Source organism: Aegilops tauschii, chromosome 3 (assembly GCF_002575655.3).
Source record: "Aegilops tauschii subsp. strangulata cultivar AL8/78 chromosome 3, Aet v6.0, whole genome shotgun sequence".
Classification (NCBI taxonomy): Eukaryota; Viridiplantae; Streptophyta; class Magnoliopsida; order Poales; family Poaceae; genus Aegilops; species Aegilops tauschii.
The window spans coordinates 430,494,666-430,566,754 of record NC_053037.3 but is presented as its reverse complement, the minus strand read 5'-3'; positions in this window follow the sequence as shown (position 1 = coordinate 430,566,754).

Below are 72,089 nucleotides of genomic sequence, written 5' to 3'. Positions count from 1 at the left end.
CTCGAGGAGTCTTTCAGACACTCGTTTGGCACCTATATTATTATTCCACATTTTCCGCTCGAGGAGTCTTTCAGACACTCGTTTGGCACCAGTATTACTATTCTGCAGTTTCCGCTCGAGGCGTCATTCAGACCCTCGCTTGGCACCCAGTATTTATTATCTCTATGTCTGATCGCACTGGTTAACTTGTTCATATGTTTCATGTTTGCATTCGTTATACCTTATGTCCGAACTGTCTTGCGAGTACTTTCATAGTACTCACTTGGCTTGTTGATTTGGCCAGATGTTGACGAAGGCGATCTCTTGGATGAAGAGTTTGATAGTGCGTCCGATGCCTAGAGGAGTCCCAGTCAGTCCTGCGCGATCCTGGATATTGGTCACTTGTTTTGTATACGCTTCCGCCACCCGCAATAAGTCTTCTCGAGCCTCACTCCGACGCTCGATGAGTTGTAGTCTTCTGGAATCATATCACTCGCTTCGCGATGATATTTCCACCACCGTTATTATCGTGAGCTAGTAGTTTGCCACCCTATCCGCCGTCTTGTTTTAGTGGCGTGCATGTAATAAATTGTCGGGCAGTCTCTGCTCAACCTTGTATTATATTTAGTACTCCTGGTATTTTTCTTCTGTGACCAAGATATTGTCTACCAGTGAGAAGGAATTCTTCCTCGCTGGTCCGTAAAAGGGATTGGTCTCTCAATAATTATTTTATTGAAAAACCGGTCGTGACAGTATTTTGGTCGATGGCTGGGGCAGACCTCAAGGACTCGATTGGTTGTCCGAACAGCACGACTGGGTTGTCGGCGTCGGGCTCATCTTCTCCTCTCGCCGGGGCTCGGCGAACCAGTTCTCCACGAGCTGCGATCAGATCAAGGGTGATTTGATCGAACAGTTCCTCTAGTGCAGCGCACAAGATGCAACAACGCAGGATCCGTCTTGTGATCTCCGTTGGCAACCTGGGGCGGCCTACCATACCCGTCACGGCTAGGGTAGTAGTAGAACGAGTGACAGTTAACTCTGGGCGACAAGTACCAGAGTTGAACTATAGCTTCTCGAGCTGCTAGCTGGATGGCTTGTGGCCCAAAGGAAGTTGTCCTTTCAGTGAACCTGTAGGGGCGTTCTGGCGACAGACCCCTACCATAGATGTGTACAGTGGCCCAGAATTGACGGCTCTCACTGCTCATGAGTTCTTGGTACACGAAATATTCTGGGGGCTCTTCTAAAGCATAGGCACGGCGGGTGAGGTTTGCGAGCACGGTCACAAAACCTCCAAGGTTGGTGGCTGTGGTCTCATTGTGAACAATGGGTCCAGGCATCGTGGCTTGGTTTGGGAAAGAGGCTGTGCTGTGCTGGGTTGAGGCTAGCGTGCCCTTTTTATAGAAAAGGGGACGGAGTCTTCCTTTGCACGCTTGCGAATGAGACATTTTAGGCGTCGGTCACTGGCGCGTGATCGACAGGCTAGGCTGATAGGTTGGGCACCGACTGCCAAGAGGCGTCGGGTCACTGTGGGGCTATCTTACACGAGAGGCTTGGCTGGGGTTTGGTTAGGGTCTGGTGGGTTGGTTAACCTAGGTTTATTGACCTGGCTAAGATAGCATTAGCCAATGGTCAGCCTGGCTCTGATACCAAGTTTGTCAGGACCGGTTTTTTCGGGATACTAATTTTCCAGAAAATGGCCCTTGTGCTCACCAGCCCCAGGATTACTGTTAGCTAATGAGGCACCAACTTGATACAGAAATTCCAAGCAAAGTACAAAATATGTAGTACAAGACCACTGTGGCCTATGAGTACAACACTTGGTTTCTAGTGGTTGATGGCGGAAGCGGTTTGTGGTTCATCTGCGTCTATGGGACTCAATTTCCCACAAGAACAGCTGACCAGGATAACTCCTATCTTCGCGAGGCTGCTATCATCATTGCGTAGGTTCCGGGGCTGTCATCACAATGCTTATCTCCATGCAAGAAATCTGGCCAAGACAATAGCCAGGGACAAGCCAGTGAGTACTTTTGAATGTACTCGCAAACATTATGTACATGGGTATAATATAACAATGGATAATCATGCTCCGAAATATTCTATGATCATAATGTCAGTCATGAAATAAACAAAATTCATGACGCACACATGCAGGTTGTTCATGTAAAATATGAAGATGCAATACGGGAGTAGAAATAGAATGCACCAATCGAGTGTCTGAAGCGACGCCTCGAAAGGATAAGAAGATAAATCATGCCTCAGTCGGGCGTCAGAGCGACACCACATAAAGGGCTTGTAGATAAAAGAAATAACAAGCATGCCACAGTCGGGCGTCTATGCGACACCACATAAAGGGCTTATAATATAAAAGAAATAACAAGCATGCCACAGTCGGGCGTCTATGCGACACGACATAAAGGGCTTATAATATAAAAGAAATAACAAGCATGCCACAGTCGGGCGTCTATGCGACACGACATAAAGGGCTTATAATATAAAAGAAATAACAAGCATGCCACAGTCGGGCGTCTACTCGACACCACATAAAGGGCTTATAAGAGAATAGTCGCAGTGAGTATCCGGGAGGTAGAACCGTCCCAGGGATACTCAATAATTCAAATAATGTAAATGGTTAGTCCGCAATAATAATAATCATAATTCTCATATGTCACAGGTCATAATCAATGTTCTGGTTTAGTCGTTCCTCCTCCGAAGACCGACACTATGATCAACACCAAGACCGACATTAGACCCATCTCAGACTGTAGTCCTTACCCATGGACACGGCTATTCGAATAGGTTTAACCTCTGTAGAGGGGGTACTCTTTACCCATGAGTAACGGATTTCTTTAGTCCATCGGGACTAATTCCGTCTTCGGTCGTTTAATTGAAAACACACCTGACCTCCACACACCAGCTTAACTTACCGGTGTCTGGAATCACCCACGACACCTGTCCAGCAAAACTCTAAGTGGGGAGGCTACAACCTCGACTTAGCATGGGATCAAATTTATATCGCGCGCTCTAAGGGGTGCCCCCCTCTCGGTCCCAACCGGAAACACCCATGCCCCCGGACCAGGTGGCATGCCTACCGGATGCATCCGGTATCTTCCACCATGGCCTCTCTGTATGGTGTGTGCTAGGAAGGGGTTGACAACTTACTGAACCGTACCCTACCTGCGGCAGGGACAAGTGGTAGTACGAAACAAGTATGGGGGGTTACCGAACAAGACTCGATCTATGGCCGACTCATGAGGTTCCAGTATTCCCTGTATGATTAGCATAACAAATATATATCAACTAACAGACAGGATCACCGCTCATCATACCTCATCATGCCATACCGGACACACTCGTCTCGACGAGGAACTAGGGACAAGCTCGTGTCTACCCAAGACAGCGACTTTCCCGGCTTCCTTCCGGTATGCATGAGAAGCTTACGAGGATGATTACCATCACCAGCATATCCCTTTCTAACAGCAAAGCATCTCCATTTTTTGCACTCATGTGTATGATTTTATCGTCAGATAATATAACGTATGCTCCAAGTCAAGGTGGTGTTGTAACCGTATCAACAACACACACAAATATTATGCCAGAGTTCAGAATGCTTGCCTTCAAGAGTGTGCAAGAGGGAGTGCACTTTTTGAAAGTTGCCTTCTTCTTCAAAATCCTATTTTATGAAAATTTAAATTAACACATAGTTTTAAAACAGTACAAGAAAGTTGTTTGGAAAATTTTCAAACAAATAATAAAATAAACTAGACAGAATTTTAGAAAGGTAGGAAAAGGAATCAACTCATTTGGAGTTATATTTAAAAAGTTACAGCCAGTCAAAGTTTCAGTCAAATTCTGTTTTTAATAAAAACCAAAAAAAGAAAACGTTTCGGGGGAAAATACGTTTTCGAAGCAGAGGAGACGTACTTCAGGGGTTTACGCGTCCACATAAACACGTGGTGGCGGGGCTGGGTCACTGACAGTGGGTCCAGCAGGCCCACTGGTCAGGTTTGACTAGTCCCTTCTCCCTCCTCTTCCTCTGCCTGAGCGGAGGCGGGACTCCGGCGATCGACGCCAGCGAACGGCGGCCCTTCACGGGCTCCGGAGGGCAGGGATGGATCCGTGGTTTCAGGGCGGTCCTCCCGGTGGTCGCTAGGCAGGTGGGAACGGAGAGAGTCGCCGGCGGCGAGCTTTGCGGCGGACGGCGTCTCGGGAGGATTTGGGGTCTCGAGCTACGGTGGTTCTTGGTCGCGTTTGAGAGGCTGGGCGGCTCCGTGAGGTCGAGGGGGGAGGATAGTGGCACTAGATGGGCGGGGGAGGCTATGACTGCGATGAATTGAAACGGAGCGTGGCGGCGGCCGATCCTGCCGGAGGTGAGGAAGACGATGGTTTCAGACGACTTGAGCGAGGTGGCGCACTTCTACGGTTTGCCTGAGGATGCTCGAGCGAGGTTTGGGGCCATTTATAGCCGGGGAAGGTCGGTTCCCGCGGTGGCCGTGGATAAGAACGCCGGCGACCGCCGTTTTGTAGCTGCAGGAGGACGTGGCGGCGACGAGCGCGTGCCGACGGGCTTGTGGATGAGCCCGGGCTGTTCCAGGGGCAGCTGGCGCGCGCGGGTGGCTTGGGCAGTGCCGTCCATGGCAGAGCCTGCTGTGGCCGGCCGCTAGCCGCCGTGGCCGACCTGACGGCGGCACTGTGTTGCTCCAGGGGCGGCTCTGCGGCGAGGGAAGGGGCGGGCGAGCTGGCTGCGGGTGGCCAAGGGCCAGAACGGGTGCGGGGAGGGTGGCAGTGCGACGCGGCGGCTCGGTGCGCGCGCGTGCAAAACGTGCGCTCTGGGCGCGCCCAGAGCACGCACGCTATCTGCTCGACGGAGTGCCAATGCATGCCATAGGGCTTGGGTGAGGCTGGCAATTAGCAGACCTAGGTTAGGAGTAGCTAGGATCTTAGTGGACAAGGTTACTGGGCCAGTGGGTTAAGTACACAGTGCAAACTAAAAATCATGTCAAAACTGACTATGCACACCAAGTGTTTGACAAAATGACAAGGGCTTCTAGACAACTCTTGGAGTGGCCAAAATCTCTAGATCAGGGTCTCCCTCGATATAGGTGATGATGGCAAGATCATTTGGGCAAAACCAGAAACTTGCTAGTGCAAGTTTTGCAAAACTTCAGTTTTGGGCAGCAAGAACAAAGCTTCATTGCATGCACTAAAAATCCTCCAATGGGTCCACTCTCCTGGGCTTAAGGGTTTTGTAGGGAGGACTACAAGCAGGAAAAAGCTCATGGGCACTAGAGCAAAATAAATTAGGGTTGCAGTACAAATCACCAAACTGGAGCAGAATGAAGATGAGGATGATTTTCTCAACTTTTTCAAAGAACACCAATGGGTTTTTGCATAAAGTTGAATTATGTGCATCTACTGACATCTCCAAACACTTGGAAGAATTTTTAAAGGAATATTTAAATAGGTTGTAGTGCAAAAATACCTACTGGACCAGATTTGAAAAGTTGATGTAGAGCTCAAAATCTCCAATGACCAAAAGATATTCTTGCAAAAAAGTGATGTGGAAACATCACATGACATCCCCAAATTTTGGTGAAAATTTTAAATACATTTATCAAATGGTTGCAGTGCACAAGAGGCTCTAAACTTATGAAAAATCATTTTAAAAGAATAAAGCTCAGGAAAAACAATTATGCAAATAAATCCACTGATAAAGAATTGTTTTACTGAGAGAGCATACAAGTCCAATAAGTTTTTTGAAAAGTTTCCACTTGAGGTAAAAACCCAGAATATTAAAGAGAGAGGGGTTCTGAAATCAAAGATAAATCCAGAAAACAAAAATTTATTTTCCTGGCAAAATTGTTTTAATTAATAAAACAAGGTCAAAATTTTGGGGTGTTACAGCCGGATACCCGTCTACGGGAGTACATGGCCCAAGCTTTGAACCTAGAATTAGATAGCGGGCCAGACCTATTGGGAAACATCCCGGAGCCCGAACTTCTAAGATCGGAAACTCCCCCGCCCCTGGGTCTCAGATCGGGTCAGGGTTCGGACTTAAATCTACCCACCCACCCAGATATTAATGATCTTTCCCAGATTAGACAAGAGCCCCAAGAGACAGTACATCACTATTGGGCCAGATTCCTCCTTGTAATGAACAAGGTCAAGGACTGTCGCGAGGAAGATGCAATTTTGTTCTTTTGCAAAAACTGCACGGACAAGGGAATCCTCAACGCCATAAGTCGCCGTGACATAGCACACTTTGCTGACTTGGCGGCCATAGTACAGAAGTATTGTGCGATGGAAAGCGCCTAGAAAACCCAAACAAAATTTTGGGATCCTCCGGCTCTCACTAAACCCCCTGTCCGAACTAAAAGGGTGTACTCTCATAAGTCACCCGATCTAATTACAAAGAAACAAAAGCCCACTACAGGGCGTGAAACTATATTGGAGGGATGGCTCAACGGACCATGCAAAATTCACAGTACACCGGATACCACGCCAACTCATAGCCTTAGAGCATGTTGGACACTCCGGCAGGTCGCTAAGAGCGGTGAGGATCTCCTCATCAACAATACTGCAGAGCACCATCCCATGGACAATAACAATACAGTATTAACAGCCTTCGAGACCTTCGCCTCAAATAATAGGCGTAAGCGAGCACTCCGCAGCCTTGCCGAAGTCTGCCACGTGGCAGCAATAAATCCATGGAGCAATACGGCTATAACCTTCAATGCCAGTGACGAACCTAACTTCCGAACAGCCCGAGCACCAGCCGCCTTGGTCCTTAGTCCAATTGTGGACGGCTTCCGGCTTACTAAAGTGCTCATGGACGGTGGCAGCGGATTAAACCTCATCTATGATGAGACTCTTCGAAAAATGGAAATAGACAGGAGCCGCATCGAGCAAAGCAGCACGACCTTCAGAGGGATCATCCCTAGTCGGGAGGCACGATGTGCAGGAAAAATCACACTAGATGTGGTATTCGGCACGCCGGAGAATTATAGGTCCGAAGAAATCACATTCCAAGTGGCCCCGTTCAGTAGCGGGTACCACGCCCTTCTAGGGTGGGAGGCATTCACGATCTTCCAAGCTATACCCCATTACGGGTACATGAAGGTCAAAATGCCCAGGCCTAATGGAATCATCACTCTAGCTAGTGATCCGGACATAGCACTCCGCACCGAAAATAAAACCGCCGCACGAGCCCTCGAGGCGTTATCCAAAGCCCTTGCGGCCGAAGAACTAACCGCGCTGCGCTCCACAGTGGACAGGGACGACGTGATACTGGACAAAAGACCCAAGTCCACCTCTTTTAAACCAGCGGACGAAATAATCAAATTCCAAGTCCACCCAATGGACCCTACAAAAACATCATCCATCGGGGCACAATTAAACCCCATAGTAGCCGCCGCACTACGGGAATTCTTGCGCGAGAATTGGGACATCTTCGCCTGGCATCCTTTAGACATGCCAGGAATCCCACGCAGGCTGGCCGAGCATAGCCTCAACATTCTAAAGGGGTTCAAGACAGTCAAGCAAACTCTCCGGCGTTTCTCTGAGCCTAAGCGACAAGCCATGGGAGAGGAGCTAGCCAAGTTACTTGAGGCCGGATTCATTAGAGAAATAAAACATCCGGACTGGCTAGCAAACCTGGTGATGGTACCAAAGAAGGACAAATCCTGGTGCCTATGTGTCGATTTCAAGGACCTTAACAAGGCTTGCCCCAAGGATCCCTTCCCCCTCCTTCGCATCGATCAAATTATCGACGCTATCGCAGGACAAGACTCATTGTGTTTCCTCGACGCATACTCTGGATACCATCAAATTAAGATGGCAGAGTCCGATCAAGCCGCAACGGCATTTATCACCCCATACGGCCCCTTCTGTTTTAATACCATGCCTTTCGGGCTCAAAAACGCCGGTGCAACCTATCAACGCATGATTTAGACATGCTTGGAAACACAGATTGGCAAAATAGTGGAGGCATACGTAGACGATGTGGTCATTAAAACCAGACACGTCGAATCCTTAATAGACGACTTGGGGCTCACGTTCGACAATCTCCAAACATACGACATCAAGCTCAATCCAGAAAAATGCGTCTTCGGCGTGCCCGCCGAAAAGCTCTTAGGCTTCATCGTCTCCAATAGAGGAATTGAAGCAAATCCGGCTAAAATCAGAGCTCTGTCACAGTTGGCTATCCCAACAGACCTCAAGCAAATCCAGAAACTAACAGGATGTGTGGCTGCCTTAAGCCGCTTTATCTCCCGATTAGGAGAAAAGGCACTACCTCTTTATCGCCTTCTTCGACTCACCGAACTCTTCGAGTGGACGGATGCGGCCACAGCCGGATTGGAAGAAATAAAAGCTGTGTTGGCCACCAACCCAATCTTGGCCGCGCCAAAGGTCGGCAAACCAATGCTGTTATATATAGCGGCAACACACCAAGTTGTAAGCGCAGTGCTCGTCGTCGAACGAGAGACGGACGGACATAAGTTCCCACTTCAAAAGCTGGTATACTATGTATCCACTGTCCTCACTCCATGCAAATCACGGTACCCACGTTATCAAAAGATAGCATACGCGGTCTTCATGGCATCCCGGAAACTACGACACTACTTTCAAGAGTGTTCAATTACGGTGGCCTCTGAAGTACCACTCAACGACATAATAAACAACCGCGATGCCACTGGCCGGATTGCCAAATGGGCCATTGAGCTCCTCCCGTTCGACATAATATACAAACCACGGCGAGCCATTAAGTCACAAGTACTGGCGGATTTCGTCGCCGAATGGACAGAAGCCGAACTCCCTAAAGAGTACGGCGCGTACTCCAATTGGATCATGCACTTTGACGACTCTAAAATGCTGGCTGGTCTGGGGGCTGGCGTCGTCCTGACATCCCCCACTGGAGATACAGTCCAATACATACTCAAAATACTATACACAGACTCCAACAACGCAGCAGAATATGAGGGCCTGTTACATGGTCTCCGGATGGCAGTCTCCATGGGCATTCAACGCCTAGAGGTGCATGGGGATTCGAACCTCGCAATATCTCAAATAAATGGAGACTTCGACGCCAAGGATCCGAAAATGGCGGCTTACCGCAACCCTGTCCTCAAGATGTCAGCTCGGTTCAAGGGGCTTGAATTCCACCATGTGGCCGGGGAAAACAATCAGGCGGCGGATATCCTCGCCCGCATCGGTGCTAAGCGCGACCTTGTCCCACCTAATATCTTCTTGGAAAGGCTGTTTACGCCATCTGTGGTATGGGAAGGAGAGACCGGCAATAATAGTCCGGACCCGGCCACAACGCCAGATCCCGAACACTCTGACGTAATCGGAGGCTCAGCCACCGAAATAACACCTTCGGCCCACGTGATTATGGCCGTCATCGCCCCGTGGACATAACCCTTCTTGGCTTACCTAACTAGGCAAGAACTACCCGAGGACCCAAACGAGGCACATTGCATTGTGCGGCGGTCTAAAGCCTACAAGGTCCACGAGGGAGAGCTTTATAAGAGAAACGCTACCGGAGTACTTCAAAGGTGCATCTCCGAAGAGGAAGGACAACAACTATTGGCAGAAATTCATGCTGGACTTTGCGGCCATCACGCCACAGCTCGGGCCCTTGTAAGCAAGGCCTTCCGAACAGGTTTTTACTGGCCGACGGCCCGAGCAGACGCACAGGACCTCGTTCAACGTTGCGTCGGTTGCCAGCTTTTTGCAAACCAAAGCCATATGCCACCTACCGCTCTCCAAACAATCCCCATTACTTGACCTTTTGCGGTCTGGGGGCTTGATATGGTCGGACCCCTTAAAGGGGGAAGCCATAAGAAAAAATACCTATTGATCATGGTGGATAAATTCACCAAATGGATAGAAGCCAAACCAGTTAAAATGGCCGAATCCGGACCAGTGATAGACTTCATATCCGGGGTTGTACACCGTTACGGCGTCCCCCACAGCATCATCACCGATAACGGCTCGAACTTTATAGCCGACGAGGTAAAAACTTGGTGCAGCAACATGGGCATTAAGCTCGATTATGCCTCCGTCTATCACCCCCAAACAAACGGTCAGGTCGAACGGGCAAATGGTCTTATCATGAGTGGCATTAAACCCAGATTAGTGCGATCCTTAAAGGAATCAGATACGCACTGGGTAGAGGAGCTCGACTCCATACTATGGGGGCTGCGGACCACGGTGAATCGCAGTACCGGATACACACCATTTTTATGGTGTACGGCGCACAGGCAGTACTGCCCTGCGACATCATTCATGACTCACCTCGAGTGCGCATGTACAAAGAGAAAGAAGCCGAGCTTGATCGGCAGGACAGTTTGGACGTCCTGGAGGAGGAGCGTGACATGGCAAAAGCCCGCTTCGCATTCTATCAGCAACAGGCTCGACGGTATCAAAGCAGAGAAGTACGGGCCAAAACTTATAATGTTGGCGAACTAGTTCTACGCCTACCAAAGAAGAAAAAGAACAAACTCGAGCCCAAATGGGAAGGTCCCTTCGTTATCGACCAAGTTCTGACCGGTGGAGCGTACCGTCTGCGGGATGCATCAGACAATCGACTCGAGCCAAACCCATGGAACAGAGCCAGACTCCGAAGGTTCTACGCCTAGTTCCAGACTATGTGTTCGTCTCCTCACCTCCGTCAATTTTTTATATCAGCTATCTGTCTTTTCTTTCTTTCTTCCCTTTTTTCTTCACAGCCTAACAAGGTTAAAATGTGTCTTGACTACACAATCTTGACGCGCTAGGCGTGCTCATTATACCTGGGGGCTTCTTATACAAAAGCTTAATATAGCTATGTTTCGGGCTCTATGCCCTCCGCACATGTGTTACTTTTCCACATGTACCTTTTCTTCGCCACTATATGCATCGATATGACTTAAGTTTTGGCCAAGCTGGGTTGCCTGGCTCTTGTGGTTATGCCCTATGTTCCCGCTAATTCGGCTAGGGCATAAGGGGAGCACCTCTGCGATTGTTACTACCGGGTCAGCCGGATGTGTACCTCAGACTGGGTGAAGCCGAAAGCTAGCGTTCTTAAGGGAATATTTGGTCGGTGAACAAAAGATGACTTTTATTTATCATAATACACACCCCTAGATGTTTATATCCTGCGTCTACTTTCGCAGTTCAGACATGCACATTAATACATGCGTACCTAGGGAAAGGAACCCTTAACGGAACTATTCTCCCTGGAAGATGTTTCTTACTATCCATGTAATATAACATAGCTAGTTGGGTACTTGTCTGTTCAAGCACTTATGACCCCTACGCCTGGTTTCCACGCATACCCCGGTTTTTACATAACTGAGCGGGTATTCGGATACACTCCGGACTGTCGGGTCCGGAGATCGAAGCGAAAAGGTCCGCCATGAAAAATGATCTACAATCCGGCTAGGGACAATATATGTCAATTGAAGTACACAGTCACTTAGACTGACTAAATTCTTCTTCTATACCATCCAACAGGCTGTCTACCTACAGTCCTATTGGGAATACTTTGCGGCTAATTTCACCTGGTCATACACCAAACTGACGGGGATTTCTTTCCCATCAGACCCCACAGGCCCGACTTCGGCCATATGGTTTGGGTCAGCCTTGGTATATCGAGTCTTCACCATGGCCCAGGCTTCCCTCGCACCTTGTCGGCAGGCAGATATCTTCCATAATCAGAAGCGCCGCCGCGCTCCCTTGAGCATCTCTACGAGCTCCCCCATGCCTCCTGGCAGGGAGGCGGACGGCCACAAGGCCTGGGCAATGCCATGCATCACTTGCCGAACTTGTTCATGCAGTTGTGAGAGCTCGGGCAGAAGATCACCTGCAGACCCGGGCATCTCTTCTGCGGGACGACCCGTCAGCATACCTACAGATATAACTCTATTAGCCGGTTTCTTCGCCAAACTCTATAAAAGTTCGTTTAAGCACTCACTAAAAATGCCGCGTCGAAGCCTTTTATTCTCCTTTACGGAGTCAGCGAGCTGGGCCCGAACATCTTTCAGTTCAACACTCAGCCGGATATTGGCATCTTGGAGATCGTTTTTCTCCTGCCTAACCTTCTTAAGCACGCGCTCGCCAGCCTTTAACTGTCGTTGAGCATGTTGCTCATCCCCTTGCACGACCTCTGGATTCATTTTGGGATCATCTGCAGAATCTATTGTCAGATTTGCATGCATGCCGCATACTACCTGGTACATGTCATAGAAACAACTGTTACCAGATGGGGCCTTCTCAGACTCCTTTACTGCGGCAACTGCAGCCTGAAGCTGGGCTTTGCACTCCTCCAGCTCTTGAGACAACTGGGTATTCTTCTCTGTAAGAACCTATGCAAAACAATGATCCTTAAATCAGTTGTGCCAACTGTTTCAAGTCTCAGGGGCTACTGATATACATAATTATTAGATTTTCTTACCCGTATATCCTTTACATACTGGTCCATGGCTCTGGCAAGACCATTTTGAGCAGCTCGGTTGTACGCGTCTCCTGAGTTGAAGGCATCGAACGCCTCTTGGGCGAAACAAGCGTTGCGGAGTACGGCCTGACGACGCCTGTGATTCATGGCGCTCTCCACTTTGGAATTCGTAGCGGACAGCCTATCTGCATCCTCTGTAGGAGGAACATCCGGTGTTGGCCCCATGTTAGCGTCTGCTTCTAAGTCCGGCTCTGGAGCCCGACTGGTGGAGGCGTGGCCGGCAACCTCTCTGGATATAGTATGGCGAGCGTTTTTCCTACAAGGAAACATGGGCGTTATTATATTTTAAAAGACGACAACCATGGAGCGGGGTTCCTTTTCATACCTCTGCGACGACGTCTCAGCCCTGACCGCCTTCCTTTTAAGCCTACCCGGCTTCGTTGCCCCTTGTTGGTGATTCACTTCGGGTTCGGCATGGCGTCCCAAGGGCCTTCCCTGTAAGACACCATATGTGTGTGGTAGGTGAAGTGCAGAAAAAGGGATCCCTCTCGGAAGTTGGGTCCGGTTTTACTTACATGCGATGCAGGGAGTAGTCCAGGATAATCGGCTATGATGGCCACCATGGCACCGTCACAGCTCAATTGATAGAACGTCCTGTCAATAAGCTCCACAAATGTGTCCGGATCTTCTTCGAGTCCGGGGTCGAGGGTCCGATCAGGGTCCTCTGGTTGTGGAGGCGAGCTGTGGACCTCCCTCACAGCTTTTCACAGTTCCTGCTATGAAATAGCAAAGTAAATATTTATGACAAAGAACGCGGGAAGGTCTGGAGTAAAGGGTAGCAGCTCACCCAGTTTGGGGGGTTGTACATGGAGAATCCATCCCGTGGCTTGATGCAGATGAACTCCTCTTCCTCTCCTTTATACAAATCGGACAGTATTTTCGCTAGAGCAGCGACGGAGTCCGGACCTTTACGACCGCAGCGGGTGGCATCGTCTTCTCCATTGAAGTGCCACATGGGTTGTCCCCGATATTGAAGTGGCTGCACCCCCCGCATTACACATGTTGACATAACTTCGATTATTGTCAATCCTGATTTGGCCAGCGTCCTTATCCGGCCCATCAGGTAAAGGACTTCTCCGTTATCTTCCTCCTGGGGGCTCCAAGGGCGCCAGCTGCGGCATTGCTTCAAGGGAGTGTTGTCAAACTCAGGAAGGCCCATCCGAATAGGGTCCGGAAGGGGGACGTCCTCCATATAAAACCACTCTGAAGGCCAGTCTTCGGATGTCTTCTTCGGAGTACCAGACAGGTATCCGGTCCCGGCGCTGCGCCATATTTCGGCTCTGCCCACTTGATATATTGACCCCTCCTGTGTACGGGGTACGAGGTAGAATAGCCTCTTTCCATAGCTCGAAATGAGCTTCGCAGCCCAAAAACAGCATGCAAAGGGCGACATAGCCAGCGATGTGTAATATGGAGGCGGGAGTAAAATTATGCAGCTGGAGGCCGTAGAACTCTAGGAGCCCGTGGAGGAACGGATGGATTGGAAATCCAAGTCCCCTTAATAAGTAAGGGACAAGGCATACCCGCTCCCCCATAGATGGATTGGAAAAGCTCTCCGCTTGCTCCCCGCCATTATAAGTGGCTAGTCCAGCTCGGACGGGGACCATATACGCAGGAGGGAGAAACCCCTGGGTCTGTAACTCTACTAACTGTCTATGGGAGACGGAACACTTCTTCCAGTTGCCTGGCTTAGGGCTACTGGAGCGAGAGGAGGAGCTGCGATGGCCGACCATGATGGAATGGACTTTTCCGGGCGTGCTCTGATGGATACTCGCGGTGGGAGGATGGTGTGATCTGGATCTAAGGATCCCAGACTCTTTAAATAGACGATGTACTCAGATGGCTAGGGTGGCAAATGTAAAAATGCCCTGGCTTCTCGCATTCGCTCGACACGTGGAAGATAGCCATTATTAGGCGCGGAAGCCAAGGAGTGCAAACATTTATGGGAAGCCGGACACTACTCAACAGGTACTCGGGATTTGGAGAAGAACCCGCCTTGCAATGCCGAAGACAATCTGCGCGCCGGACTCATCGTCATTGAAGCCTGGTTCGGGGGCTACTAAGGGAGTCCTGGATTAGGGGGTCCTCGGACAGCCGGACTATATACTTCTGCCGGACTGTTGGACTATGAAGATACAAGACTCAAGACTTCGTCCCGTGTCCGGATGGGACTCTCCTTTGTGTGGAAGGCAAGCTTGGCAATATGGATATGTAGATCTCCTCCCTTGTAACCGAATCTGTGTAACCCTAGCCCCCTCTGGTGTCTATATAAACCAGAGGGTTTAGTCCGCACAGTTCGGGACCCCCTACCCGAGATCCGCCGGTTTTGACACCGAGAGAATGCTCAGCCCCCTGCTCTTGCTTCCGACGGCACCCGCTGCTCCCAGCTCCGGTTGGGGGCATGAGAAGCTCGCTGACCCGCGTCTTGCTCATGTCTGGCGCCGGCTGACTAGGCTGAAGGATCTCGACGTGACGGCGCCCATGGTGGTGAAGGAGTTCATCCCGCGGTGTATTGGTCCGCTTCAATGCCACTCTCGTCCAAGGTGGACCTTCCCTGGCAGCAAAGATTGCATTAGGCTCCACGAGCCTGGGCTTCCTCTTGAGGCACAACGAACCGTGCTTGAGCTCCTGACGGGCCACCCGTTGCCAGTCAACATGCCAGAGGAGGGCTGCCTCTTGTACTGCTGCTCGAACAAGGTGTATTTTGCGAGGCAGATGCCCCCTTTCGACGAATGGGGACTACGTCCGGTTGGCCTTGAAGGGCCTCGCGAGAGCCCTGTCTTCGTGGCCCCCTTGCCTGCCGCCAGCGCGGCACTCGCCCCAGAAGTGGGCGCAGTGGGGCGATTGCTGTCGAATGCTGGCGACGCTGCTGCTGAGGAGCCGGCATCGCTTGGGACTCCTGAGGCTCTGTCTCCTAGGGCTCGGGAGAGCCTCCCTGAGGAAGCGGCTGAGGGGCCAGTGCAGCCCGATGCTCCTGAGGCCGAAGCCCCCGAGGCCCCAGCAAGCCGCCACGAGGCAGAGGCTGAGGACTCCGCGCGGCCCAACATCCCTGAGCTCGCCTCCTCAGGAACCTCACCAGTCGCGCCGAGCGCTGGTGACCGCACGCAGGGCTTCGGTCGGCTCTGACCGAACTTCGACGCGCTCCGCAAGAGGAAGGGATCTCCAAGCTGCAGCGGCGATGCCTTCCGGCCATTGAAGCAGAGGAAGTACATTGCCATAGATGAGTGAGTACCTTATCTTTGTAATTTCTTGAGTGATGCTTCCCCTCCTGACCGTGGTTCCTCGAGGCCCATTCTGCTAAGGCGACGAAATCTCCCGAAAAGCAACCTCCTCCTACCTCGAGTCCTCCCCTAACCCCGAGCGCTTCAAGCCAGGCTGCCGCACTTGGCGCGAGGTCGGCCGGAGAGGTGGACGTGCCGGCCTGGCATTTTTTCTCTGTGTTCTTGCCATCCCTCCTTCACGGTCCTGCCCAGGATGTGGAAGGTGTGCCAAGGGCTCCTCCATTGGTTATTGACCACGGCTGGGTGATCTCGGCCCTAGCCTCTTCTTCGAGCAACAAGCCTCCGCCCCTCCGGGCCCCCGCCGGGGCCCGAAGGGCGACCGGAGAGGCGCCGACCTCCAGCCCCCTACTGGGAGGAGGCGAGCCACTTCGATCTCCTTCAACGACCTCAGGCGTGGAGGACGGACCCGGTCGTGCGTTCGAGCTTGCACGCAAGCGGGGTGCCATCCGTCACGAGCTCTTCCAGAAGGCGATGGGTGCGTTGAGCTGGCTTGGGGAAGAGCTCGTGGATGTTCACGCTCGCCTTGAAACCAAGGGCCTTCGGCTGGTGGATGAATGGCATCAACTGAAGGCGCGAGCACGCCAACACGAAGGCCGAGGCATCCCTCGCAACCTCGCGCGAGGCCAGCACCCGAGCCTTGGAGGAGGCCAGGGAGGCTGACCACCGCCGCGAGGTCGCAGAGAAGCGCAGGCAGGAGCTCCAGGCCCTGAATGCTTCCCTGGAGCAGCAAGTGGAGGCGCGTAGAGCTACCTTGGCATCGATGAAGGGGGCACCTTCCAACGAGGAAGAGATCTTGAAGCGCGAGGAAGCGCTGATGTTGGAGGCCACGGAGCGCAGCCTCGAGCTTGAGCGGTTGGAGACAAGGGAGCGTCAGGTTGCTCAGGCGGAAGATGCTGCCAACGCGCGCGAGGCCAGGATCCAGGAGGAAGTTGACCACAGGGTGGCGGAGGCTCGCGCAGATCTTGCCAACAGACACGACCTGAAGCTGAAGCTCTTGGAAGACGAAGCTGAGGGCAGAACCGCCGCCCTCAGGTCAAGGCTGGCTGAAGCGGAGCAGCGCGAGAAGGCCGCCGTGGCTGCCCTGATCTCCGTGCAGGCTGAGTTGGCCTCCGCCCGTGCTGAACTCCTCCCGCTTCAGCGGCGGGTTACCGAGGCCGAGTCCCTCGCACAGCAGAGCAGGGAGGAGGCGATCCACCGACATACGTTGCAGCGCGAACACACCCCCATGCTTCAGGACCTCAGGGCGAGGGCCAACCAGGCGTTGGGCGCCATCTGTGACGAGAACGCCCCTCATTCCCATGCAGAAGACTATGCCGGTCATCTCCGCTTCTTCACCGATGTCGTGACGCGCCTGGAGGACCGGGCCGAGAGGGCTCGCGAGCTTGTTGACGAAAAGAGCCGTGGCCTCCTCGGGCGCGCGTTTTCTCGCGTCTTCAGTCATCTCTAGAACACCGATCCCCACTTCGACTTTGACGCCGCCATTGCCCCAGTGCCCGGAGTCATCCAGGACAACCTGGCACGCTGGGTGGATGACAATGTGGATGCTCTGTTCAGGGCCTTCGCTTCTGAAGATGACACGGTGGTGGTCGTGGCGGATGAGGACGACGCGGTTGATGACGGTGAAGATGGTGCCAGCGACAGCGCCAGCAGCATGTCTGGGAGCGATTTGAATGATGTGGCAAGTGACATGTCCGACTGAGCCCGTGCTCCTTTATTTTGAACCTGCATGCAAAAGCTTGGGCACGGCCCCTCAAGGTGTAAGAGCATTTTGGGGAGGGGAATCCCCTCATTGTAAATAGACTACTATCTCATTTCTTAGGCCGGACTTGAAACACACTTTTATAAGCTCGCGAGTCCCCCACGGGCTTGCTGCTGTAACTTACCTTAGTCCAGGAAGGCTTCGAACTGATTTGGTAGTTGCTGATGTGTATTTATCCGGAGGGGAGTCCTTTGCGGGTTCGCGAGGCTTGGGCTCCTGAGGAGCCTGCTAGCCCACCCGAGAGGGCCTCACGAGGAGCGAGCGCCAGCCATGGCGGGGTGCACGCGTAGTGCCGGCATGCCACGCCTAGCCCCCGCTCGCGAGGTGCTCGGAAGGGGGGAGGTAGTAGGCGTGAGTTTCAAAACAAGGCACGGATCCAGAAAACTCAAATATCAACACGAACGAGAAAAGGCACCCCCCGCGCTTGCCAATGAAAATACGACTTCAAATTCGAATCCAAAAGGCTACAAATTTGAGCTACAGAAAAGAGGTCGAAAGCAAATGGCCGCGTCTGGCACCTAGCTAGTCTTCTAGTCATCCCACCAGCGTGGAGCTAAGTGCTTTCACTGGCAGTGAGCATAGTCATTGGGGGACAGTGTCGACGGCCAGCATGGAGCATGGTGCTTCCACTAGGACGTGGGCGGGAGTCCCCGAGGCCCGAGGGCGGCACTCCGGAGACTCCGGGGCGTGTATAGCCCCACTCATTATTACGTGAGAGTGTCACGAGCGGAGACCTTCATAGGCGTGAGCCTTACTTCATATCGCTAGGCGAGGGCCCCGCCCTGCGCTACCCTCGACCACCGTTGGGGCATCCGAAAACCAGGACGAGACTAAGGGGCAAAGAGGACGCTGGCGGTGCCCTCGGCGACCATGGACCCTTTGCCGGGGGGAAAGGCTCGCCGGCACTTCCCCCGGCAGAGGGCCTACCTCCGTGCCATGCCTGGCTTCGTGCGGCGCGGGGGAGGGCCTGGCTCCGGGCCTCCCCCGCGCAGCCCCCAGAGCACTACTCCTGCTGTTGGCTGGGCCACTGTCCTGAGGTCTTTGACTGCTACCGCGGCCTGGTTCTCCTGCAGTTCAGGGTTAACGTAAGCTTGCTCCTGCGACACTGACCGTACCCCACCGTCGTCATTGCTGAAGGGGTCGGCGAAGTCTCCGGATGGCTCATGAAAGGCCCGCGCCCCGGGCCCCCAGCTGCCCATCCTGGTCTGGGGAACGGATCGGAGCCTTCCCCCGGTAGGTATTCCAGGTTCACCATGCGGGGCACGTAGGCGTCCGCGATAGCTTCGCCAGAATCACCGCCCAGGTGCCCCGCGCCTTGGGCCACGAATCGCGGCGTCTGGCCCTGGTGAACACTGCGCGGCATCCTGGCGCGTCCTTGCGGTGGGCCGTCGGCACTTGTCCCTCCTGGAATAGCGTGGTCGCGGTAGGACGGCCGGCACACGGACCGATGCTTGTGTCGCCGGATCCTCCTGACGCCCCAGGGGGCGCATGGGCTCGCCGGGGCCTCGCGCGCGCCTCCGCCACAACCTGGGGTGTGGCCAAGGAGCAGACGGGCGACATACCCTTGCAAGCGGCGTCCAGCAGTTTGGCGACCCGCTCAAGTAGTGCATCGCGGCCGCCCTCCGTCAGCCTGCACCGCAGCAGCTCTCGTGCCACGATGAGTGCGGCTCGCATGTTTTCCTGCTCCCGTCGGGTGTGTGGTGCCGTTGCCGCATAATAACCGGAGGATCGTGCGACGGCGCGCGTGCGCCGCGGTGCAAGGGCGGCGGGCGGCGGCCCGCGCTGCCCACGTCCGCGGGCGTTGGGCGGCGCGTGGGCCGCCTGGAGCTTGGAGTTGAGGTCTTCTGGAGCAGATGGCGGTGCCCGAGCGGGACAGGCCGCCCATTGGTCGGCTTGGGTCCTCGGATCGTCATACATCGGAGCCGCGAGGCAGCGACGAGTTGGTCGATGGACAAAAAAGCCTCGGCGCACCCCTGCCTGGCGCGCCAAATGTCGGATCGTGGGTTCCGAAAAACCCTTGAGGTTCGAACACTGGGGTGCGCACGAAGATCTCTCTCCCTAGCTCACTCTCGTAACAATCTCAAGGCCCAGCTCGCCGAACCCAAAGAACAAGAGACACAAGAGTTTATACTGGTTCGGGGCATCGTTGTGGTGTAATACCCTACTCCAGTGTGGTGTGGTGGATTGCCTTGTAGGCTGAAGATGAACACGTACAAGGGATGAACAACCTCCTGAGGAGAGGTGTTCTTGAGCTTGGTGAGCCTATGTGTGAGGATGGAATGGATCCGATCCCAGATCAGTTGCCTCCTATGGTGGTGGCTAGTCCTATTTATAGAGCCCTGGTCCTCTTCCCAAATGTAGGCGGGAAGGCATCCCACAACAGCCAATTTTGAAGGGGGATAACAAGTACAAGTTATCCTGACTAAAGGTGGTCTTCGCCTGCCAAAGGTTCTGGTGGTGATGTAGTTGTGGGCTCCATGATGACCTCCGTCCTGCTGTCCTGCTGGTCTTGGTCTTGTTGCACCGATATGGAAACCTTTGCCTGATCCCTCGGGACTCCTCGCCTACGCCTGCCTCTTTAGCACCAAAGAGGAAACTGGTACTCTGTGCCCGCTGCCGCCCGCCTGGCTTCGGACGTCATGGCTCACGTCACGTGAACCTCGCGAGGTGCCCCTCCGCCTTGAAATCTCCGCTCCTCGCGAGCTAGCCTAGTGAGGCTACCTCCGAGGAGGTCATGTGTCATCCGCCTCGCGAGGCTTGGCCCCTCGCGAGGGTCTTGAGTGGCTGCTGGTGAAGATGGGCTGTACCAGGCCGTTGAGAGAGCCACGCCGTGGGCCGCAAGAAGGCAAGTCTGGGGAACCCCAGTTCCCAGAACGCCGACAGTGAGTAGTTACTTTTGTTCTTGAGGTCACGGGAGAAATCATGTTGCAAGTAATCATGTGAACTTGATATGTGTTCGATATTTTGATAGTATGTATGTTGTGATTCCCTTAGTGGTGTCATCTGAATGTCGACTACATGACACTTCACCATATTTGGGCCTAAGGGAATGCATTGTGGAGTAGCAATTAGATGGTGGGTTGCAATATTGACAGAAAGTTAAACCCCAGTTTATGCGCTATTCCGTAAGGGACGATTGGATCCTAGAGTATAATCCTATGGTTAGAATTTATTCTTAATACTTTTCTCGTAGTTGCGGATGTTTGCACGAGGGTTAATCATAAGTAGGAGGTTTGTTCAATTAAGAACAACACCTAAGCACCGGTCCACCCACATATCAAATTATCAAAGTAGCAAACACAAATCAAACCAACATGATGAAAGTGACTAGATGAAATTTCCGTGTACCCTCAAGAACGCTTTGCTTATTATAAGAGACCGTTTTGGCCTGTCCTTTGCCTCAAAAGGATTGGGATACCTTGCTGCATACTTGTTACAATTATCGTTACTTGCTCGTTACAAATTATCTTGCTATCAAACTACTCGCTACTTACCATTTCAGCACTTGCAGGCATTACCATACTGAAAACTACTTGTCATTTCCTTCTGCTCCTCGTTGGGTTTGACACTCTTGCTTATTGAAAAGAGCTACAATTGATCCCCTATACTTGTTGGTCATCAAGGCTATTTTCTGGCGCCGTTGCCAGGGAGTGAAGCGCCTTTGATAAGTGGAATTCGGTAAGGAAACATTTATATAGTGTGCTGAAATTTATTGTCACTTGCTACTATGGAAAACAATCCTTTGAGGGGTTTGTTCGGGGTATCTTCACCTCGTCCAGAACCACAATTCATTGCCCCTCAACATACTGCACCTACTAAAAATATTGAATATGAAATTCCTTTCGGTATGATAGAACAACTGCTAGCTAATCCTTATGCAGGAGATGGAACCGAACATCACTACAAAAAAAGACACTTCCGTGATGATACGTGTTTGTCACAGTAGGTCACGTTTTCTGTCCTGTATGTACATCCATGACAAATTTATGACAGAATCAAGATAGTCATACCTATGCTGTCGTAGAAGTGTTCCATGACATTACCAAAATTATCATCACGGAAGTGTCCACTTCCATGACGATAAATCGCGTGTCATAGAAGTGCTTTCGTCAAGGGTGACCGACATGTGTCATCCACCATAACGGGACGCCGTTAAGCTATCGGGTCCGGTTTTGGATCCGATAACCCGTTAACAGCCCGGACCAATGGGAATTTTCCACGTGTAAAATTCTCATTGGCCGGAGGAAACACGTGTTGGCTCAACGTTCGGACAAATGTCATCCACTCATTGGACAGGAGGCGCCTATGATACGTCAACACGTGGCATGGCCCAACAGAGGCCCATTCCGGTGAAAAGGCCGGCCCGTTTGACTTGGTCAAAAGGTAACAGGCTGGCCCATGGAAAGCCTGTTAACGGACTATTCGTATATAGCCCATTTACGGCCCGCTTACTACCAGCCCGTTACGTCCTATCGGAATTAAGCCCAGTAGCTTCATCTGGGCCGTCCAATATAATTCCAGCCTGTTGTAACTTTCGGCCCATGTATGGCCCATGATGTCTTTTGGCCCATATGAGGCCCTTTGTAACTTTCGGCCCATTAAAGGCCCGAGATGAAACTGGCACATAATGAATAGTGTATCGCTTTGTACCCATTAACGGCCCATTATTCCGTCGGCCGTTTCCAGCCCGTGTTAACTTTCGGCCTTCTAAGGGCCCATTTATTCTTGGGCCCATTTCTAGAATTCGGTTAGATACGGTCCGTTACTGGCCTGTTCCGTTTGTGGGCCAAATACAACCCGTGGTTACATTCAGCCCGTTTGTGGCCCATTAACCCGTTGGGCTGTTTTCATAGCGTTATCAAATACGGCCTATTAACGGCCCGTTATTGTCCATGAATAGTACGGCCCATGTTTGGCAAAATGATTATATGCCCCGTAGAAGGCCCATGGATCCTACGGCCAATGGATCCTACGGCCCGTAGAAGGCCCATTGATCATACGACCCGTAGAAAGTCCAGGGATCCTACGGCCCGTAAAAGGCCCGTGGATCCTACGACCCGTAGAAGGCCCACAGATCCTATGGCCCGCAGGAGGCCCATGGTTACAACAGTCCGTGTGTTGCCATGATTATTGTGGCCTAGTTACCAAAACTATGTTATTGTGGCCACTAAAAAACGCGGAAAAAGAGCTGCAGTGACTACAAGCAAACAACTAAAGAAGACAATAAGGAAAAAAATAAGCAAGCAACTAACGCTAGCCTATTATAGCTATTACACATATTACATCCACTGGGCATGAAAGTTCGCCACTAGTGCAAATATAGGGAACAAAGCAGCATATTACATACACTGGCCGTCAAAATTGGCCACCAGTGCAAATAAACGCAGCAGCAAAACAAGTCCTTAACTGAAACAACTTCAGAAGAGCTCAAGATACGTTATCCTGGGTATCCACCATGCTGGCAATAAGCTTAGCAAGCTTATTAGCTTTGTCCTGTTTGGCGCTAAAATCCTCCAACGCTTGCTGTTGCACCAGAAAGTATGCATCTGAATGCTCCAGGGACTTCCGCAGTCCTTCCGCTTCTTGTCGCATTACAGCTGATCGATGTCTTTCAGCTTGTAGTTGAGACTCAAGAAACTGAACTGATTCAGACAGTGAGTTTGAATATCTAGTGCAAGCGGTAGTGGCCAGTAACTCGAACAGTAAACCAAGACAGGACTTTGGGGTTGCCTCACTGTCTTCAAGATAGTTTTCCTTAGCTGTTTTATCAGCTTTCACTGGTGCGCGTCGGTCCTAAACAAACGGTTTTTTACCCCTTTCCGCGACGGCATTTGGAACCGTCGCCAAGTGGGTGTGGGCGATAGGGGGGTCCTTCCCACACGACCCAGAAACCTTCGGGGATATGCCCTCCTGGCACACAGGTTCAGCAAATTGAGGTCGTGTGCAACCGGCGAGCACTCAAATACGGAAATACATACAGTAGAGCTAAACATACAATTATATGGTGAAATTGTTTCCAGTCGCAAGTACATCCCACACAGTCAGTCCCCGCTAAACATTTCCGTTCGTATGCACATCCCACACAGTCGCTCCAAGGAAAATGTTTCCGTTCACAAGAACATCACACACAATTTTTCCCGTTAAATCGTTTGCGTTATTGAATGTAGCACACACGGTCCGTAGAAGAAAATGTGTGGCAAAGTCTGTCCATGATACACAGTTTTTATGTGGTAAATGTTTGCGCAAGGTGGCTAACGCAAGCAGTTTACAAGAGAAAGTCGTGTGTGATTGTTCATTGATCCAATACGGTTTATTCCTAGAAACTGTGTGCGTTGCCTGAGGTCATCGCCCACGGTATTTTTTCAACAACCGTTTGCAATATCAAAACCCAATTAGCAGGCTAATTCTCCATTAGCAGGCTAATTGCCCTATTATTAATAATCCATTTATTAATCTAATTGACATTCATATTAAGCACAGAATATATTTCATTTCCATATTAAGGAAGCAGAATTTCATAATTGAAATACATCAGAGTACAACATGATATAGCTTCAGCACTCAGCTACCCCATTACACAACTGCACCAGCAACAAGTTCCACATGCAACATGTAGAACCTTTCGAAATTAGCATCATAGACGGTATATAGACAGATGCATATCATCTGGAAAACTGCTAAAGCGGAAGGCGAATATTGAGCCTTCATTCATGTTGAAGGTCTTCGCAACTTTAGGCCAGTGCCTGTGGATGATTGACCGTCCGTCCTTCGACCTCTTCAGGAACACTTCAATATTGAACCATGGGTGTTGTATGAAAACCTTCCTCACCTCCTGACCAGAGAGGTGGTTTGAGAGGTAATCATCAGTGAACTGCTTTGGAAAGGCCTGAAAACAAGGATGTGCATAAATATCTTCTCTATATTGGAAATGGGGCAAAGGAATAAAAAAAAGGCAAGGTATAATAGTTAGTACCATCTTGTAGTGAACTGATGACTTCTTCATTGTGCAGACAAAGATCTTGTTGTTTTTTGTGGCTAATTTCTTTATCCTAATAATCTTTCTGAGTTTCTTGATTTGATTGATATTCATGGACAACTCATTTCCCCATATGCAAAAAGGGTCGAACAGTGGGTCAAAACCTCTGACAGTAGGACCTACATGTGCAAGACCAAATTGTTAAAAACCAAAATATTAGAATGGTTCTTGCAATTGCACAATAATGTGCTATTAGACAACGGACCATGCACGTGCTAACCTCGATTGTAAACCTCAGTGCTTCCCATTGTTTCCATGCAACACATATAAGGTAGTTAGTCATCAGGTTAAGTAAGGGTTCACATGCTATCAGTAAAATATGTTGATGAAAAATAAGCACATTGCAGATTCATCAGATTAATTGAAGCCACACGGAAAACCCATTTACCACAACAAATGAAACAAACATAACTGAGCACCACATTGCACAATATAACATTAAACCAAGAAGTTAACTAAACACCACAACAAATGAACCAAACATTAACTAAGCACCACATTGCATAATATACCATACTCCTAATAGAAGATCAGAGAGTTAACCAAACAGTTAACTACAGCCAATGTAGCAATTGTATTTGTTTCTCATGTATTTACTACAGCCAAATTCAATTTATTCCTCACATGGTATACAATAACAGAATGCACCCACAATTTTGTAAAGATAAATTCACTTTATTTCTCACATGGAAGACAATACAAAATTGCAGCCTGAAGAATTGAACATCACATTTGTAGAATTGAACCAAACAGTTAACTGAAGACGACAACTAATTAACAAAACACTTAATAAGTGAGCACCACACTGCACGACATATAGAACATATACACTAGAGCAATAGATTGCATGGTGAAATTAGATAGCACAATTCACTAGATTTTGTGAAGGAAAGGCAGGAGCAGCACACGCAACGGGTAAACCGAGCATGCTTAACCGACGTAGCTAGCAATTGGCAAGGTGCTCCTCCAAGATCTGGGGGTCGACACGAATGGCAGCCATCGCGACCTCATCCGCGCGTGCGGCCGCGATTTGCTTCTCCACTGCCAAATGCCCCTTGAGGTCCTGGCTATACTGCGTGCACCATGGCTTAGGCCGGCGCTTATTTGGTGGAGGGGTCGGTGATTTGGGGAAGGTGTCGCGCTCGCGCCGGCGGTCGGGGCATGTGGGATGTGGAAGGAGGAGGAGGATGGGGGTCGGGTGTGGATTACCTGCCTGGATAGAGGAGGTCGAGCAGCGTGAAGGAGGGTCGCCGGCGAGGAGGCAGCGGCGCTGCAAGCAAGGAGTGAAGGTTTGAACTTGGAAAGGAAGGCGGAAAGAGGGGAAATGTGGTTTTTGGTAAGGGGGAGGGGGCGGGGAGGTAGATATTTCCGCGGAAGCCGAAAATTTGGAATCGCTTCAGCCAAAAAACTGGCGCGCAAAGTGTCATCAGACACGGTCCCTTATTCAGAACTGTGTACGATATGTGGACATCACAAACGATTCAGATAGCTTAAGTCGTGTGTGATGAGTTTGAACGTCAAAAGTTTTGGTTAGAATTTCCATGGTTATAGTGATCATCCACGTCATTGCATAATTTGGGTACACAAAGGAGACTACAGCACACCCACACTTCTTAATCGAGCAAGTTCAGCAATTAAACAGAGGTAGCTGACCTAAACTTTACTCTAACAAATTAAAGACCGGCGCTCTTAATTAAACAAAACATAGAGTACTACTACGATTGGTGCTCATTGGTCTCCGTCGCTGCCTCCATGTCCAGCTCGCGCCTGGCGGTCTCGTGGGGAAGGGGCTCCATGGCATCCATCGCACCATACTCGGCAAGCATCTCGCCATCCGCATCTGCCATCTCTTTGCAAAAGGCCGCCACGATCTGGGCATGGGCGGACGTGATCTGGGCTTGGACGGGCTCCGTCGTCACAAGGTATGCGGCGGAGGAACGGACGGCTGCTCGAACGCTCTCGGTGATTGCCAACTCTTTGGCCGTGGGTTGCCGACCGTTCTCGGAGAAGCTTCGTTTGATTTGTGCGGTGACCGCCAGGAGCTGGGCATGGGCGGCCTCGACATGGTCGTGGGCGTCCTCCGTCTGGGCTAAGGCCACCGCTGCGGAACGGACAGCTGCTATGCCACTCTCGCCAGTTGCTATCCCCGAGGCAGATGTTGCTGCCGCCACCTGAGAAGCAACAGCGGCCGTTTGGGCTGCCTTTGCCGCCCGGTCGCAAATTGCGGCCGCGCTCATGCACCTTGTTAGCACGCGCATGGTGGCTGCAGCCGCGCTCTCATCAGAGTGGGCCACCGAAGTTGCCCTCACGACGCGGGTCCACGTGCCCATCTTTCACCGGTGACGATTGAAAAGTGAAATGATATTTGGGGAGCAAGCTAGTGTGCTTGACACACCGGCTGTGGACTGTAGCCGACGCACCTTCTCGCGTAAGCCATAGGCGTACTATACACCGACGATGCTCCAAGATATTTTGTACTACATCTCACACGGTTGCTGATAATAAACTCTGTGCGATCTACTTGATTTTTCATCTTGATTTGAATTACATAATGGGGTCATAGCGGCAATGGACGGTGTTTGAATTGCTAGACCTTTTATCAAGAGTGAACATGCAACTATATGTGTGTCATAAAAGAATTGGAATTATTCAGGGTTCGTTTGAACATTTTATACATTAAATTGATTTTCTAGCCATTTCAGGTGAACAATTCAAATTTGAACTACATGCACATGCTCCAGTGCATATAAATTGGTTGAAAAATCAAATATGTGTCCTTGGGTGCATGCTTAGGTCCCATGCAAGAAATGGGAATGAATTTCAAACACCAGGGCACCATTGATTCCGGCAAAACATTGAGATGCCTGGTTTTTAGATTCTAGTAAATCCAAAACACGACTGAAATTCATGAAACTTGGCATGCTATCATGGAGCGGCATCAACATGCCGTGGTACAAATTTTGTCCCATTTGGGGCATGTTTGGGTATATGCTTCTCACAAACCGGAGCTTCTCACAACAAGCATGATGGTTTTCGGTAGGGAACGTCCCACCTTTGTGGACCAAACGATATCCATTTCCTCTTATTGCTTTCAAATTTTTCTCTCGTGTCAACATAGAACAAAAGGAGTGTTGTGTGATTTTTTGTGATTTTTCGGGGTTCGTTTGGACATTTTTATGCATTAACTGAGTTTTCAATGCATTTTATGTGCATAATTCAAATTTGAACTACATGCACATGCTCCAGTGCATATAAATTGGTTGAAAAATCAAATCGGTGTCCTTGGGTGCATGCTTAGGTCCCATGCAAGAAATGGGAATGAATTTCAAACACCGGGGTACCGTTGATTGCCGGCAAAACATTGAGATCCCTGGTTTTTAAATTCTAGTAAATCCAAAACTCGTCTGAAATTCATGAAACTTGGCATGCTATCATGGAGCGGAATCAACATGCCGTGGTACAAATTTTGTCCCATTTGGGGCAGGTTTGGGTATATGCTTCTCACAAACCGGAGCTTCTCACAACAAGCATGATGGTTTTCGGTAGGGAACGTCCCACCTTTGTGGACGAAACGATATCCATTGCCTCTTATTGCTTTCATTTTTTTTCTCATGTCAACATAGAACAACAGGAGTGTTGTGTGATTTTTTGTGATTTTTCAGGGTTCGTTTGGACATTTTTATGCATTAACTGAGTTTTCAATGCATTTTATGTGCATAATTCAAATTTGAACTACATGCACATGCTCCAGTGGACATAAATTGGTTGAAAAATCAAATATGTGTCATTGGGTCCATGCTTAGGTCCCATGCAAGAAATGGGAATGAATTTCAAACACCAGGGCACCGTTGATTGCCTGCAAAACATTGAGATGCCTGGTTTTTAAATTCTAGTAAATCCAAAATTCTGTTAACCATTCACGTGACGCCACGTGTCTTGGTTTTGATGGATGTAGGAGGTGCCGTGTGGACAGCTGCTTGACCTTGACTGAACGGGAGGCGTGCAAGCGCCGTACGGTTCGCAGGCTGACCGAGAGGCGTGCAAGCTGTCCTCGAGTATGCAGGCTCACCGGGAAGCGTGCGACTTGTACGCTGCACAGGCGCACTGGGAAGCGAGCCCTTTGACTTCCATGGACGCCCGCCTTGCTTGCATCCTCTCCATTAATGGCGCCCAAGCCGTAGTTTAATTCGCTTTTTAAATATATAACACTCATCGCAAACTTTTTAGTTTAGAACACCCGTATGCAAACCGACAGCTTCCCCAGGAAGCCAAGAGAAAATGTGTCGAGCAGGATTTCTGCAGCTCTTGGTCACAAACGTTTTAGATAGAACACCGGCATGCAAAGTGAGAGCAACGCAGGATTTGTGCATCCCTTCAACGCAAACGGTTGTTTTGGATGACCCGTGTGCAACCATGTACAAACAATTTGGTAAGATGTGTCAATCCTTGTAACACTACGGTTTGTCAAAATATGAAGCTAAAAATCACTAGCAGTATCTAATTTTTGCAACTAAAATTCAGTAATTAAGCATAGATTTCATTTATAGATTAATCAGTCATTCTTAATTTATACAAACAGTTCAACTCGACAGCTGAACCGACCAAACTTTTCCCCAATTGTTGCCAACCACGTACTCAAATAGCTAGTTCAGCTATATATACTAGCTAATTTTAAGTACGTTGTACAGTTCCACCACATCTATAGTCAGATGAACTGAACAAAATAGCCCCTAAATACTACTACTACTGCGGAGGGGCTTTGTACTACTTCCGGCTGCCTCTCCTCTGCCGAGCGTGCTCAGTAAGAGGCGGAGGAGGAGGAGCCTACCGACGAGCTGAGCACCCACAATGCGGTACCTGCCGCTAATGCAGCTTCAGTGACGCTCGCCTTGAACGCCCTCTGCCGCTCCAGACGACCCCTCTCGGAGCGGTGGTTCTCCTCGTAGATCTCCTGATTCCTCGCCTCTGAGGCGGCGTGTGCCACTGCCACTGCGGCCGTAAGGCTCTTTGCGTGCTCGACGAGGCGCTCCTCCTCCTCCCGCAGGAACTCGGTGTAGCGTGCAAGGTCGCTGTCGCACGTGCGGGCATCCACCTCCGCCTCCCGCCTTCAGGTGGCGGTGGCGGAGCGGGTGATGACCCCGGCGGTCGGCGGTGGGCTGGCGGCCACGGTGGCCGACGACGGGGTGGCGGCCATGACCACCACCTCCCGCCTTCGGGCCGCGGTGGCGGAGCGGGTGATGGCCACAGTGTCCGACAGTGGGGTGGCGGCCACGACGGCCATCTCTCGCCTTCGGGCCGCGGCAGCGGACCGGGTGATGGCCCTGGCTTTCGACGGTGGTGTGGCGGCAATGGCGGCCAGCAACAGCTGCCGACGGGCACCGGCGGCGAAGTGTGCGGTGGGTGTTCCGCGCACACCCAATAGGGACGCCACGCGCACTACACTACGCCGGGGACTGCACCGCCGGCGCGGTGTAGCCTCCCAGCTGGAGCTGTCCTCTGATGACGGCGGAGTGGCTGAGCGACAACGACGGACTGGTGCCATTGGCAAATGTGGGAGAAGCAGACGAGATAAGCTACAGGGATGGAGGGGAAAATGCGACGTAGGACTCGCCGGCCGTGAGGGTTTTTATAGCAGGCCTGTAAGCATTGGTATTTTGGGGGATTTCACCGAGTCGGGCGGGAAGCTTGCGCGGGAACCTGCGAGGTTGCGCGGGAACGGGCTCACCGACGATTCATTGGCGCCACCATTTGGCAAAAAGAACGCCCCCGCGCGCTACGCAAGCTTGCGCTGTAAGCCGTCTGCGGCAGCGGGGTGACAAGACGTGCGAGAGGAGGACGAAAGGCCACGTACACATATGGTTAATAAAAAACGTTTGCGATTTAATTACCTACTATACCACCATCCTGGTTTATAAGTATGATTTAACTAATAAAATACGAATGCATGTCGCCAAAGATTATATAGTTGGATTTGTATTTGAACATAGTTTCCAATTATATAATTTTCAAAACATGCATTAACATTTTTTGGGTTAAATTTGAGGGCAAAGTATGGCACGGAATATAAAGGAGACTATAGACTAGACGGAGGTGGTACCACACGGCCGCTCTCTACGCAGCGACGCAACTGTCGGCCGGCTTGTAGGCAACCATTTGCTGCATGTTCAACTGCTCCATGCGTGTGGTTGCTTGCGGTTCAGGTGGCCGCGGCGCGCTCTGCTCGCGTCCCGCCGCACGCGCTTTGCTCTCGCTTCCCTCTGGGTGCTCTGCCCTCGTCCCTCCATGCGCGCTGCCAGTGTTTTGGGCCGGCACACGATCCCGCACATTCGTGTGCAAGCGGTTGCGCCGGGCACGGCACGACGATGCAGTTACCCGCTGCAAAAACTGCCATGCGGATGCGCCGAGAATCCACGCCGCCCGGCTCCCTTTTATTCCTGCGGCTGATAACCCACAAGTATAGGGGATCACAACAGTTTTCGGGGGTAGAGTATTCAACCCAATTTATTTATTCGACACAAGGGGAGCCAAAGAATATTCTCAAGTATTAGCAGTTGAGTTGTCAATTCAATCACACCTGGATAACTTAATATCTGCAGCAAAGTATTTAGTAGCAAAGTAGTATGGAAGTAACGGTAACGGTAGCAAAAGTAATATTTTTGGGTTTTGTAGTGATTGTAACAGTAGCAACGGAAAAGTAAATAAGCGAAGAACAATATGTGAAAAGCTCGTAGGCATTGGATCGGTGATGGAGAATTATGCCGGATGCGGTTCATCATGTAACAATCATAATATAGGGTGACACAGAACTAGCTCCAATTCATCAATGTAATGTAGGCATGTATTCCAAATATAATCATACGTGCTTATGGAAAAGAACTTGCATGACATCTTTTGTCCTACCCTCCCGTGGCAGCGGGGTCCTAGCGGAAACTAAGGGATATTAAGGCCTCCTTTTAATAGAGTACCGGACCAAAGCATTAACACATAGTGAATACATGAACTCCTCAAACTACGGTCATCACCGGGAGTGGTCCCGATTATTGTCACTTCGGGGTTGCCGGATCATAACACATAGTAGGTGACTATAGACTTGCAAGATAGGATCAAGAACTCACATATATTCATGAAAACATAATACGTTCTGATCTGAAATCATAGCACTCGGGGCCTAGTGACAAGCATTAAGCATAGCAAAGTCATAGCAACATCAATCTCAGAACATAGTGGATACTAGGGATCAAACCCTAACAAAACTAACTCGATTACATGATATCTCATCCAACCCATCACCGTCCAGCAAGCCTACGATGGAATTACTCACGCACGGCGGTGAGCAACATGAAATTGGTGATGGAGGATGGTTGATGATGACAATGGCGACGGATTCCCCTCTTTGGAGCCCCGAACGGACTCCAGATCAGCCCTCCCGAGAGAGTTTAGGGCTTGGCGGCGGCTCCGTATCATAAAACGCGATGAATCTTTCTCTCTGATTTTTTTTCTCCCCGAACACGAATATATGGAGTTGGAGTTGAGGTCGGTGGAGATCCAGGGGGCCCACGAGGCAGGGGGCGCGCCCCCACCCTCGTGGAAAGGGTGTGGTCCCCCTGGCCTTGATTCTTTCGCCAGTATTTTTAATTATTTCCAAAAATAATCTCCGTGAAGTTTCAGGTCATTCCGAGAACTTTTGTTTCTGCACATAAATAACACCATGGCAATTCTGCTAAAAACAGCGTTAGTCCGGGTTAGTTCCATTCAAATCATGCAAGTTAGAGTCTAAAACAAGGGCAAAAGTGTTTGGAAAAGTAGATACGACGGAGACGTATCAGCGGTCATTTACCTTCATCTCTCGTATCACACGTCACAATAAGCACACCCACAAGGACACATACAGAGAGGACATCCAGCGGTTCCAATGGCGCTCCCCGTGGCTCCAATGGTGCTCCCAGCGGCCGACAATGACAACGGCGGGAAGTTCACCACGCATCACATAGTGGACACCCACGTGAGGGGGAAGGCCCTCTCGGTGGTGTACACTAACGATCCGGTCTCGGTGGAGAGCTCCATCCAGACTATGGAGCAGTTCCTTGCCGAGGACAAGTACCGAGTGGTCGGCTTCGACCTTGAGTACACCATCGGTTGTGCCGGGCACGATCAGAACATTGCCGTCGCCCAGTTGTGCGTGCGACATGACGTCCTCGTTTACCACTTCCACCTTGCCACAAGGCCTTGCGAGCATTTCTCCAGGTTTATCAAGAGCTCCGACTATAGTTTCGCTACGGTGGACACCACCAACGATCTAAAAGCGCTCAAGGTTTCGGACTTGAAATGCCCGAATCTTGTCAACATCCAGCACCACTACAAGGTCTGGGGCACCGACAAAAGCAAACTGAACTCCCTGGTTGACCTCGCCTCGGCCATCATCGACCCCTACTACGTGAAGATGAAGCAAGAGAGCAATAAGGACAAGAACGCCTGGCACAATGTGTGGCATAAGAGACTGGCGGAACAACATGTCAAGTACGCGACCATGGACACGTACATAAGCTACGAGATGTACAGGCGGATTGTTGACATGAGGAAATGTCTTCTTCCTGACCCAGACGAGGGATCGAGCCACATAGCAGTGGCGGGAGCGTCACAAGAAGTAGATGACTAGACGATCGTTTCTCCTACTTTAGAATGCATGCAATTGTTATTGAGGTGTGTGCGAATGATCTGTATAGTCACATATGTAATTGGATGTTTATTTCAGTTATATATATACTCCCTCCGTTCTAGAATATAAGGTGTATTGGTTTCCGTGCAAGTCAACCATGCGAATGTTTGACCATAATTACAGAACAAAATAACAATATCTGCAATGCCTAGTAGATAAAATATGAAGCTACTTTTCATGATGGATCAAATGATATAAATTTCGTGTTGTGAATGTTGATATATTTTTCTAAAAACTCGATCAAACTTGCACTCATTTGAATTTTCAAAAAACAAATACACTTTATATAAAGGAACGGAGGGAGTACATGTTATTCTACTGTAGACAGAGCAATTCACATGGCTTATTAGCAGCAATTGTCTGTGTTATTATTGGTCTTCGCACACATTTCAGATTACTGACCTGTTTGCTGCGTATCACACACATCTTGTTCAGTTGAACCGTTTCCGTTGTGTTGCCTAATCACACACAGTTCATCCCAGTGAATCGTATGCTGTATATCGCACACACCTTCATCTGGCTGCCCATTTCTTTTGTGCCTCCTCATCACAAACAGTTCATTGAGCTGAACTGTATGCCCTGCATCGCACACGCAACTAAATTCTGAATCGTGTTTGATGCATCTGTCATCGCAAATGTTTTGCACCTTTTTTTGACGGGTTTTTTTACACCACCGTTTGCGATTATGGCATCGCACACAGTTTGGTCGAAGGGTCTCTGATCGTAGTGTCGCGTTTGGACCATCCTGCAGTAGTGTTTTTTGGAGACCAAGAAGGATGTCTCACGATCCTGAACCTTATCTGCATTACTTCCTTTATCATTGCTTAATAAGGCACTGTTCCCCAATATTCTGTCAGCATTCTAAAAGAAGAAACAAGCAGACACATAACAGGTTTAGCATGTACTAGTATATGAAACTCATTTTGGTGAACCAGTTCATTAGTAAGGTGGACAAGATTAAACTACCAAGTCTTCTATTGCCAAGTAGTACATTATAAAAGCATCAAACAAACATATATCTATGTCCTATGGTCGCTGCATTGTCTTGCCAAATCAAAATAGAGACACGGTTCAAATCATATCAGTTCAAGAGAAAGCAGCACTGAAAGAATACAAAGCGTGGGAAACTAAACGGCACAACAAGATTTCAGATGGATACCACGGGTCTACATGTACAACAACACTATTGGCCCTGTTATGATGCTAGTAATGTGCATGATATGAGAAGTCAACTGTATACACAATTGAAATTGAAATCAACAGAGCTATTTAGAAGAGAAAACCTGTTAAAGAAACATGCGTAAACATACCTGTTGTGCCATCGGAGTTTCCATTGGATAGTTCAATTTAAAAATAAGTTTGTATGAGTAAATACAGTGATACAAGAGCAAAGCAGTATGCACGATAGCAATGGAATCTTAAATGAGAACGGTTGTTCTTAAGGTTTAAGCACTTGTTCTACATGAACAGAGTACAGTAAGATGCAAGCATATAGTACTTAAAATAAAATGAGCTCATAGACCTTACCACATTCTTGGTTCGGGACCAGTAAAGAACAAGGCGTTCCCTGTCATCATCCAACAAATGTGTCTCAGGAGAATGTAAGGGAATTTGATGAGTTTCTTTGCCAGTGAAGTACATTTTCTTCAGGTAATTCCGATACTGCCACCAAGCATTCTTGAAGATAGCAGAGGTATTAGCACAGGTTACCTCATCCTGAGTTTCCAAATTGGTCCTTTTCTATAGAGAAAAATGGGAAAATTTGTTGTATTATAACCATCATGGAGGTAGAATGTATGGGACAAAGCAAAGTAATTTCCATGAATAACATTACTTACACATAACTCCTGGACAAACACCTGCAACTGGCATTTTCCTTCATCTTCAATATAATATTTCCATGATGGGAAGATACGCACATAGGATTTAACAACATCAAATGCGATAGATGCTAAACTATGAATGGCTGGTTGTGCTTCCTCCACAGGAATAGGTGTACTAACTGGTGGAGTTGGGGTTCGCCGTGGTAGTACTAGCGCTTTGGGCAGTGGAGCTGCCTTACTAACTACTCTTGTTTGGGAGCTCTGTGGTGGAGATGGTGCCGTGTCAACAGGAACTGGGTTACTATCTGCTGGGGTTGGGGTTAGATTGGGTGAAGCTGGTTCTCAGTCCATCGCAGTAGGGGTAAAATCTGCGAGAGTGTGGGTTATGTGTGGTAGGGCTGGTTCTCGTGCATGTACAACCGGGGTGCTATCTCCACCAAGAGGTAGCACTGTTTTATTTGAAGACCGTGTTTTTACTCCGCTAGATACTGCCATCACCCGCTCCAATTCAAATGGCTGATAAACAGGAAACATAATTGAATGTACAGACATTGTATGAGAGACAGATGCAATAGATAGTGTGGAAAAAAGAGGGCATTAAATAATTGACATGTATATTGTTTAACTAAAATGGATAGCATGACATAATTTCACATATATGATGTCTATCTAAACTAGATAGCATAGCATAACATAATTCAAAGATATGATGACTAACTAAATAGGATCGCATGACATAATTCACATACATGTTATCTAAGTAACCAGGATCGCATGATCTAATTCACATATGTGATTTATATGCTAAGCGAAGGGCATTCGCATATATGATGTCTAAACTAAGAACATGGTGTTGAATATTGTGTATATGATGTCTAAACTATGCAATGCAAGACACCATATGCATGATATGAGCAGTAGAATCATGCCAAGTTAGAGCATACACCTCGGTGGGGGAATAGGACTGGTCATCTGTCTCTGAATCCATCTCTGAGGAGCTATCGGGACCCAGCAAGAGATCTGCTTCGATAGGTAGCACTGTCTGCTCTGAAGGCCTTGTTTTCACTCCAGATTTTTCCATCACCCACTCAAATGGCTGATTCACAGGAAGAGTAGTTTAATGTACAAACATTGTCGACAAATGGAAATTTAATGAAGAAAAGGATGGGCTAGATATCATTCAAATATATGATGCCTGGTTAAACAGGATGGCATTGCATAATTCCCATATATGATATTGAAACTAAACAGGTGGCATTACAGAACATGTCTAAACTAAGCAGATGACATATATGATGTCGAAAGTAGGCACTGCAAGGCAACATATGCATGATATGAGTAACATCATCATGCCAAGTTAGAGCAAACACCTTGGGGGGTAAATAGGAGTGGTCAGCTGCGTCTGAATCCGCCTCAGAACAGATATCTTCCTCTGGATTACAATCCGGAGAGGGGGAGGGTTTGCCATTGAACCTAGCATGGAGCGATGTTTTCCTGACATTGTATTGCCACGCAAAACTCTTCTCTTTTTCTCTACATGTTCAACATGACTGTGTACAATATCTGACATGCATACAAAAAAATATAGTGAGATTATGTAAGGAGAGCATGCAGAAATCGAGAGTAATGGTAACAACTAGTGGATGGATCCAAAAATAATGATAGCAGGCTGATGATTGCTTTAATTTAATAAAAAACAGATGATGATTGCTTTACTATTTGTTTCCCACCCAAGATGAACAACATAGACATACCCTAGGTGAACCAGATATTAGACAGAGATACTATTCATTGCTGCCTCGATATGTGCCCCACAACTAATTTAGAACTCAAGTTTGAACATCAATTTGGACCTGACTTGGAGTCTAAGAGGTGAATAGGACAATAAAGTAGCAGGTAATATTAAGCAATGCATAACATAAGCAGAAACAAAAGAGTGTGACCTCTCTTGTGGACCCGTGTACTCCTCAGGTTCATCTGCTGAGTCGATGATGGTGATGCCGTTGCGGTGGGTGCCGGCGGCAGGGAAGGAGATCTGAGGCGGCGAAAGACGGTCAGGAGTCGTGATGTCTGGTTTGGTGGATGCCTTTGTCGATGGAGCAGCTCAGGTGAGGTGGACGACGTCACGGCAGGAGTAGGACAAACCACACAAAGTTTTCTTCGACACCTACCTATAACTGAAGTGATTCTGTAAGGGCTCATTCAGCTTGCATGATTCTAAAAACGCAGGGATAGGAGGAAAAACACCGGAATAGGATAGGAATGCACATGGGAAATAGAGCATTTGCGAACACATGATTTCTGTCAACTTGGGTGTTTGGTTCACAGGAAAAGGAGGAGCAGAGGAATGCAAAGAGACATGGCCAAAATAAAGTGAAACCAGATGAAAGCGTGTACAGTTAGAATGTTATTCTGCCACTAATGCACTTGGTCTTGTTTTCATGCATAGGATTTTGAAAAGTAGGTCTAGGTGGATGTTTTGCTCCATTCCTTTCAACAAAATGCGTGAATAATTGAATAGTAGAGTGCCATAGGAAAATTTCCTATTGCTATGTTTCTCCGTTGAACCACAATAGCCCTAATGGATCGACATGAATGTAGAGTAATAAGTGATGCAACAAGTGTACAACCTCTTTGCCGTAGTCGTGTCGACCTCAGCATCATTGGGTTGGTCGCTGAAGCAGTTGAGGCAGAGGTGGCTGTCGGAGGTGTGGAGGAAGATATGAGGAATTTGTAGACGGCGTCCAGGGCACTCCTCCGTTGTGATGGATCGTTCCGTCCTTGGAGCAGCTCCGGTGAGCCATAAGACGTCAAGGCTGAGGCAGCACAAGACAGACATCATTAATATCAAGTGGGATTCTAATAGCATCTCCAATAGATGATGTAAAATGCATTACCAAAAAGTGATAGATGTAAAATTTACATCACCAAAAACCACCTGACTACAACAGATGAGGTAAAAACTGTTGACTCTGAACTTAACTGTCAAAACTGAAATTTACTGTGGAATCTGAATGTTACTGTCGAAACTGAACGCAATGGTAGCAGAGAGGCACTTCACATGGGATAGTTTAGGGAGGGCCTGCAGTTCACCTTCAACCTGCACCCCCCTGAGCCGCCAGCCACCACCGGCCGAACCCCGCACCGCCTCCCGCCCCGAAACAACTCCCCACCGCCGCCTCGCCGCCCCGAAACAACTCCCCACCGCCGGTCCGCCCCCGCCTCGCCGCCCCAAAACAACTCCCCACCGTCGGTCCGCCGCCGCCCCGGCCAGCCCTCTAGCCCCCCCCCCACCTAGCTTTTTCTCCGGCGATCCCCACGCCACCGCCCACCATCATGCCCCCACCGCCGGCGAGAGCAGCACCCCACCCAGAAGCCTAAGATAGATAGTGGGGTACCTCTCCAGCGAGCCCCCCTCCCCGCTGTGGGTGGTTCTTCCTTAACTCCGGCGAGACCCACCACCCCCTGAAAATCGACTGACCCAAAAGTCAATTCAGTTGACTAAAGTGTAGCTAAATCGGAGCAGAGTAGTAGCACGAGCGAGGGTGGGAGCAGCAGCGCGAGTGAGCGAGCGAGAGCCGGAGCAGCAGCTGCGCGAGCGAGCGAGAGCTGGAGCAACAACAGCTGGGCGAACGAGCGAGCGAGCGAGAGCCAGAGCAGCAGCAGCAGCGCGAGCGACCGAGCGACAGCCGGAGCAGCAGCAGATCCGGCTGGTATGGACGTCGCCGCCGAAGGGGCCTCGCACTGGGGAGAGCCGCCCTGGAGATGTCACCCGCGGTGCCGGCTTCGAGGTAGCCGCTCCATGGGGGTGCGGGATGGACAACCGTTGGCGCCGGGAGGTCTAGTTAAGGAGAAGGTGCGATGCGATGAGTGTACAACCTCTTTAGTGGCGCCGAGTAGGCCTCGACTTCGTCCGAGGAGTCGGTGTGGATGATGCGGTTCCGGTGGAGCAGGTTAAGGCGGCGCTGTGGGGATGGAGCAGCCGCGATAGACGAGGCGATCGTCGGAGCAGCTCCTTGGAGGTGGAGGACGGGGCGCCTGAACCGGCGGGACGACGGGGCGGCTGAACTGGCGGGACGACGGGATGGATGACGGATGCTCATCTAGGGAGGCAGAAGAGGGACGTCGAGCTGTTGCGGTGGACGACGTCGTCGGGGAAGAGGCTCCGGCTGGGCAGTGGTGAGGTGGCGGACGGGGGAGGGTGGGGTTTCACGGCTGGAGCGGAGAGGTTATGGCAGCCAGATTTTGAATGGCGAAAAGGAGGCGATGGGAGGGGGAACCATGACTTAGGGACGCGCTTGTCCAAAATGTAGGGTGTGTTACAAAAGTACCCCCACCGATTTGAACTAGCGGCCCTTTCGGCTCAGGGTTAGAAGGGAGATTTCGCGTGTTGGGATTTGGCAGCTGGAGGGAGTTTTCGCGCACGTTGTAATTTCGGGATAGCAAGGCGCGGGTTGTGAAGGCACCAGTTTTGGGAGCAAGATATCAGAATTTTTGGGATATAACAAGGCGCGGGTTGAATTTTAGGGACAAGCCTAATGTGTAATATTGTACTTGTACGTACCAAATCAATTCGCACTTCCCTCAATGAAAAAAAACAAAAAAATAAAACTATTCACACCACACAAAGAGAGAGTCTTGTCCCGTTTTACTATACAAATGCTATTCAAAGCTACACAAAGAGAGAGTATGAATCCATGTTATGTCCAATTAAATTTTTTCACTGGCTGTATAATGCATGTAACCTACTCATACCAATATTTTAGTGCATTCCAAATGTTTAAACTACCGCTGCAATGCGAACTGAATTTGAATTCGTTTCTCTATTTCAATAAGAATCTACAATCATGATTGTTGCCAACTTCAACCATCATTCGTGTATTACCTTAATAACACACCACATGATTATCTGTTTTTATAAGAGTAGAGATAAAATATATTATATGTAGTATAACATGTTCATAACCACACCAAGTGTATCACCGTTATATATATTCACGCATGCGTTGGTTTAAAACACTATGATAAATTCTTCAAATATCCGAATTCGCTTTTTATAATGAATTATGATCTCTATTCATCTTTTACACCCACACATTCCTCTTATCTTTGTAGCTAGCGCTAACTTTCCCTCGTGCATGCACACGCCCGCATCCCTCTCACCCTCCCTCAGCATTCTCTAGCTCCATCGCGCAAATTCGTCTTTTCACTTTAGGTCGTTCACCCACGGTGTGTGTAGGCCCCCAGCTCCTTCTTTATGGCACACATCGATCGATATGCCTCTCTAGCCAGGTGTGCCTACCACAAACACAAGCTTCCCCTCTTCTCTTCTCACCGTCCATGCCTCACTCCCACCACTCTTTTCATCGATCTCGTACTCGCACACTCCTTCCCCCTAGATATAGTATGCCTCTCGCACCACTTCTTAGATGCATCCCTCTCTCTCTCTATCCTTCTCCCCTGGACTTATTTGCTTCTAACACATACATGCATGTATACTGATCGATCTCCCTACGTATACCTAGGTCGACTTTAACTATTTTCACCCCACCCATCGATCGACGTACCTCACAAGTTATGTCTCTCCTTTCTCTGATAGAGGACGATTGATCTTCCTATGTAGTTATGTCTGCTTACCACAGCCATATCGTCCCCCCTCATCATTCATGCATGCCTCCTGACCCGTCTCTCACACGCACGCGCACAGACAGGCAGCCATCCCCTCTCTTATTGATATTGCAGGCGTGCCCTCCGTTTGTCTAGCAAGATTCTCCCACCATTTGTTAGAAGCAACTCCACTACCACCCCCTCCAACACTCTAGCTCTGTCCCTCTCCCAACCTTATTCCTCTCCTACACATATGCATGGATGCCGATCGATCTCCCTTAATACATAAGGTAGGCCTCTCTCCTCCTCCACACATATACCAGCCATTGTACCTCTATAGTTAATAAGGCCTCCCCCCACCACCACCACACACCGGTAGTCGAGCGATGTAGGTAGGTATCCATGCCACAGAGACAAACTGCACCTGTCCCCTCTCATGTTCCAGTAGCCCAGCCACCCTATATCTTTGACGTGGGCACACACAAATTCGATGGCACTCTTTATCGATCGCGCGCGCGCACACACACATCATCCCTCTCTTCGATTATATGGATACCTCAAGCCGATGATACCTCCACTCACTTCTCGTGATCGCCCCCTCTATATATATGATATATCCAGGACACTATTTTCACGCACATTGCATATGTTACATTTTTTGATTGACACCCCCCCAAAAACACTCACGAACCCACACACTATATCTCTCTATGTTTGTATCTCTCTCACACAACCCCACGTAGGTGGTGTACGTACAAGAAGAGAATAGGTGCACGTACTCACGCTTCGTTGCCAACCACACCCGCGCGGGTACACGGTGGAGCTCATTTCTGTACGAAATGGCAGCCCACGTGCTAATTTGAACGCGTGTAGTAGTTGTTTACCTATGGAGGTTGTGTACCACGCGTGCACGAAACAAAGTTGGACTTGATGCGTTGGCGCGTTATTTTTAAATAAAGTTATATCTCTCAATGGCACGTACACAGAATATAAAATGATTTTTATGGAGAAAAAGGTAATCCGCTCCACTATATACAATGGAGCCTGCCTGCCTGGGTTTGTCTCTCTTCAGAGTATCTCCCACAAGGCGGCGGTGGCCTCTCTCTCTCTCTCACCGTTGGTCACTGATCCGGCCGCATCCCATCTGCCGGCGGAAAGGGAGGATGTGCATCGTTTCTCCGTTCGACGGTGCCGAGGCAGCACGTCCCGATCCGCGGTACCCGCCGTTCTCTCTGACCAAGCTCCGGCGTGGTAGGGCCTACGCCACCTGCTCGCTGCCGCAGTATGGGCAGATCCCGCCCGCCGCCGCTCACCTAGTTACATCCCGACGACCCCCAGGTATCCCCTCCGGCCTTGCTCCACTGCCCGTCTTCCCACGTCGCTGCATGTGGAAAATCTTGCATGTGGATCTAACATAGTTCTTTGCCCAAAACGTAGCTCGTCTGGCGTACTTTCCATATTGCAATCTCAACCGGGTTGTTATCTTCCCTTAAGACATGGAATATGCTTCTTTTTTGTCATCGCATGTGTCATCAGCTGTTATTGGCCAGTAATTGTTTCCTTTCTACCTCTTTTTTGCAAACAGTGCTATCCATTTCACCTCGTTGCTATTGCGACCTTTTAGTGAACTGCACAAATTACTTTTTTCTTAATAGTGTTTTGTGCAGTTATACTAAAATGTCACACGGGCAACGTCTACATTTCAGTGCGACTGCACAAAGGGAGATTGGTTTTGCTCTATCCTCCTCATCCAACTCCGAGCCTAATCTTCTCCAACTATTTGCTTAATCTTCTCCAACTAGTTAGTCTTAAGAGAGACTGCAAAGGTGACCGGCTTCTATTTGTGTGTTTATTGTTTCATCAACAGTCCTCTATTATCGTAATCACACTTAATATCTTTGGAACAGGGACGCTCAGCTCTATTTTAGTGGAACTGCACAAAATGATCGAAATGTTGCATGCTCCAGACAGCTACTTTTTTCCCAACATGCCTTGTTGATTTAGACAAAGCTGGGGGGACGTTCCTGCCAATGAAAGCATGGATCAATTTTAATTTAACACCTTCTCACAACTTTGTCTTCAGTTGTGATGTAAATATTAGATCCGATCTGCTAATCATTGAGATGAATTAGCAAGGAAGTTAGTTTTTATTGTTTCCGAAAGACCATCGATGGCAAGATACACGAAACAAAAGCTGAAAGCTCAGAGCATTGTACAATTTCATGTCGCTAGAAAATTATTTGTATAGTACATCAATTATGTAAACAAATGTTGGAATCTTGATAGCATTGCCAGAAGCCTCTTTAGCATCCGGGTCCATGTGCCATGCACAAAATTGTACTTCCTCCATTCCTAAATATTTTTCTTTTTACAAATTTCAAATGGGCATATTTTAGAGTATAGATTCACTCAGTTTGCTTCGTATGTAGTCACTCGTTGAAATCTCAAGAAAGACAAATACTCCATAGTATATTTAAGAACGGAGGGAGTAGTGCACAACCGCATGGGAGACTCAGCCCAGTTGTTGTGCCGCACTAATGGTGAGTAGTAATGAGCAGTCAAATCATAAGCCCCACCTTTCCCATTGTAAGTTGCTCGGAAGAAGCAACCATCAATATGCTCTAAGGTATCTCTGGTGGTGGAAATGCATGGAGAGAAATGCATCAGAATGAAGCGCGCCCTGTAAACTGTGACGGAGGGAGGAGTAGTATGAGGCGCTGTTTGGATCACCATTTCTCTTTTGAATACACTTGTAAAAAATAAACACATGCGCCCGTCGTTTCAATTCCGGCTGGAATTTGCACAACGGCCAGTAACTTACAGGTGTAAGTTATACGCCTCCGTATTGAAATACAACCATTCCAAGCATGGCCTAAATGTGCAAAACCAAGCACGCGTATGGCCAGTCGGTCAATGCACTTCCTCTTGGCATATCACTGACATGTGGGACCAGAGTGTGAGCAAACCGATCTCAATTGCCGGCAAAATGGCCAACCCGCCGTTCCTTGAGAGAGACGAGGAGCGAGAACACACAGACGGGCTCGCACGGAGGCCAAGATATATTCGAGCATGGTTGATCGATATCATCATTACATGTTCGATGTTTTTTAACACTACCATTGGGCTGCCGTTTTCCGCCCTTCTCCCGAATAAATGTGTACTTTATCAGAGATTAAAATAAAATAAGAGTACAGACGCTCCACCATGCGGTTCTAGTAGTAGTACTACTCGTACAACTATAAACCTTGCGCTTGGCTCTTCGTCTCTTCGTGAAGTCGAACAATGATGGTACTCCGCATGTTGGGTACTACAGTGTAAATGAGAGAGGGTAGGGTAGGTTGAACAATGATGGTACTCCGCATGTTGACACCGAATGAACTGCTACATGTCCACCGCCTGGGCGAGGGTAGGTTGCATTAGTCAAAAGGTGTAAGCGAGCTTCACCTTGTCCTGCAAGCTTCTCCTTGTTCTACGAGTTGACGGGACACACGAAAAAGTAGTGGTAGTCCATACTCCCTCCTTTCCGGTTAATATGGCTTAATCTTTGTTGCGGGTAAATGAGAGAGCTTTATTCATATATAAGCATTCTTAGGACGATCAGCCAAGAGACTGGTCACTAGGAAGCAAGGTACCCCGCAAAAAAGAAAGAAGCGAGGTGTTTCATCAAGCCAGCTCTCGGCCACATTCAAAGTGCAGCAAGCACGGTTCGCACAAAGTTGCGCCGCAAGGTTTGCTGACCTCTTTACATGTTGAATAACAAAAAAAGAGGAAATATTACCGAGCGCTCCTATTTGTAAAAGGATCTGAGCCAGAATTAAGCGAGAATTATGGCGAGTGTTCCATGCAATCAACTTCCATTATCACATGCGAGAACCCTCAAAGAGAACCAAATGTGTTGAAGATTGCTTTATCATATTTTTAAAATATAATAAGAATGCAGACGCTCCTCCGTCCGGTTCCTAGTATAGTATAGTACATACCTCTATAGTAGTAGTAGTACTAGTAAACTTTGCACTTGGTTGTTCGCCTCTTCGGGAAGTCGAACAATAATACTAGTACTAGTATAGCGTATGCTTCTGGCAATCTGACTGTAACACCCCGCATGTAACTTGCCATATTCGTAACTCCGACTCTTGCCATTTTCGGCTATGTGATATGTTTTTCCCTCCGTTGTCGGGTTTTGTCTTTCGTTTTGTATTTTGTCTTGTCATGCATTTTCATATCATGTCATCATGTGCATTGCATTCGCATACGTGTTCGTCTCATGCATCCGAGCATTTTCCCCGTTGTCCGTTTTCCAATCCGGCGCTCCTATCTCCTCCGGTGCACCCCTCTTGTTTTCTTTCGTGTGCGTGTGTCAAACTTTCTCGGAATGGACCGAGGCTTGTCAAGTGGTCTTAATATACCACTCGGAGACTACCGGTCAAGTTTCGTTCCATTCGGAGATCGTTTGGTACTCCATCGGTTAACCGGGCATCCGCAAAGTCCATTTGAGTGTCCAGCAAAAACCCCCTCTAAAACCAGCCCAAAACCCACCAAACTCTCTTCCATACTCTAGGTCGTTCGATCACGATCGTGTGGGCGAAAACCGCACCTCATTTGGAGCCTCCTAGCTCCCTCTACCTATTTATATGTGGGCATCCCGAAAAACGGATTCGCAGACGAACCCTAGAGATTTTCCCACCGCGCCGCCGGACGCGTCCGTCCGCGCCGGACAACGTCCAACCGCCGCCGCCGCCGGCCCGCAGGCCCGTTCCCGGCCCCCGCGGCCCGAGCTGCGCCTCCGCCCGAGCCCGCGCCCGCACCGCGCCTCCGCCGCCTCTCCCGTCGCCGGCCGGCCCGCCGCCGCCGCCATCGCCACCGGCCGCCGCCGCCACGAGCTCGCCGACCGGCCCCGCCGGCCCGCCGGACTCCTCTGCCGCCGCCGCGCCTCGGGAACCCCGCCGCCCTCGCCGGCGCCGGACCCCGCCGTCCCCTGCCTCGCCGGCGTCAACCTTCCTCGCCGGAGCCCAAGCCCAAACTCCTCGCCCGATCCAGATCTCTGTACGGCGTTGACTTCCCCGAGCCCCTCTATTTTTTCTAAGTCCTGTTATTTTATCAGCATGTGCCTTTGTTTCCGATGCGATAACTTTTGCATGTTGCTCCGAATCGCGCGTGTAATATGTCAAATTGTTGGTCTCGTTATGCTCTACATTTTGTTCAATTGCACCATTTTCATTAGAGGTCATCTTGATGCCCAAATCTTCGTTGGAAGAGGGCTAGTTGCTGTTAATCTTTGGTTCTTATCAGAACTTGGAGATTTGTCATTTTTGTATCATTTAATCTGTGCATCTTTTGAGCATGAGCTCTACATGTGTTTTGAAGTATGCCATGCCATCTTTCCAGTGGTGTAGTCCATGTATTTTTGTGATCTCTGTGGTGACTAGCACAAGCATGCAAAGTAGGCCCCGTAATATTTCTGATTTCATAGACTTCGTGATTTCTCCAAGTCTTTGTCTGCTGTAATTTTGTTGCCATGTAAACTTGATGCTACGGAGAGATCCATGGATATTTTGGAGATATCCAGTAAGGATGTTTTGTAGCTATAGTTGTAGTTGATCGACTCCTGCAATTGCTTGCAATTTTAGAGTACAATAGCATGACTCAATCTTGCTCTACTTTTGCTATAAAATATTTCTGGCAGATTCTTAACATGATATGCATTTTTGCCAAGCTTATTGTAGTTGATCCATACATGCTATGCAATTGTTCTTGCCATGGATAGCTTCATAAACATTCCATCTTGCTGTAGGTATGCTTGGTTTGTCATGCATTGCTCTGTAGTGAGTGCATCAAGCTCACAAAGAGGCCTACATATTAATATTTCTGCCATGCTCTCTTTTCTGCCGTCTGAAACCTAATAACGGAACTTGCTATGTTTACATGCTTACCATCATTTCTTCTGGTCCTTTTTGGCTTATGGTCAGTAAGATACTTTTGTCATGTGCATTTAGTAGAACACTACCATGCCTTGTTTTGCTATGTTCAGTTCCGGTAGCATGTTGATTTCGTGCTCTGAACATGGCTACCTGATGCTGATTTCTGCCATGTCCAGTTTTTCACCAAGTCTGTGAACCTGTAATCTTTTGCACTTTTGCCATGCTTGTTTGAGCTTGATATGTTGTGAACTAGCCGTAGCTCAGTGTTCATCTTTTGTCAAGCATCTCCTGTAGATTACTGTCATATGCTTTGTTGCTATGTTGGGGTGCTGTAGCATTGTTACTTGTTGTATTTTAAGTGCTATCTTGCTGTTTATCGCAGATTAGTGTCATTCTTGTTTTGCTTGCCATTTGCAAACCGTGCATCCAATTCCGGTGATCTTTATATCGATTTCGACCGAAATCATCTCATCTTTCCAGTGGCATGCTTGGTTTGCCAAGTTACTGCCATGTTCATCATTTTCCTTCCGAGCACGCATATGCATCGCATATCATATCTTGCATATCATACATGTTTTGCATCATGTTGCTTGCGCATTTCTCGTGATTGATTGTGGTTCCGTTTGCTTGTGTTCTTGTCTTGGATAGAGCCGGGAGACGAGTTCGTGAACGAGGAACCTGTCGAGTACGCTTACGAGGATCAAGCTTTCGACAACTCTGAGAATCTTGCAGGCAAGATGACCACCCCTCGAAATCACTTCTATCTTTGCTATGCTAGTTGTTCGCTCTATTGCCATGCTCCGCTACCTAGCACTTGCTATATCATGTCTCCTATTTTAGCCTTGTCATCCCTAACCATCCTTTCCTAGCAAACCATTGTTTGGCTAAGTTACCGCTTTTGCTCCGCTCCTCTTATAGCGTTGCTAGTTGCAGGTGAAGTTGAAGTTTGTTCCATGTCGGAACATGGATATGTTGGGATATCACAATATCTCTTATTTAATTAATGCATCTATATATTTTGGTAAAGGGTGGAAGGCTCGGCCTTATGCCTGGTGTTTTGTTCCACTCTTGCCGCCCTAGTTACTGTTATACCGGGATTATGTTCCTTGAGTTTGCGTTCCTTACGCGGTCAGGTGATTTATGGGACCCCCTTGACAGTTCGCCTTGAATAAAACTCCTCCAGCAAGGCCCAACTTTGGTTTTACCATTTGCCGCCTAAGCCTTTTTCCCCCGGGTTTTCGCGAGCCCGAGGGTCATCTTTATTTAAACCCCCGGGCCAGTGTTCCTCTGAGTGCTGGTCCAAACTAGAGCCACTTGCAGCCCACCTTGGGGAAACTCGAGGATTGGTTTTAGCTGTACGTAGTGTTCATCCGGTGTGCCCTGAGAACGAGATATGTGCAGCTCCTATCGGGATTTGTCGGCACATTCGGGCGGTTTTGCTGGTCTTGTTTTACCATTGTCGAGATGTCTTGTAAACCGGGATTCCGAGACTGATCGGGTCTTTCCGGGAGAAGGTTTATCCTTCGTTGACCGTGAGAGCTTATGATGGGCTAAGTTGGGACACCCCTGCAGGGTATTATCTTTCGAAAGCCGTGCCCGCGGTTACGAGGCAGATGGGAATTTGTTAATGTCCGGTTGTAGATAACTTGTCACTTGACCCAATTAAAATACACCAAGTGCGTGTGTAGCCGTGATGGTCTCTTCTCGGCGGAGTCCGGGAAGTGAACACGGTCTGTGTTATGTATGACGTAAGTAGGTGTTCAGGATCACTTCTTGATCATTGCTAGATGACGTCCGTTCCTTTGCTTCTCTTCTCGCTCTCATTTGCGTAAGTTAGCCACCATATATGCTTTTGCCGCCGCAGCTCCACCTGTTCGCACCATCCTTTCCTATAAGCTTAAATAGTCTTGATCTCGCGGGTGTGAGATTGCTGAGTCCCCGTGACTCACAGATTCTACCAAAACAGTTGCAGGTGCCGACGATGCCAGTGCAGACGATGCCGTCGATCTCAAGTGGGAGTTCGACGAGGAACGTGGTCGTTACTATGTGTCTTTTCCTGATGATCAGTAGTGGAGCCCAGTTGGGACGATCGGGGATCTAGCATTTGGGGTTGTCTTATTTTCATCTGGATTTGACCGTAGCCGGTCTTTATGATTGTATTTTGGATGATGTATGAATAATATTTATGTATTGTGTGAAGTGGCGATTGTAAGCCAACTCTTTATCCCATTCTTGTTCATTACATGGGATTGTGTGAAGATGACCCTTCTTGCGACAAAACCACTATGCGGTTATGCCTCTAAGTCGTGCCTCGACACGTGGGAGATATAGCCGCATCATGGGCATTACAAGTTGGTCATCAGAGCCATCCCCGACTTAGGAGCCCCCTGCTTGATCGAATCGCTGGCGTTGTTGAGTCTAGAACAAAAATGTTTTGAGTCTTAGGATTATATATATCGGAGAGTAGGATTCTTTTTACTCCTCAGTCCCTTCGTCGCTCTGGTGAGGTCTCCTGACGTAGAAGTTTTGACTACTCTCTCCTCAAAATTTCACTAAATTTTTTTTAGGATCACGCGGGTATCTTGGAATCGTTCCGATCGATTTGTGACGAGAACATTGTTCTTGGTGCCTCCTGTCATTTAGGGGTTGTGGCAGTGTCCCGGGGAGTTGAGCTCCGAGGTGTTGTCGTCACAATTTTATCGTTGCAGTTCTGGAATACCTGAGTTTCGCCGACATCGAAATCTCTTTTATGCAGTTGTTGGTGAGATCACCTCGACGCCACCCAGTACTGGGGCGGGAGTTCGGGAGTATTGCCATAACTTGTATAATGGATGTTTTTCGAAGGTTGAGGTAAACGATTTCCGAAGATTTCTTGGTTATGTGTTGACGGATGGATACAGCTGGATCTAGGGATTGTTAGTTTGGGTGATATATTTTGTGTCCCCTGTATCCCCTACACCAGATTGCATAACCAGAAAGTTTCGGGAGTTTATAAGTGGGAATTCAAGTAGCCTTAGGATATCTTTCCGACAGACGCATGATATGAGATTGGGGTTCGACGTCTAGTGGTCCGCCTGTATACGGTTGATTTTACAGTGGTCTCGTTGTGTCTTAAAGAGTCCATGGCTTTGCCGACTCGGGGACGCTTCGTATGTCATGTGCACAGCCTTGTACATGATGGTGTTGTACGATTGAGCCCGTGTGGGCCCCACCACGAAAACTTCGGACGAAATATCTATCATATGTTTGTTCCGGCTTATTCTGCAAGCCAATACTTTGTTTTATTTTGTATTGTGGTATTCGAGTTGCTTCGAATTCATATGTTCATTCCATATTTTTTCAAGTGGCTTCTCAACTTATGGAAGTGTGATGTTTTACTACGGAATTCATTCGTTCATCTTCGTGCGAATGCTTTTTGTGAAGACTATATGTTGCAATTTCTGTCCGTTGATTCTACTTATCTTTTATCTATCAAGATGCTAACGGATGTCACCCTCTTCAGGATGGCTCCGCCAACGCGTCAGAATCCGGATCGCAATGAAGGGAGTCAAGCGAACCCTCCGCCACCACCTCCACCTCCGGAGGCATGGCAAGCAATCATGGCAGCCACCAACGCCAATGCTCAGATGATTCTGCAACTCTTGCAAGAACGTACTCAAGGGGAAGGCAATCAAGGCAATCAAGGTCAAGGCAACAATCAGTTTCACTTTTCCACTCTCAACCAGTTTCTCGCAAATCAGCCCAAGTCTTTCAGCTACTGTGCCGAGGCCACGGAAGCTGATGATTGGCTCGTGGACATCAACAAGCATTTTGAATGTAGCAATGTCAGGCCTGAGGACTTTGTCAAGTTCGCTTCTTTCCAGCTCAAGGACCAAGCTGCTGATTGGTTTCAGCAATACAAAGATTCCAGAGGAGGTCGTGTGATAACTTGGACTGACTTCTGTCGGGACTTCAAAGCGCACCACATTCCACAAAGTGTTGTTGAGAGCAAGCGTGAGGAGTTCCGCAATCTCAAGCAAGGAAACATGTCTGTGTATCAATACAACATTCAGTTTCAGAAACTTGCTCGCTTCGCTAAACAAGACGTTCCTGATGAGAAGAGCATGATCTATCACTTCCGAGGTGGCCTTAAAGAGGATCTGCAGTTAGCTCTCGTTCTTGTTGAGCCTACTCACTTTGATCAATTCTACAATATGGCACTGAAGCAAGAGGCTGCTCAGCTCAAGTGTGAGGCTTCTAAGAAGAGAGTCAGAGACGCAGTTCAGTCTTCTTCTTCCTCACTTGTGTCAGCTAAGCAACAGAAGGTCTGGTTGCCTCCTCCTCCTCCGTTTCGTCAGCCTTACCAGCACAAGAACAAAGGTGGCCATGGTTCTTCAAACTCTTCCAACTCTGGCTATCAGAACAAGTCTCAGAATCAAGCTCCAAAGCCCAATGCTCCTTATCACCGTCCACTCTCAGAGGTGACTTGCAACAAATGTCAGCAGAAAGGTCACTATGCTAACAAGTGCTTCAACCAGAGGCGTCTTCCTCCTCCTCCTCCTGTCAGATCTTCCAGCAATGCAGTGGTCAAGCATAATCCAAAGTTTGCAAAGGTGAACATGATGAATGCAGCTCAAGCGGAGGAATCTACTGATGTGATAATGGGTAATCTTCCTGTTAACGATATTCCTGCAAAAGTTCTTTTTGATTCTGGTGCATCTCTTTCTTTCATTTCAAGACCTTTTGTTGCCAAGCATGAATTTGTGACGGAAAAGATCCCTATCCCGTTGAAGATTGTGCCTCCGGGCAAGCAAATGACTTCTAATAATTGTGTCCCGGATGTTTCCATCAAGATGGGCGACTATAAATTTCAGTCTTCTCCAATTGTTCTTGGTGACTCGGATATTGATCTTATTCTCGGGATGGACAGGCTATCTAAGCACAAGGCTCAACTTGATTGTGCTGCCAGGGAAATTCAATTGACACACTCATCTGACGATGTGATTATTTTTGCCGCTCGTGATGAAACCATTCGGTTTTTCTCTCTCAATGAGAAGGGCGAATTGGATGCCATCTCTCAAATTCCAGTCATTTGCGAGTATCAAGATGTCTTTCCAGAAGAGCTTCCGGGTATGCCTCCGCACCGGCCAATTGAGTTCGTTATCGAACTAGAGCCTGGTACTGTACCCGTTTGCAAGCGTCCATACAAGCTTGGACCTAACGAGCTGAAGGAATTGAAGAAGCAGCTCGATGAACAAGAACGTCTGGGTTTGATCAGACCGAGTTCTTCTCCATGGGGTTGTGGTGTTCTTTTTGTCAAGAAGAAGGATGGCACGGACCGACTTTGTGTCGACTACCGTCCGTTGAACAAGAAGACAATCAAGAACAAGTATCCACTTCCCAACATCAATGAGCTATTTGAGCAACTCAAAGGCGCTAAAGTATTCTCGAAGCTTGACCTTCGTATGGGTTATCATCAGATTCGCATTCGTGAAGAAGATATTCCCAAGACAGCATTCAGAACAAGCTTTGGTTCTTATGAATATACTGTCGTGTCTTTCGGCCTTGTCAATGCTCCTCCGGTGTTCTCTCGGATGATGAATTTCATCTTCAACCCCTATACCAATGAATTCGTTCTGGTGTATCTCGATGATATCTTGGTCTTCTCCAAGAACAAGCAGGATCATGCCAAACATTTGCGATTGGTGCTCGACAAGCTCAGAGAGTATCAATTCTATGCGAAGTTCTCCAAATGTGAGTTTTCGCTCGATGAAGTTCTTTTCCTTGGTCACTTCATCTCCGCCAAAGGCATCGCTGTTAACCCCGAGAAGGTGTCCGCAATTCTGGATTGGGAACCTCCTCAAAATGTCAAGCAGCTCCGCAGTTTTCTGGGTCTTGCAAGCTATTGCCGAAGATTCGTTGAGAATTTCTCCAAGATTGCAAAACCTCTTTCCAACCTCCTACAGAAGCATGTGAAGTATGTCTGGTCTCCTGAGTGTGACGTCGCTTTCAACACTCTCAAACAGAAACTAGTCACAGCTCCTGTCTTGACTCCTCCTGATGAATCCAAGCCGTATGAAGTTTTCTGTGATGCTTCTCTCCAAGGTCTCGGTGCTGTGTTAATGCAAGAGAAGAAAGTTGTGGCCTATACCTCCCGGCAGTTGAAGCCCAACGAGAAGAACAACCCCACTCACGATCTTGAGTTGGCGGCAGTTGTCCATGCTTTGATTACGTGGAGACATCTCTTGTTGGGAAGACAAGTGGACATTTTCACTGATCACAAGAGTCTCAAGTATATTTTCACTCAACCCAACCTCAACCTCAGGCAGACTCGATGGGTCGAAATGATTCAAGAGTACAATTCAAGTATCGAATATACTCCAGGCAAAGCAAATGTCATTTCAGATGCTTTAAGCAGGAAAGCTTATTGCAACAGCTTAATTCTCAAGCCTTTCCAGCCGGATATTTGTGAAGCTTTCCGCAAGCTGAATCTCCAAGTTGTTCCTCAAGGCGTTCTTGCCAACCTCATTGTATCTCCTACTTTGGAAGATCAAATTCGTGAGGCACAACTCCTTGATGCCATGGTGAAGAAGGTGAAACGTGGTATCGACAAGGGTCTTTCCAAATACAAGTGCTATCGCATTGATGACAGAGACAATTTGTTCTTCGAGGACCGGATTGTGGTTCCGAAAGGTGATCTAAGGAAAGTCATAATGAACAAAGCGCACAATTCTCTCCTTTCAATTCATCCTGGAAGTACGAAGATGTATCATGACCTCAAGCAGTCGTATTGGTGGACTCAAATAAAGCGAGAAATTGCTCAATTCGTGAATGAATGTGATGTCTGCCGAAGAGTGAAAGCAGAACACCAACGACCAGCTGGTCTCCTCCAACCTCTTGCTATCCCAGAATGGAAGTTTGATCATATCGAAATGGACTTCGTGACTGGATTTCCCAAGTCCAAGCGCGGAAATGATGCTATCTTTGTTGTCATCGACAAGCTCTCTAATGTGGCTCATTTCCTTCCTATCAAAGAATCCATCACAGCAGCTCAGCTGGCAGAGCTCTACACCTCCAGAATTGTCTCTTTTCACGGCATTCCACAATTGATTTCTTCTGATCGTGGAAGCATCTTCACCTCTAAGTTCTGGGACTCCTTCCAGAAGGCCATGGGCACAAACATTCGCTTCAGCACAGCTTTCCATCCCCAAACTAGTGGCCAAGTCGAGCGAGTCAATCAAATTCTTGAAGATATGCTCAGGGCTTGTGTCATTTCCTTTGGCATGAAATGGGAAGATTGTCTCCCATATGCTGAATTCTCCTACAACAACAGCTTCCAAGCGAGTTCGGGCAAGGCCCCATTCGAGATTCTCTATGGCAGAAAGTGCCGTACTCCTCTCAATTGGTCAGAGACTGGTGAACGCCAACTTCTTGGCAATGACTTAATCACTGAAGCTGAAAAAATGTGTAAAGTCATCCGTGATAATCTCAAAGCCGCGCAATCACGCCAGAAGAGTTACTATGATAGTAAGCATCGTGATTTGGCTTTCGAGATCGGAGACCATGTCTACCTCCGCGTCTCTCCAATGAAAGGCACTCGTCGCTTCGGTATCAAAGGGAAGCTTGCCCCTAGATACGTGGGTCCTTTCAAGATCATTGGCAAAAGAGGCGACCTCGCCTATCAACTTGAGCTTCCTTCCAACTTCGCGAACGTGCACGATGTGTTCCACGTGTCACAGCTCTGCAAGTGCTTCAAGACGCCTGAGCGCACTATCGACTTCGAAGAGATTGACCTCCAAGAAGATTTGTCTTATCATGAGCACCCAGTTGCTATTCTTGAAGAAACTGAGCGCAAGACTCGCAACAAGTCTATCAAATTTCTGAAAGTGAAGTGGTCGCACCATTCCGACCGGGAAGCCACCTGGGAACGCGAGGACCATCTCCGTTCCGAATATCCAGAGTTCTTTCAGTCCTAGATCTCGGGACGAGATCCTCTCGTAGTGGTGGAGTGTTGTAACACCCCGCATGTAACTTGCCATATTCGTAACTCCGACTCTTGCCATTTTCGGCTATGTGATATGTTTTTCCCTCCGTTGTCGGGTTTTGTCTTTCGTTTTGTATTTTGTCTTGTCATGCATTTTCATATCATGTCATCATGTGCATTGCATTCGCATACGTGTTCGTCTCATGCATCCGAGCATTTTCCCCGTTGTCCGTTTTCCAATCCGGCGCTCCTATCTCCTCCGGTGCACCCCTCTTGTTTTCATTCGTGTGCGTGTGTCAAACTTTCTCGGAATGGACCGAGGCTTGTCAAGTGGTCTTAATATACCACCCGGAGACTACCGGTCAAGTTTCGTTCCATTCGGAGGTCGTTTGGTACTACATCGGTTAACCGGGCATCCGCAAAGTCCATTTGAGTGTCCAGCAAAACCCCCCTCTAAAACCAGCCCAAAACCCACCAAACTCTCTTCCATGCTCTAGGTCGTTGATCACGATCGTGTGGGCGAAAGCCGCACCTCATTTGGAGCCTCCTAGCTCCCTCTACCTATTTATATGTGGGCATCCCGAAAAACGGATTCGCAGACGAACCCTAGAGATTTTCCCACCGCGCCGCCGGACGCGTCCGTCCGCGCCGGACAACGTCCAACCGCCGCCGCCGCCGGCCCGCAGGCCCGTTCCCGGCCCCCGCGGCCCGAGCTGCGCCTCCGCCCGAGCCCGCGCCCGCACCGCGCCTCCGCCGCCTCTCCCGTCGCCGGCCGGCCCGCCGCCGCCGCCATCGCCACCGGCCGCCGCCGCCACGAGCTCGCCGGCCGGCCCCGCCGGCCCGCCGGACTCCTCTGCCGCCGCCGCGCCTCAGGAACCCCGCCGCCCTCGCCGGCGCCGGACCCCGCCGTCCCCTGCCTCGCCGGCGTCAACCTTCCTCGCCGGAGCCCAAGCCCAAACTCCTCGCCCGATCCAGATCTCTGTACGGCGTTGACTTCCCCGAGCCCCTCTATTTTTTCTAAGTCCTGTTATTTTATCAGCATGTGCCTTTGTTCCCGATGCGATAACTTCTTGCATGTAGCTCCGAATCGCGCGTGTAATATGTCAAATTGTTGGCCTCGTGATGCTCTACATTTTGTTCAATTGCACCATTTTCATTATAGGTCATGTTGATGCCCAAATCTTCGTTGGAAGAGGGCTAGTTGCTGTTAATCTTTGGTTCTTAGCAGAACTTGGAGATTTGTCATTTTTGTATCATTTAATCTGTGCATCTTTTGAGCATGAGCTCTACATGTGTTTTGAAGTATGCCATGCCATCTTTCTAGTGGTGTAGTCCATGTATTTTTGTGATCTCTGTGGTGACTAGCACAAGCATGCAAACTAGGCCCCATAATATTTCTGATTTCATAGACTTCGTGATTTCTCTAAGTCTTTGTCTGCTGTAATTTTGTTGCCATGTAAACTTGATGCTACGGAGAGATCCATGGATATTTTGGAGATGTCCAGTAAGGATGTTTTGTAGCTATAGTTGTAGTTGATCGACTCCTGCAATTGCTTGCAATTTTAGAGTACAATAGCATGACTCAATCTTGCTCTACTTTTGCTATAAAATATTTCTGGCAGATTCTTAACATGATATGCATTTTTGCCAAGCTTATTGTAGTTGATCCATACATGCTATGCAATTGTTCTTGCCATGGATAGCTTCATAAACATTCCATCTTGCTGTAGGTATGCTTGGTTTGTCATGCATTGCTCTGTAGTGAGTGCATCAAGCTCACAAAGAGGCCTACATATTAATATTTCTGCCATGCTCTCTTTTCTGCCGTCTGAAACCTAATAACGGAACTTGCTATGTTTACATGCTTACCATCATTTCTTCTGGTCCTTTTTGGCTTATGGTCAGTAAGATACTTTTGTCATGTGCATTTAGTAGAACACTACCATGCCTTGTTTTGCTATGTTCAGTTCCGGTAGCATGTTGATTTCGTGCTCTGAACATGGCTACCTGATGCTGATTTCTGCCATGTCCAGTTTTTCACCAAGTCTGTGAACCTGTAATCTTTTGCACTTTTGCCATGCTTGTTTGAGCTTGATATGTTGTGAACTAGCCGTAGCTCAGTGTTCATCTTTTGTCAAGCATCTCCTGTAGATTACTGTCATATGCTTTGTTGCTATGTTGGGGTGCTGTAGCATTGTTACTTGTTGTATTTTAAGTGCTATCTTGCTGTTTATCGCAGATTAGTGTCATTCTTGTTTTGCTTGCCATTTGCAAACCGTGCATCCAATTCCGGTGATCTTTATATCGATTTCGACCGAAATCATCTCATCTTTCCAGTGGCATGCTTGGTTTGCCAAGTTACTGCCATGTTCATCATTTTCCTTCCGAGCACGCATATGCATCGCATATCATATCTTGCATATCATACATGTTTTGCATCATGTTGCTTGCGCATTTCTCGTGATTGATTGTGGTTCCGTTTGCTTGTGTTCTTGTCTTGGATAGAGCCGGGAGACGAGTTCGTGAACGAGGAACCTGTCGAGTACGCTTACGAGGATCAAGCTTTCGACAACTCTGAGAATCTTGCAGGCAAGATGACCACCCCTCGAAATCACTTCTATCTTTGCTATGCTAGTTGTTCGCTCTATTGCCATGCTCCGCTACCTAGCACTTGCTATATCATGTCTCCTATTTTAGCCTTGTCATCCCTAACCATCCTTTCCTAGCAAACCATTGTTTGGCTAAGTTACCGCTTTTGCTCCGCTCCTCTTATAGCGTTGCTAGTTGCAGGTGAAGTTGAAGTTTGTTCCATGTCGGAACATGGATATGTTGGGATATCACAATATCTCTTATTTAATTAATGCATCTATATATTTTGGTAAAGGGTGGAAGGCTCGGCCTTATGCCTGGTGTTTTGTTCCACTCTTGCCGCCCTAGTTACTGTTATACCGGGATTATGTTCCTTGAGTTTGCGTTCCTTACGCGGTCAGGTGATTTATGGGACCCCCTTGACAGTTCGCCTTGAATAAAACTCCTCCAGCAAGGCCCAACTTTGGTTTTACCATTTGCCGCCTAAGCCTTTTTCCCCCGGGTTTTCGCGAGCCCGAGGGTCATCTTTATTTAAACCCCCGGGCCAGTGTTCCTCTGAGTGCTGGTCCAAACTAGAGCCACTTGCAGCCCACCTTGGGGAAACTCGAGGATTGGTTTTAGCTGTACGTAGTGTTCATCCGGTGTGCCCTGAGAACGAGATATGTGCAGCTCCTATCGGGATTTGTCGGCACATTCGGGCGGTTTTGCTGGTCTTGTTTTACCATTGTCGAGATGTCTTGTAAACCGGGATTCCGAGACTGATCGGGTCTTTCCGGGAGAAGGTTTATCCTTCGTTGACCGTGAGAGCTTATGATGGGCTAAGTTGGGACACCCCTGCAGGGTATTATCTTTCGAAAGCCGTGCCCGCGGTTACGAGGCAGATGGGAATTTGTTAATGTCCGGTTGTAGATAACTTGTCACTTGACCCAATTAAAATACACCAAGTGCGTGTGTAGCCGTGATGGTCTCTTCTCGGCGGAGTCCGAAGTGAACACGGTCTGTGTTATGTATGACGTAAGTAGGTGTTCAGGATCACTTCTTGATCATTGCTAGATGACGTCCGTTCCTTTGCTTCTCTTCTCGCTCTCATTTGCGCAAGTTAGCCACCATATATGCTTTTGCCGCTGCAGCTCCACCTATTCGCACCATCCTTTCCTATAAGCTTAAATAGTCTTGATATCGCGGGTGTGAGATTGCTGAGTCCCCGTGACTCACAGATTCTACCAAAACAAATGCAGGTGCCGACGATGCCAGTGCAGACGATGCCGTCGATCTCAAGTGGGAGTTCGACGAGGAACGTGGTCGTTACTATGTGTCTTTTCCTGATGATCAGTAGTGGAGCCCAGTTGGGACGATCGGGGATCTAGCATTTGGGGTTGTCTTATTTTCATCTGGATTTGACCGTAGCCGGTCTTTATGATTGTATTTTGGATGATGTATGAATAATATTTATGTATTGTGTGAAGTGGCGATTGTAAGCCAACTCTTTATCCCATTCTTGTTCATTACATGGGATTGTGTGAAGATGACCCTTCTTGCGACAAAACCACTATGCGGTTATGCCTCTAAGTCGTGCCTCGGCACGTGGGAGATATAGCCGCATCGTGGGCGTTACACTGACACCGAATTAACTGTTGCACGTCCACCGCCTGAGCGAGGGAGAGCTTGCATTAGTTAAAAGTTTCTCCTTGTCCTGCGAGCCACCGCGCACAAGCTTCTCCCATCCTGCAAGCTTCTCCTCGTTCGGCAAGTTGACGGGACACAACAAAGTAATGCTAGTCCATACTGCCTCCTTTCCGGTTAATACGGCTTAATTTCAAATGAGATAAATACAATGTCTGTCACTATATATTTGTAAAAATACGGTCAGTGGACTTCATAATACGCTGATTGTGCTCAATATATACATTTTCTGGTGTTTATACGGTCACTAGCTCACCCTGGCTGAGTATGTGTGTGCATGCACGTGTAGGTTGAGCACTTGAGCGTGACTGTGTGTGTTCCGTCGTGTGCTCGGACATGCATGCATTAGGGCGTCGCGCGCATTTTTGTGTCCATGTGTACGTGTGACTGTTGCATGCATGCACGAGGTTGTAGTCCCTTACATTCACATGTTCATAAGTCAATGCTTTGTCAAAATGTTGCATGCAAGGTTTAATCATTCGTTGTTCACGCATGCATTCCCGATATTAATACGTTGGTAAAGACAATTTCTTGAGGAAAATGAGCCCATGAATTGAGTACAAAGGGGAACAATAAGCCAAGACGGAGGGAGTACCAGTAGTGAACCGGAAGGAGGGAGTAGGTACTAGTAGTACAGTACTACATAACAACGTGCAGTAACAAAATTCCTCTATGCGCATCCTATCTACTCACGTGTCATGCAAGAAAATAGAGATAAGTACAAGTGAGACTCAGGAACGGTCATACACGTAGGGGGAGTATGTGTAGGGGTCACTAAGGAGCAGTCAAATCACACAGTAAGTTAGTCGGAAGAAGCAGCCATCATTTCACTCTTCAATGACACGTACGCAATATAAAATGGTTGATATGGAGAGAAAAAGAAAACCACTATATATACACTAGCAGCAGCCTAAGCTACAAGCCTGCTTGCTTGGGTTGCTCTCTTCACAAGCATAGAACGACGGTGGCCACACCGCTTTTCACATATTCGGCCTGATCCCGCCGTTGGGGGAAGGGAACAATGTTCTGCGTAGACGCGGTCGACATCGGCAAGGGAGAAAACCCATAGTCGGTGCGTCCCAATCGGGGGTCCCCGCGGTATGGGCTGATGTCGTGTCCCAACCGCCTTTCTAGCTATAGCCCGATGTCCCAGGTAGTACATCTTCCTTTTGGAGCCGGCTTGCTCCAGTGCCACAGCTCCCCACGTAGCTCCATCTCCATGTCGATCTTTCTCTACTTCTACCGGCTTCTATTTGTGATGAGTTTATGTCTCATGAACTAGTGCTGGTACTATTATTCTAATCACACTTCTTCAATATCTTTGCCATCAGGGATGCTCAGCTCGATTTTAGTTGAACTGCACAAAAGCATCGTATGATCCGAGGGTGCCAGTCGTCTTTCCTTTGACAGGTTCTACCTAGCCAGGAAATTAAATCATGTTTAGGGTTTAGGGTTTAATTCGTAGTGACCCCATCAGTATTTTTTATTTTGTACACGCTCTCACAACTTTTGTCTTTAGTTGTGAAGTAAATATTGGCTATGATCTGTGAATCATTGAGATGCATCAGCATGCATGTTAGTTTTCCTTTGTATTTAATGGAATGTTGTAACGGGGCAACCTTGGAGTAGGAATGAAAATGGAGTGGAAAGTTTCCGTTTTTCTGGAGAAAAAATGGAAACGGAGAGAAACCAATGTTTCGTTTCGTTGGATCGCACCATCGAGCAAAACCAATGTTTAAATCACGTCTGTCGCGTTCGTGTCTCACCCTCCTCCACGGCTCGACCCCACACGGTCGCTCGGCATGCCACTCACCTCAAACCGAGTATATGATAACTTTCCTGCCTACTTGTCGATGGATAGCGCCATGGAGTACTAGCACTACTGGAAGAGATTGACGAGTTGGGGGAGGACAGCTAGCTGTAGCACGGACTCCCAAGAACTTTTTACATGCATGTTGTGGCCGGCTATTGCGACCTTTGAACGCGGAGCAGTCGCGTGCACCGGGAAGCGGCACGGGCGACGCTCTCTCGGTCGGCGCGCCGCTTCAATGCTGGCGCCAGTGAGAGGTCACGTCCGCTCTGGCCGGGCATGAATGCGGCACTGACTGTTTCGGGCGGGAAGCACGAGCGGGTGATGAAGAGGGTTCGGGTTGGTCAGGAGCGGGCGTGGCAGCGGTCCGGACGCCCGCAAACAAGAGATGTTGTATGTTAATATTGCTGCGTATATAATTAACAACGTAAATAATGTACCAGTTGGACAAATATGATTGGAGATGGAATTTTACGTAAACACGGATATGCATGTCTATGTCTTTTTGTTTTTTGCGGGAACAAACTTGTATTACTCACGTAGCCAGGCTACTCTAGGAGTTACAAAGTTCGACAATGCCATCAGGGCCTGAACCTAGCCAAACAACGATATGGCCACTAGTCCTACCATAATGAGCTAAAGTATGACTGACAATGTTGTTGTTTCGTCGAACATGAGCAATACAAGTATTTCGAAGTGCCATGAGCGATCTAATCTCACACACCAAAAAACCAAACCGAGATCTATCAAGATCTTCATTCCTAATCCTCACCATATTTGTAGCTTCAAGGCAGTCAGTCTCGATATTGATAGAGCTTAGACTCCCCATGTACTTTATTATATTAATATAATTTACCATAGAAATACGGTGTGTGGGTCAAAAAAAGTTACTCCAATGCAATGCGAGTGACAAACCCTCTTTGATGGCCAACAATTCTGCTTCCAGTGCATTCGCGCAATAACACAAGCTTCTACATGAAAAGAAAATTATAGCACCCCCATGATCCCTTAGTATCATGCCTGTACCAGCAGTTCTGTTCTCAGGCAAGAAGGAACCATCTGTATTCAGTTTTACCCAGCCATCGTCAGATGCATGTCTATGTCTGTGTGTGTGTGCGCGACGATTCTCGCGACCTGGAAGCGGGGGTGTGTTTTTGATCGAGTTTTCTTTCTTGGTACGTTAAAAAATTGTCCGCCAATTTTCGTTTCTTTTTTCCGGGAACGCGCGTATTCTATTTAAAACCACTGCTATGGAGAGATTTTTTTACTCCATTGTATATATAGCCTCTTGTTTGATAGGGTTTCTCGCATCTCTCTCTCACCCTCTCCATATCAAAACAAGATGACAGTGTCCACTCTATCTCTCTCCTCACCGGTGGTCACAGATCCGGCCGAATCCTGTCTGCTGCGGGAGGTGAGGAGGTGCAACGTTGACGTTTTCGCCGTCGGCGACGGAGGAAGCCGATGCGCACCATCCTCTCGGAGACGGCGTTGGCGCGGACGAAGGTCCTTCGCGCCCTTGTTCGCTGCCGTCGTGTGGGCGGGTCCCGCCCGCCCGCCTAAGCGACATCTCGCCCACCTGAGGCATAACTTCTTGTACTGGTCCAGCTCCCCAGGTCGCTGCATGCGGGTTTTCTTCTATGCGACTACTCCCCAGCTCCCCATGTATACTAGCTAGGGTTCGTCGGCTGGTCCAACATCACCTACTATTATAGAGGAAATGTCACTCGAAAAGTTGTCCTGATTTATGCCTCGGTGGAGGTATACATGTTGTTTCGACAAAAAGTACATGGTGGTTGTGCGGTCATTGTCCATATGCTCCTATTGTTGTTGCTAATCTAATACTATCACTGGTTAAATGAAGAAATGCTTTTTTCTCGGGTATCCTGGTTTAGTTCCCATCAAGATAATCATGATGCTTCTGTTTGTTGGTGTACTTTTCATTAATTCTTATTGACAATTGAGATGTCGTTGTTAATCTTGTACCACTGCCAAAACAAAGTAACAACACTATATCCCTTTTTTATATTTTTGCAAACAGCGATGCGTATCTCCATACCCGGGCATGTCTTCCTCAATTTTAGTGGAACTGCACAAAATTGGATGGCCATTGTTATTCCGCCTCACTGTCCTCTGCCACGTGGTTCTTCCTTCCTCGAGCTTGATTAATGAGAAGAAACAGACCACAGTGAGGATTTGTCGAACTTCATAGGTTCCTCACCCAAACTTGATGCCAAATGGATGATGCATCACCACGATGACCTATCGATGCTCATGGTTGCGCCTCATGGTTGCGTCGGCTGGTGAAGCTGATCGATTTTCCACGAAAAACAAGTTGTCTTCCATCGGTGCTCTTTGCTTGTTACCCACAAAGATGATATCCTTCATCAGTTCACCTTGGTTGCGTTGGAGACGCAGTCGTCTTTCACATTGGTGCAATTTTATCACACAATTGGCTATGAACCAAATGTTTCCTCGGAGAAGGATCGACGTTGGTACTACGAGCATAAGTTTTGTATTGATTTCTAAGCCTTCTCACAACTTTGTCTTCAGCTCCCCTGTAATTTTATTTGTCCAGCTATTAACTTTGATTTAAAAAATGGTGTGGACTAAAAACCTGGATGGACGTAGTAGCCCTCCATTTTTATTTACTCTGCATATTAGATTTGACTGAAGTCAAACTTTGTAAAGTTTGACCAAGTTTAGGCCGAACAAACCAAGCCATAATTATTGAGAGAGGGCAAACTGTACATACTCTCAAACCTTTCCGATAATTTAAATTAAAATTCCTTATTTGTACACACTCTCACATGTTTTCCATAATTTGGCGCATGTGTGGTTGTTCACTTAAGGGAGGGTAGTGTACCGCACGTGAAGGACAGGAAGTGCGACCAGGACGCGTGGATCGTTAGTTCATCGGAAGTAGTAGTTTTCTTCACTGGTACGTTAAATAAAGAGTTTCGTTTCGTACTTACACAACTTAAAACGATTCTGTAGTCTAGATGCATGTCTACCCTAAGGTATAAGTTTCTTTGAAACCATCATTGCTCTAGCTGCATGCGGATCTTTTTCGATTCTGTAGTCGAATCTATGTCTTGGTTCAAAGAGGAAAGAAGGGTGCGGTGGGGTGGAGCATGAATCTAGGACATGGTTCAATGAGGAAAGGAGGGAGGGAAAGTAGTATATACTAGCTATCCAGCCGCTTTGTTGGTCGAAAAGGGAAAAAAGGGGTAACCCAGTACACACATTTGTAAGGAACCGATCTCTTTGTTGAAAAGGGAAAGAAACTGGGGGGTCAGGTAGTATGTGCAGGACTAGATTTGCTGCCCTCACATAGGAAAAAGTTTCAAAGAGAACAAATATGGGACCAACGTAGATATGATGCTTGGCTACGTACTCTGCATCACCCATTTATACGTGTGCACGCACATGGTGCTGGCATGTCCCATGTCCCATACAACTATTTTGCTGTTGTTAATCTAAGAATGTTGCTGGAAAATTGAAGTAATGCCACTGTTAAAAGTAAATTACATTCTTAATGAATGTTGTTTTAAGAGAATGTCTCTGTTAATATGAATCAATGCAACCGTTTTAGAAATGCTACTGTCCTACTTTGTTTTCCATCAAGATAAGTTAGATGCATCTTTTTGTCGCCGTTTGTTTCATCCTCCTTTATTGGCCAGTAATTGTTTCCTTTTTTGCCTCTGTTAAAACAGGGATATCTATTCAACTTGTTGCCTAGCAAACTTAAATGTCACACCAGCGACTTTGCTTGATTTCAGTGCAACTGCACAAAACGAGATTGGATTTCCTATTCTTGTTGGCAGATTCGTAGGTGATCTTGTGTGCATCATGACAGGTTGGTACTTGCCTTCATCCATATGTTCATGCAGTGGGTTTTGAGATGTTGTGCTACTTGTATTGGTACTGTTTTAAATAAATGTTGAATTGAAGCTATTGTATTGCTCTCTTTTCCCATTAAGTAGTGAACGAAAATGGTACCAACCCAGACATGATGCTTGTTGCTTTGTTACAACAAACTCTGCATCACCCCCTTTATAAGTAGATGGAAGCACATGGTGTTGTTGCGCCCACTCTCCCCTGGAACTGTTTATGCTTTTTCTTAGTCTAATGCTGACTGTAAAATTAAGCAATGCCACTCTCAAAATTAACTACTGAACTGTTTTAAGAGAATTTCTCTGTTAATATGAATCAATGCAACCGTTTTAGAAATGCTACTGTCCAATACTTTGTTTTCCATCAAGATAAGGTAGATGCTTCTTTTTGTGGCCGCATGTTTCATCCTCCTTTATGGGTAGTAATTGTTTCCTTTTTACCTCTGTTAAATCAGGGGTATCTATTCAACTTATTGCTATAGCAAACTTAAATGTCACACCGACGACTTTGCTTGATTTCAGTGCAACTGCACAAAACGAGATTGGATTTCCTATTCATGTTGGCAGATTCGTACGTGATCCTGTGTGCGTCATGACAGGTTCGTACTTGCCTTCATCCACATGATCGTGCAGTGTGTTTTGAGATGATGTGCTACTTGTATTGGTACTGTTTTAAATATATGTTGAATTGAAGATATTGTATTGCTGTCTTTTCCCATTAAGTAGTGAACAAAAATGGGACCAGCCCAGACATGATGCTTGTTGCTTTGTTACAACAAACTCTGCATCACCCCCTTTATAAGTAGATGGAAGCACATGTTGTTGTTGCGCCCACTCTCCCCTGGAACTGTTTATGCTTTTTGTTTATCTAATGTTGCTAGTAAAATTAAGCAATCCCACTCTCAGAATTAACTACTGAATCTTAGTTCAAAACTGCAACACTTGTTAGGGATTGCTGGGATTACCGTTTTTGTGGCCGCATGTTTCATCCTCCTTTATTGGCCAGTAATTGATTCCTTTTTTCCTCTGTTAAAATAGGGATATCTATTCAATTTTGCTATTACGACATTTTGCTTCGCTACATGAAACACTTATGTTTTAATAGTGTTTTGTGCAGTTCAACTTGAATGTCACAACGGTGACTTTGCTTAATTTTGGTGGAACTGCACAAAAGGAGATCATGTATTTTCATATATGTCTTGGGATTTCTTTCAGCTCCTCCTCGTGTTGTTTCAAATCTTGGTCTTGAAAGGTCAATACCAACTTTCCTCAGAATTAACTACTGAATCTTAGTTCAAAACTGCAACACTTGTTAGGGATCGGTGGGAGTACCATTTCCGTTAGGGATCGGCCGGAGTACATGTTTAAGAAATGTGTTGTTCGGATAATGTCTCTGTTATTATATATCAGTTACAGTGTTTTACAAATGGTACTATCATGCTTTGTAGTTCTTTCTACATGTTTAACCAAGGTATTGTTAAGATAATGTCTCTGTTAAAATGAATCAGTTGCATTGTTTTAGGAATGGTACTTTTCTACTTTGTCGTTCTTTATACATGTTGAAACAAGGCATTGTTAAGATAATGTCTCAGTTAATATGAATGAATCACACTGATTGAGAATTGCTACTCTCCTGCTTTGTTTCCCATTAAGATAAGGTAGATCAGTAGATGTTTTTCTTCTGGGAGTACAAGTCATCAACCGTTATTTCTCAGTAATTGTTTCCCTTATACCTATTGTTGCTTACAGGGATATCAAAATTAAAGCTTGGTTTTATTCCGACTTTGATTTTAGTTGAACTGCACAAAAGGAGCCAATGTGTCTAAGGCAAACTGCTGCATTAGTAGGTCCAGTTGGTCTCACCACTTTGCAGAAAGAAGTAGTCATTGTTTGTGCTATATTACACAAGGAATGATCGAGAAGCTTTACAGAGTATTAGTAGACGCTGGTGACATGACTAGTCTGCAGAGAGCATGGGAAACTCTACAACACGTGGAGTGCACTGGGCAAAAAGTGCCCAAACAAGTACAAGAAGCCAGGACAGGACTCCAAATCTGTCAATGTCATTCTAAGCAACAATGATGGGGCATCTGGGTATGGTAATCTGTTTACCGTACTTTCAGTTTGTTAGTCCACCGATTGGTGGGTTGACACTGGGGCCAATATTTATGTGTGTGCTGATGTGTCTTTGTTTTCTTGCAGCATATAAATACGATATCCATAGGGATGCTCAGCTTGATTTTAGTGGAACTGCACAAAATGTCTAGATGGTTTGTGTCCTCCATAATACTTCATCATGCACAATACATCGAATGGTTCTCTAATCATTCGTCGTCACCTTGAGCCACCGGACTATATGTTTGAATGGTGCTGCCAGCGTCGGCCATTAAGAAGGGTAAGAAGAAAGACAAAAAGAGAGATGGCTGCTTTACTTGTGGTTCAGAGGAACACTGCGCAAACAAGTGCCCAAACAAGTACCAAGAAGCCAGGACAGGACTCCAAGTCTGTCAATGTCACTCTAAGCAACAATGATGGGGCATAAGGGTATGGTAATCTGTTTACCGTACTTCCAGTTTGTTAGTCCACCGATTGGTGGGTTGACACTGGGGCCAATATTCATGTGTGTGCTGATGTGTCTTTGTTTTCTGGCAGCATATAAATACGAAATCCACAGGGATGCTCAGCTTGATTTTAGTGGAACTGCACAAAATGTTCAGATGGTTCGTGTCCTCCATAATACTTCATCATGCACAATACATCGAATGGTTCTCTAATCATTCTTCGTCACCTTGAGCCACCGGACTATCAGATGACAAACTAATGAGAAACCCTGCCCGTTCCACAATCATAGGCATTACATATTTTGAATGGGAAAGCTTGTCAAAGTTAAATCATTGATGTTAGCAAGAAGACATTAGTTTAATATATTGGAATTGGAAAACCTTGTCAATTTTTGCTCATTGATGTTAGCCAGAAGACATGCATTTGATATTTTTGGGTGGGACGCCCTTTGCTGTGAGCAAAGTCGATCGCTTTTTCCTATTCCTGTCTTCAGTTCTGAAGCAAATATTTACTCTGGTGAGATGCATAGTCACATGAATGTTGACTTATGTAAGGTATTTTAAGAGTTTGTTCTGAATGTTTTCTATGTAATGCCAGGCCTTGTGAGTTTGATTGCAAAGTTGAGCTTGGAATGCTGTGGCATGCGGCATCACGAGTTGTTCACCGTGCCTCCTGAGAATAATGCTTCATATTGTTTTTCATGTTGATCTAATGCCCGTGATTTGCATGTTAAGAAGATCATCCTCTTCTGTTGTTTCTATGCTTAAGAAGTTCATTGTCTTAAGTTTCATTCATAGCCTATACGACAACTTGGGCAGGTTAGAGGTGAAACCATATGATATTCCAACAAACTCATCATCTTAGGCCGTGATTGGATCGTCGTTTTCCAACCAAAACCGCTTGTAAAACTGACGCTTGTAAATAAAAGCAGATGGTCTCGGGCGAAGCGCTTGGTTGGCCGATTTCGACTAGTAAAATATACACTGGTCTCTCAAATTACACGCGTAACCCGCCGGTTTTACTTACAGACCTCAGGCCCTCGGTTTCATTACGCCTGTATTTACGCGTTGTTTCTGATGACGAGTAAATTACACTTGTATCTTAATACAGGTGTGAAATAAACCAGAGCTCCCAAGCGCGGCCTTACCGTTTCATGCCGTCTCAGTCTCTCGAAGGTGCTCATAGGTGTCCGATGATCCTGTCTTCCTGAATGAGCAGCGGACACTGTATCAGACCATCCATAGGGCCCGCGAGTCCCTCTCCGTCGTACTTCGAGTTGTTGCGCTCGCCGTGGCGCCGAGCATTGTCAACATGGTCAACGAACATGAGGATTCAGGAGAAGACTTTATTTTGACTGGATGATAGTAGGGACCCACTAGGGCCATAGCCGTACGTATGCAAGTGCATCTATATTTTTTTGCTTCCTCCTGGTTTCCTGACATCACAGTCCCACACCATTGTCAACCTATGTAGTCAATAAACGAGAGAATTGCACAAGGAACGGCCGACAGTTGGGACCAAGCAGCTCGAGTAGTATTTGTGTTTTTCAGGTGTGAGCACTACAGATTTTTTTCTTGAGCAATGTTTTCATTGTTGTTCAGAGGAGAGCAGGGTATTAACTGGGCAGGCTGTGGTCCGTCTAGCCCAGGCCAGATATCCAGCCCAGATATTAATTTTTTTCAAGCTGAAAATACCTAGCCCAACTATACTTTTTTTAGGAATACCCAGGCAAGGTCAACTTGTTATTCTCCGCCCCGCTGGGCAGCAAATCTTTCCTAGGAGGGATGCATTAGGCTTAACAGGAAAATGGGCTTTAATAAATATTAAATGGGATGTAATTATGAAAACTGGGCAGTAACAATCAAAAATGCACCAAACACGTAATTAGTTTATAAAATATTATTTTTGGATTTTGAAAATTTTAATTTCATTAATTGTTGCACGCGCAATGTTTCGTTGGATTTTTACGTAACAGAAATTTATATTAAAATTGTATTTAATCTGACTAGAAATTTCGGGATAAAAATATTTTGTATCCCATCAAAATGTGGGAATTTTTTTGAATTCTGTTTTGAACGGTTGGTTGAAATTATTAATCATTGTCCTTGCTAGAAAATGGGCTGTACTTTTAACAAAATGTAAATGGGTTGTAGTAAATTCCATTAGAATTCAAAAATGGGTTGTACATTCTTACAAATCACAAATGGGATATAAGTTCTCTGCCACACACTTGTGGGCCTACTAAGTTGACGCGTCCCCTAAAAAACAGTAAGTTGACGCGTATGCAAGGCTTTGTCAAGTTATAGTCAACACACGGTTCTAGCAGCAGTGGTTGTTGGATGTCCATCCAATGGATATCATGCTTATTCTTCAGTCTCGGATATTCTAGCTTCAGCCGCCCAAAAAACGATTCCTCCCCCTGACATCTGGGGCGCACCATTTTGGAGGCTGAACTGTGGGCCTACTAAGTTGACGCATACCAAGGGCTTAGTCATTATAAATGATTCTAGCTACAGTGACTGTACGATGTCCATCCAACGGCCGTCATGCTTCTTCAACCTCTGGTCTTCTTGCTCCAGCCGCCCAAAGCAACACCGGTCGTGCCGCCTGCTCCTGCCTCCCGTGGCCGGCTGTGCTACCGCAGAGGCCTCACCGCCCCTACTACTCCCACCGCTGGCCAGGCCATCCCTCTACTCACCCACACCCCCTGTTATTCTGCGGCGACAGCAGCCTCACACCGCAGCCGAACCAGTGAACCCTCGTACTCCTCTCCGCGTGGGCATCCACTGCCATGTCTTCCCCATCTCCACGTCGTCCCCTTCCTAGGCCTCGCCGTCGTCCACCGCCCTGGTGCTCTCGGCGCGGCGTGGTCAACGAACGACATCCATCGGACGTGGAATGTACGTGGAGAAGCTGACAGCTGGGTCCACGGCCGCACACAAGAAAATGCCTCCTTATTACGTGCAAAATAATGATTCCTCCACCTGACATCTGGGACCAACCGAAAGGGCCTCTATATTTCGCGAAAAAACGTCCCGCCCCTGATAGCTCGGACCCACCAGCTATATCTTTGCACGCAAGGAAGTGCTTCCTTATTAGGCACAAAAAAAATGAATACCCCCTGCTAGCTAGGACCCACCATATGGGAGGCTGACTTGTGGGCCTACTAAGATGACAGGGACGGAGGGCTTTGTCAACTTAGGAAATATGAACGATTCTAGCTCCAGTGACCGTACGATGTCCATCCAACGACCGTAGTGCTTTTTCAACCTCTGGTCTTCTTGCTCCAGCCGCCCAAACAAGCGTCGGCCGTGCCGCCTGCTCCTGCCTCCTACGTCCGGCTGTGCTGCCACCGCTGGCCATGCCATCCCTATATACTCACCCACACCTCCTGTTCTTCTCCGGCGATGGCAGCCTCACACCGCAGCCGAAGCAGTCAACCCACGTACTCCCCTCCGCGTTGGCATCCACTGCTGCATCTTCCCCGGCTCCACGTCGCCCCCTTCCTAGGCCTCGCCGTCGTCCACCGCCATGGTGCTCTCGGCGCGGCGTGGTCAATGTGGTCAACGAATGACTTCCATCGGAAGAGTACTGTACATGGAGAGGTTGATAGCTGGGTCCACGGCCGCAGCAAGGAAATGCCTCCTTATTACACACAAAATAATGATTCCTCCACCTGACAGCAGGGATCCACCAGACGGGCCACCGTATTTCACGAAAAAAACATTCCCCCTGACTGCTGGGACCCAGCAGCTACATCTTCGCACGCAAGGAAGTGCGTCCATATTACGGGCAAAAAAAATGATTCGCCCCCCTGACTGTTGGGACCCACCAGCTACATCTTCGCACGTAAGGAAGTGCCTGACAGTCGGGACCCACCCGGTCGAAGCGTACGTAGCGTTGTCAGTCTGGTCGCGAAGGTGTACGTACATACTGGTCGATTGGTCTGTCTGCAGGCTGCAGCGATGAACCGTGGCCGTGTAAGCAAGGGCACGTGTGGTAGTAGAGGCGCGCACGTGTGGTAGTAGAGGCGCGCACGTAGCATGTACACGTACGTACAGCGGCCAGGGTGCAAGAAAGTAAATACGGCCACGTACATACATACGGGAGGGGTCTCGAACGCCTACTCACGCATACGTACGGCTAGGGCTCGTGTACATGGCTGTGGCTGGGTCGGAACAGAGAAACTGCGTCGTCGTCGTGTTCATGGGGAGGCAACGGAATGCGTCATGTTCATCGGGAGGCAACGGAACGCGTGCTGTTCATCGGGAGCCAACCGGCTTGGATGGAACAGGCGATGGAAACGAGGCCTGGCATATCGTAGAACGGAGGAAACAGCCTTGTGTTCGACTGGCCATGGTGGAAACGGGATCCTGTTCATCGGGAGGGGTCTGGCATACCGCAAAACGGAGGAAACGGACCTCCTACGGTCGAAACGGGGTCCTGTTGATCGGGAGGGGTGTGGCGTACCGCAAAACGGAGGAGACGGACTTGTGTTGGAGCGCTATAGTCGAAATGGGGGTCCTGTTCATCGGGAGGGGTGTGGCGTACAGCAAAACGGGACTCCACGGGATACTGTTCATCTCCACCGTCGACCTCCTCCAGCCTCCACGGGCTACTGTTCATCCACCATCGACCTCCTCCAGCCTCCACCTACGACTGTTCATCCACGGGCTCCTGTTCATCCAGCCTCCACCGCGCGCTCCTCCATGGGCTACTGTTCAACCAGCCCTCTCCACGGGGGTCCTGTTCAGCCAACCCTCCACGGGCTATTGTTCATCCAGCCCTCCACCGGCTACTATTCAAACAGCCCTCCACCGGCTACTGTTCATCCAGCCCTCCACGGGGTCCTGTTCATCCACCGGCTCGATCGATCGGGGTATTGTTCATCCAGCGGCAACGGCCTCTAGTACCATGGGTTCCTGTTCATCCAACCCCCACCGGGAACTGTTCATCCAAACTCCCCAACAACGC